Source organism: Ipomoea nil, unplaced genomic scaffold, assembly GCF_001879475.1.
Source record: "Ipomoea nil cultivar Tokyo-kokei standard unplaced genomic scaffold, Asagao_1.1 scaffold2036, whole genome shotgun sequence".
In the NCBI taxonomy this organism is placed as follows: Eukaryota; Viridiplantae; Streptophyta; class Magnoliopsida; order Solanales; family Convolvulaceae; genus Ipomoea; species Ipomoea nil.
In genome coordinates, this window is record NW_017618464.1 from 4,467,666 (window position 1) to 4,533,905 (window position 66,240).

A 66,240-nucleotide genomic window follows, 5' to 3' on the forward strand; every position below is an offset into this window, starting at 1 on the left:
TATTAATTATATATATATTTTTTAATTTTTTCATGGTATTAATAAAATACTTGGTAAATAAATATTTAGCATTATTTTGTATTATAACTTTGATATTTAATTAGAAAAATAGTGCACAAAAAAGATAATAGACAATGTAGTGAATATAATCAATTGATGAATTTGAATGTAAAAATTTTTACATTTGAGAAAAATAAAGACAATATAACTAATGAAAATATTTCTCTTAATTAATTTATTGATAATGAATAATTTTTTTTCACTGAATTAAGACATTGTAAGGACAATGTAGCGAATATAATCAATTAATAAATTTGAATATAAAGAATTTTTATATTGTAGAAAAATAAAGACAATATAACTAATACAATTATTTCTCTTATTTAATTTATTGATAATGAATAATTTTTTTTTGAATAAAGGCATTGTGGACACATAAGTCTAAATTAAAGAAATGCATATCTATAATTTTTTGTTGTAGCTACTAAATTATTATTTATATAATTTAATAAGAGTAAAATAGAGTACTAATTATGCCAACTTTGATTGGGATGAGGTTCGAACCTAAGACCTTTTTTTTTTATTATTGAAATCAATGAGTAAGTTAACGGTGAACTAACGGCAATTCTTAAAATTTTAACGGAATTAGTAACGGTGTGTGGGTATTTTAGGAAATTTTAGTGTAAAATTTAAATCTTATCAATCTTTTAATCAATCTGAGCCATTCATTTGATTAAAATCTGTGACCGTCATTTTTTCTACCCATTATAGGCCTAACTCTCTTGGGCTCTTATTAGTATAGTAGATTTTAATCAATCTGAGCCATTCATTTGATTAAAATCTGTGACCGTCATTTTTTCTACCCATTATAGGCCTAACTCTCTTGGGCTCTTATTAGTATAGTAGATATAAAATCTAAAGATTTAAATAAGACTGTTTTAAAAAAAAAAACAATCGAATAAAATTATAAATTAATTATTTGTTAGATATATTAAATATAATATATTTAATATAATATATATTAAATATAATATAATATATCTATAATATATATTTGAGAAGAGAGAGAGAGAAGGAGAATTGAATTCACTTGATTGATGTTTGAAAAAGATTGATACACAGCCTTTTTATAGTAAAGGAGAAATAATAATAAAGCTAAAAATTAGGAATGTATGCTCCATGTACTCCACATACACTAAGCCACATACTGCATACACACCACCCACTACTTAATTTAATTAACAAACTAATTAACTCTTGGTTTAACAATTATAATAATAATATTATTATAACATTGCCTCCTTTAAACCAAGTTGGATATATTGGTCATCCCAATTTCCTTCTTCAATTTAAGAAATGTCTTCGTCTTCAAGTTGGATATACTGACTTGTATTTCGTTCTGTAAACCCACTTTACTCCAATTGGCTTCTTCCCAGGAGGTAAATCTGTTAACTCCCAGGTACTATTCTTTTCAATGGCACGTATCTCCTCATCCATCGCCTTAAGCCAATGAATTTCTGTAGCAGCCTCCTCAACGAATAAAGGGTCACAATCTGCAAAAAGAGCAAATTGAATAATCTCTTCATCCGACAAGTCATTATCATGACCCAAAACATAATCTTGCAAGCGAGCTGGTAAGTGGCGCTCGCGCTGAGATCGTCGAACTGACGACTCTGGCTGTGAAGGAGACTGGACATTATCTGGAATCGGTTGCTCATCAACAATATTTTCAACAACAGGAATAACAACTGAACTTTCATCTTTAGCTAACCAATCCCAGGCACCATATTCATCAAAAGTGACATCACGACTTATAACAACCTTTTTAGTTTCAGGATTGTAGAGTTTATAAGCCTTTGAAGCGTCACTATAACCAATGAATATGCACTTCTCACCTTTATCATCCAACTTCTTTCTCAACGGATTTGGCACATGTGCATATGCCAAATATCCAAAAACCTTGAGATATTTGATAGAGGGTTTTCTCCCACTCCAAGCTTCTTCGGGCGTCTTATCACGGACACTTTTAGTTGGACACCTATTCAACACATAGACAGCACAAGCAACAGCTTCTGCCCAAAAAGGTTTAGGCAGATCCTTGGATTTCAACATGCACCTCACCATATCCATGATAGACCTATTCTTCCTCTCAGCCACTCCGTTTTGTTGCGGAGTGTATCTGGCTGTCATTTGGTGCTGAATACCCTTTTCCTTCAGAAAATTATCACAAGCAATATATTCTGTACCTCTATCAGTTCTCAAGATTTTAACTTCATAACCACTTTGCTTTTCAACAAAAGCCTTAAATTGTTTGAAAATATCACATGCTTCAGACTTTTGCTTCAGAAAGTAAACACATGTTTTCCTATTGAAATCATCAATGAAAGTAATAAAGTACTTACAACCTCCATGTGAGGGAACCTCCAACGAACATAGGTCTGAGTGAATGATCTCCAACTGTTTTGTAGCTCTCCTTGACTTGCCCATGGGAAAGGGATCTCTATGTTTCTTCCCAATCACACAAATCTCACATATACGATCAGGGACATTCACAACAGGTAAATCAGAAACAAGTTCCTTTCTCGCAAGATAGTTTAACCCAGAGAAATGAAAATGCCCAAACCGCATATGCCATAACCAATTATCATCACAAACTTCAGAATTAAAGCAATCAAGGAGAGTATGCTTAATTTTCAAAGGAAATAGTCGATTTTGGGACATATTTACCTTTGCAATCAAAAATCCTTTAGCATCTTCAATGGTACAACACCCCTGAGCAATATGTATCTTATATCCTTTTTCTGACAACTGACCCATACTCAACAAATTTTGGTCTAGTTCAGGAACATAGAACACATCGGATATAAAATTTTGAGTACCATCCTTCAACTGAATAGAGATTTTACCTTTTCCCAAAATTGGCACCTTTGACTTATTGCCAAACGTTACTTCAGACCGGACTGATTCATCTAGTTCGAAAAACAATTCTTTCTTCCCACACATATGGTTACTACACCCAGTATCCAAGAACCATATGTTCTTATCAGCAGAAAAACTATCACTGGCCAAAAGTAAGGTTTCAGAATTCTCACCAGACTTTTCAGTAGTATTTTCAGCAATGTTTGCTTGATTTCCACGATTGTTGTCCTCATTATACCAACAATCTGCAATCTTGTGCCCATACTTGCCACAATTGTAGCAATGAAATGGAAATTTACCTTGTTTGGTATTACCTCCACCTCTTCCTTGGTTGGAGTTACCACGTCCTCCTCCTTGGTTGAAGTTACCACGACCTCTTCCACCAGAACCTCCTCTTCCTCTTCCACGACCTCTACCAGATCCTCCACCTCTTTGATTAGTGCCAGTCACATTAAGGGTGACTTGACTCTTCAAAGCTTCTTCTGCTAGTGGTTCCGATTTTGACGCAATCCTGTCAATATGACTTTCTACCATACCTTTCAGCTCTGCAATTGATAAGAGCTCAGTTTTGTGTGACTCTGTGATCGAAGCCACCACATGGTCATACTTCATCGGCATAGTTCGAAGAACTTTTTCAACCACTGCACCATCTTCAATCGTATCTCCATATAGCCTCATCTTATTCACCATATCAATAAGACGAGTGAAATACGCATCTACTGTTTCTGTAGAGGTCATCTCACAATTATCGTACAACCTTCTCAACGACTGCAACTTAGACTTCTGTGCCCGATCGACTCCTTTGTGTGACACCTTTAAGATGTCCCAAGCTTGTTTTGCTGTTTGAGCACGAGCTAATTGCCCAAAAATGGAATAATGAACACCTTGGTGAATCTGACCCAAGGCCAATTTATCTCGCCGTATAGCGGCTGCATCAGCTCCTTCGGGTAGACCAGGATCAACAAAGCTCCAAAGATTTTGAGCTTGCAAATGTGTGGACATCATAATTTGCCAATAATTGTAATCGAGTTTCCCATCCAATTTGGGACCCGACCATACAATATTGAAATTTGTTGCCATATTTCACTACGGGAAATATCTCGGGGTTGAAAGGTTGACTGGCTCTGATACCAAATGTTAGATATATTAAATATAATATATTTAATATAATATATATTAAATATAATATAATATATCTATAATATATATATATAATATATATTTGAGAAGAGAGAGAGAAGGAGAATTGAATTCACTTGATTGATGTTTGAAAAAGATTGATACACAGCCTTTTTATAGTAAAGGAGAAATAATAATAAAGCTAAAAATTAGGAATGTATGCTCCATGTACTCCACATACACTAAGCCACATACTGCATACACACCACCCACTACTTAATTTAATTAACAAACTAATTAACTCTTGGTTTAACAATTATAATAATAATATTATTATAAATGAAATCAACAAAACAAGAATATAATGCTAATTCGATCAAGTCAAAGAAGCTCAAATCACTTAACAAAATGGAGTTCATATGGGACTTTTAACTTTGAAGGAAGGGAAAGCCAAATCATGATTGTCAAATTTTACTCTTTAAAATAAATTTCTTAAGGGTATCTTCGGTTATAAAATTAGAGGAGAAAACTTCTCCACATTGTGGAGTATTTGTATGTTCCATAGCAATTCAAAGCAAAAAAATTAAAAGGATGTTTCACAACATGCACACGTCAGCGGAATGCATGCCCAATCAACCAAACAGTGCAAAAAAAAATGCTCCAGTGTGAAATAAAGAAAACAAAACAGAATTTAAAATAAAAAAATAAAATAAAATAAAGGGAATCAATAAAGTCAGCCTGCGCGATACGCGCAGTCCGTGCGCTGGTTTGTTTGTTTGTTTTTTTTTTTTCTTCCATTCTCTCGCCCTTTGCAGGAGAATTATTTTTTGCATTCTTCTTACTTCCCATCTGTTGAGCTGCATATTTGTGTATTAATTTCACTATATTATTCACTAGTGTAGATGCTACCTTTTATTACAAGAGTTTTTGTTATTATTATTTATTTTTTTTTATAAAAAAATACTCCAGTGTGAATTTTTGTTTTGTTTTGTTTTTTTTCTTTTTTTCTTTACCCTCCAAATTTGACACATTCGACAAGAAACTCAAATCTGTATTTTACCATTAATGTTTTTCTTTTTTTGGTTCGAATCGATCTGGACATAGTAGAAATCGAACTGAAATTGCAAATGTACTAACTATTCCAGTTATGTTTCAAAAAAAATGTTACAAAAATAATATTTACAAAATAAACAAGGTTTGAATCATCTGTTCAACTCGGAACCATCGGTTTCAATTTATGATTTCTCGGAGCTAAGAATTGACATTTTGGAACCGAAACCGAATTGCGATCATGTTATATATATATATATATATATATATATATATATATATATAGAGAGAGAGAGAGAGAGTGATGGTTTATAGATAAATTGATTAAAAAAAAAAAAACTATGAGAAATAGTTTGCGTAGTATTTTTCATTTCAATAGTACATCTCACTAAAGTCTTGCGTGGGCCTTCTTTTTTGACGCTCAAAGTTGATACATATTCTTATTTTCAAATATAGCCATGCCACTACTAACACCAATTATTAATGGGTAGACCACAGTCTATATAGTTACGTGGATCATATTATCAATTATTATACATTCAGTATATAAATAATGTATTTTTAATATATTAAAATACATATTGTATTTTAAAAAGTACATTATTTTGTATAATGGATATTTAGTTCACAAATAATATATTTTTTGTTATCGTCCATATAGTATTGTATGGACTATGCTTCACGCAATAATTTGTCCTACTAACGCTATATTTATTATTCCAAAAGGCTAAACCCCAACCCTGGCCCGACAGAGCATTTGGGAGGATGTAAATCATGGTGACTCAACTGAACATGAACCACAGATGCTAGACCGGTGCGACTCGATCTCTGGTCATTATTCTAAAAGTTTCACTTTTATGATCAGTTGAGCTACTAACGCAATATTTATATGTAACTTGATGGAGCTACAAATAGGCTGAATTTCTCTTTGAAATTTTATCATTGACAAGTTGAAATGGCATTTTTTTTTTTAATTTTAAAAAATGTTTTAAAAGCCACATGGGCTTGAAAGCTTTCAAATATGATAAATGTCAGTCAGCCTTTTGTCCTTTTATATTCATTTATTTATTTATTTATATTGTTTTGTTTTTATATTATAATGTGATGTGATGTGAATGAAACATTGTATTTGAAAGTGATAGAGTATTTTAGAGATGTAAATAAATAGTGAATGAACTGCAAATTTAATGATGTAGTGGTAGAATTTACTTTTAAAAGTGAGAATATTTCAGCAATAAAGATAGTGTTAAGCCCACAATATTACTATTGACAAAGTACATTAGTCATATAACTATATCATACTGCACTAGGTGTTTATTTACCTTTTTTTTTTTCTATTTTTTTATTAATTAGAATTAAAATGTGTGATTAATTAGAGTACACATTCAAGTAGTGATTTAGGTCTTTTCATAAATGAAAGCAATTACCCTAAGTAACTTGGGACACATATTTTAAGGTTTCAAAAGAAACAAAGGTAAAATGATTAAAATACTTTTATTATTTTATCTATTTAAATTTTATAGTAAGATTTGACTAGCAATTTGACCGTGACCAAAATTGAATAATTAAGGTAATAAATTAACAATTTTAAAAGTCGTTAATTGCAATTAATAAAACCCAATATTCACATAATCAAACTTGAAATTTATTAAGGATCCGTTTGGAAATTCATAAAATAACTTCAGAAAAATGTTTTATGAGTTTTCAATGTTTGGATGCAATAGAAAAATTCAATTAACGAAAAATATTTTTCGTTGACTGGAAAAAATGAAGTTATTCGGCAGAAAATAACTTTCTCTAAAATTTAGAAAAGTCATTTTGCGCCAAAATATTTAAACATACAATTCTACTCATTTTTATAGAAAATAAACTAAACACACTAAAATTTTCCAAAATACAATTAAACACAAAAAATGAAAATATTTTCTAACTCATTTTTCAAAAAATATTTTTCTAGAAATAATTTTTCTATTTTCAATTGAAGTCTATGTGCATGAGAAATGGAAAAAAGGAAGCAGTGTGGTAGAAGTCAAAAAGAGAAAAGTAAAGTAAATGAGGTCAGCGTCACGGAACACGAGAGGACTGAAACCACACGTGTGGGCTGACCTTTTCTGATTTTTTTCTTTCTGTCACTGCAAACACTAATATGCTACGGACTACTACTCTGCTACTGCCATTACTTTCTCACTATTAACTCTACACACATTCACCATTAGAGCATCCACAATGGTTGGGAAAAATTAGGGATAATGTAAGAGTGATTAGGATAGAGAAAATGGGAAGAGAAAGAAAAAAGGAAAAATAAAAATTAAATAAAATTAATACTATTTTATTAACTGTCAGGCGCGCCGAGGCGCGTGCACAGCACGTGTCAGCTGGGCGCAGAAGTAACAGCCATGCACATGGTTAAAAATTATGGTGGGTCTCACATTTCTGAAATCTCCCCACATTTGCAGGAGGATCCCATTTTTCTCTTTCTTCCTTCTCTCTCTTCCACATGGCACTAATTTCTGACATTATTCTCCCATTATGCACTGGTGTGGTTGCTCTTATAACCATCTTTTTTATTATTAGATTTTTTATAGGTTAAAATTCTTTGACTTAAAACAAACTAATTTTAAATATTATAATCCCCGTCTAAGAATTACTTTTTTTTAGCAACTGTCTAAGAACTACTTAGAAGAAAGTATGTCGCAAATTATCCGAGTAAATACCTAAAATGGTCCCTCGACTATAGCTAAATTCATAAATTGGTCATCGACTTTTAATTTCAACCAATTAAGTCCTTAACTTTGTAATTTTAACACAATTTGGTCCTCTGTCTATTGACCGTTTGTTGACTGTGATTTTTGAGGATATATATGTAATTTCATGGTCTATCGTCGGTTTTTTAAGGTTCTAGTTGCATTTCCAGACCCCATTGTTACATTTGAATCCACTGCGGAAAGCAATCTACCAAATCCGGCCGCCTTTCTTCATCCTCCCTTTGAATTCAATGTAGTTGAGTTCGTACCAGAGCGAAGAAGACGACATGTTTCCGAACCAGTGCAACGTCATCCTGGAGGCCTCCACGTGCTCCGACGAGAGCTGCAGGTTCTTCTGGAGATCGTCAATCACGATCAACAAACGGTAAAATAGATGGAGGACCAAATCGTGTCAAAATTACAAAGTTAAGGACTTAATTAGTTAAAATTAAAACTCGAGGACCAATTTGTGAATTTAGCAATAGTCAAGGGACCATTTTGGGTATTTACTCCAAATTATCCTATCAATTTTCAAGTTCCTATTCGTTGTATGTACATTTTGTGCACAAAAATCTTTATCACTTTATTGTTGAAGGTCTTCATTACCATGAAAGGGTGTGGATTACAAATCTATATCTCATTTGCCACTTAGGAAAATTAATAATAATAATAATAAATAAATAACTTTTTTGCAATCTTGTAAATTTTGAAATTTGATGGGTCATATTTCCCTTTATCTTGTACCATGGGACAGCTAGCAAAATAAAGTTATAAAGCAAACTTTACCCAAAGTGTATTTTTATTAGTAATTACAAACTTTCTCACCAATCAAAGGTTGATATGGTAAGGAAAGAAAGGTACAAATAAAAAAGCAAAGTTCATTTAGGCCCATAAGTTATGAATCAGACCAAACAGTTTTTGCTTTGCTTAAATCAAATATACCACTTTTCATGTAAAATGTTGTCGACCCAACAATCTGTTCCATATTCTTTTACATTTTGGGCTTCAAAGGCCCGAAAACATGACCCTTAATTAAATACCAATCCTACACCACGGCGCACATAGCACTGTGCGCCGCGCGCCTCTCAAAACGACGTCGTTTTGGGGTAGTATTGGGAGGCGAGGCGCGATAGGAAGTTGCTGAGATTATGTGTATTTGTTCACAACGTTATGTGTATTTGTTCACAACGTTATGTGTATTGGTTCATACAGTTATGTGTATTTTTTATACAATTATGTACATTCTTTTTATACAATTATGTACATCCGAATCAGAAAATTTGTGTGTATTATGTTAAGAGTTGATGTGTATTATGTTAAAAGTTTATTATGTATTATGTTAGATTATGTGTATTATCTTTTAAAAAGAGTATGTATATTTTGTTATATAATTATGTACATTCATGTATAACATTATGTGTATTCTAGTATAACATTATGTACATTCCTGAACAGCGGTTTTTTTTTTTTTTTAAAGAAAAAACTACTGTCATTCATTGGGGCGGGAAATTTCAAAAAAAAAAAAAAAAAAAAATTAAAACGACGTCGTTTTGCATCTGGGCGCATAGTGCAACACGCGCCGTGGTGTAGGATATAAATTGCCATTAAATACGGATCGTTATGATGTGCATGCGGATGTAAAAGCGACGTCGTTTTATTAAAAACGTGCATCCCACTTAAAAAAATCAGTTTCGATTTCTCTCAACAGCATTATGTTAGTTGTTCATTCATTCTGGAATTTTAGTTCATTGATTATGGATATTTAGACGTGAATCGAAATTGATTTTTTTTCATTCATGCTGGACATTTAGTACATTCATTATGGATATTTAGTTCATTCATTATGGATTTTTAGGGTGTGTTTGGAAACCCGAAAAATGACTTCTGAAAATCATCCGGGTTTTTGGTGTTTGGCTACATTGGAAAATGACTGGTCAAAGGAAAATGAGGAGAAGTCAATGAAAAAGAAAGGCAATTTTCTGGGGGGAAGTCATTTTCCATCTTCTAAACACACACACACGCAGCAGCCTTCTCCTTCAACAACACCATCCTTCAACAACATTCATTAGCTTCCTCCTTCCCCAGATCTTTTCTCTGGTTTCCTTCCACCGGAAACCAGAGAGAACTCTCTGGTTCTCTCTGGTTTCCTTCCGGCGGAAACCAGAGAACTCTCTGGTTTCCTTCCGGCGGAAACCAGAGAACTCTCTGGTTTCCTTCCGGCGGAAACCAGAGAGCTTTCTCTGGTTTCCGGCCGCGGAAATCTCTGGTTTCCGCCTTTCTGGCCGGAAGCCGAGAAAACGGCGGAAGCGTCTTTTCTTTGTTTTGTTTTTGTTTTTTTTTTTAAATTTTTTTTAATAAATAATATTATTTGATTTTATAAATAAATATATATTTTAAATAAAATGATTAATTATATAAAATGTTTAATTATACAATTATACATCATTTTCAGAAAATGAGCCAAACACCAAAATACAGTTTTCCATTTTGCAGCCAAACACCGGAAAGGAAAATGACTTTGGAAAATGACTCATTTTTCAGAAGTCATTTTCCACAAGTCATTTTCCTGCTTTCCAAACGGACCCTTAGTTCATTCATTCTGGAATTTTAGTTCATAGATTCTGGAATTTTAGTTCATCGATTCTGGAATTTTAGTTCATTGATTATGGATATATAGGTCAAATTATGCACAATATAATATTGTTGCTGGGAATCGAAACTGATTTTTTTTTTCTTTATGTGAGACGCGCGTTTTTAATAAAATGACGTCGTTTTTGCATCCGTTTGCACCATGCATGGTGCATACGGATGCACGGCATACTTTGCCATTAAATACTCAACCGTTTGAATTTTACCTAAGATAATCTCGATGTAGTATTTATTTATTTTTGGTGTTTTTTGTTTTGTTTTGTTTTTGTTTTTGTTTTTTTTTTTGGTGGACAAAAAAAACCAAAGGCAATATATATTAATAGAAATAGTGTTAGATACAAGAAAGAATAGAAGATTGTCAACCAAAGGAACCGACATCAGAATTCGTTGCCCTATAATTTAGAACTAGTAATTCACCTGCGGGATGCACGAAAAAAATTATGTTATTATAAATATAAATAAAAAATAGAACAAGTAAAATATTTTAAATTATTTAATATAATAATATTTTTGAGCTTCCATTGATCAAGTATTTATTATTTTTATAGAATACAAAATTACAATTAAAATTAAAATTAAAATTAAATTAAAATTATAATTTTGTATGGTTAATATAATCTCTAATTATGTGCATATTCAAATAAACTTATAGAGATAATTTACATAATTACATTGATTTATTCTTAATTGTATTTCATCTATATTATAATTTTCATAATACAAATAATAACTAAGATAATTACATTTGGAAAGCAAATTTCAAATTTTGCATGTGTAAATTTAAACTCTAATTGAACACATTTTTTATATGATTATATAATATATAGCTATTTTATTTTTTAAAAATGTTGTGTGTGTGTGTGTGTGTTTTTTTTTTTTTTTTTAAAGGATGTTGTGACATTAATGTTGTGACATTAATTGTAACATTAATTATTTCTCAAACCATATAGCTTTATTATATAAATAAAGGATGTTATATTCAACTTTTTATTAATTAAAATCAACACATTCATCAATGATAATATCCATCTTTGTGGGGAGAAGGAGGGGGGGTTAAAACGGGATAAAAATCCAATCTTATCACACTCAATGATAATATTCATTGACAATAGAAAAGTTGATTCTACCTATAGTCAAATATTAAATGAATGATTTAACAGTTGGGATAATTACTGAGTGCATTCTTAATGCAACTGCAAAGTTGAAAAATTAAATTTTAAAATTACACACGACATTATAAAATTATAGAAAATTTTAATTTGACGTGGATTGTCACATCATATTTTTTCATTGAGTTAATATCCAAAATCGTCTTCGACTATAGTTGTTTTTCTCAATTTTGTCCTAAACGACTTTGATGACCTAATATAGTCCCAGACTTTTGTGTTTCGCTCAATTTAGTCCTCCGTTTGTTATTCCGTCAAATTGGTGTTAAATAAAGGGACAATTCAATAATATCAATATTGACCTCTCTTTACTTTGAACCTGCGAAGTGAGAAATCTCTCTTTCTTACACGAATTACACCCAGAATTACTCTCAGACCTACGAATCAAATTTTATATTCGCAGCTTTAAAAGTGATTCTGGGAGTAATTCGTAACAAAAAGAGGGATTTCGCACTTCACATGTCTATGAATAAAGAAATGTCAATATTAAAATTACTGAATTGTCTATTTATTTAACAACAAATGGACGAAATAACAAATGGGGGACTAAATTGATCAAAAACACAAAAGTCTGGGACGAAATTGAGTAAAAACACAAAACTTTGGGACTACATTAAGTCACCGAAGTCGTTTAGGACAAAATTGAGAAAAACCACTATAGTCGAAGACGATTTTGGGTATTAACTCTTTTTTCATTATATAAATTTGATAATATACGAGTATATTTTATTTTTGAAACTGATAGAATATTGCATAGGCCAATAGCCCAACCTTCATTGGCATTGTTTTTTATTCTTATATTTTTTAATGACAATAAGAACTCATAATCACTATCCAATAATGTATATTAGGTAAATTCTGTTCATGTATATTAACCAATAAATTAAATAAGATAAATAAATTGTATAATAAATGCTTACAAAAAAAGTACTGACAATAATTGAACTCGGATACGAAATAATGGGGTCAACTTAAAAGATTTGTCGGATTTCATAATGCAAATCGGTGATACGGTTGACATAATCTACCTGTAAATGTAGTATGTTTATGAGTGTATGACTACTGCTTAATGCTTCACCGCCCAAAGATAGCTTCATTTTTATATTCTTTGACGATTCTTTAATGTACATTACTTCTCTCTCTCTCTCTCTTTCTCCTGTTTTCTTTATTAATTTCTTCACGTTCAATGCACAAAGACCCTTGATCAAACTAAACTGCCAAACCCATCTCTGAATTTTCTTGAACTTTACTGCGTTTTTTTGCATTTGAAGAGGTGAAGGCAGATGGGGAGGCTGTTTGTGGTGAGCCTTGAAGGCAAGATCTATAGCTGCAAACACTGTGGAACGCACCTTGCTCTCTCTCAAGACGTGGTCTCCAGGGTTAAGTCATCTTCTCCTAAATCCATCAAATATTTCACCTTTTTTTAGTTTTTAGTTTTTGTTTTTCTTAAATGCCTGCCATTTCCCCCTTTTTGATGGATTTACAGTTTTGGGTGTTTGGTTTTATATGCTGGGTGCTTCTTCTGTAGTGAAATGAATGATTCTTGATGGCACAGTCTAGAAAGTTTTGACTTGTTCAAATACTTCTTACCATTTCAGATTTTCTGTCAGATTTGCAATTTGGGTTCTTTGATTTCATCTATCTGGTGATTCTTTCTTTACTGAAATGAGTAATTCTGATGGCTGGATGGTTGACTTTCCTTATGCTTGTTAAATATAAGCTTGCCAATGAATTGCCCTTTTTGGTTTTTTCTTTTCCCTTTCCTAATAACCTTTTGTGGAAATGTAAAGTTGAAGTGATCTTCTTAGCTTTTGGTCTGTTGAGGTGCTTTTGCAGGGTTTTTGTATTGTCATCATCACATCATGTGTAGATTAGTAATGGTTGTGTTTTCTTTGTGTTTCTGCATTGTGCCAAAACTGGAAATGGGATTGTCTCATAGTGGACTGGTTTTAATGGAAATAATGTCTAATCTAACTGTTAATAGAGTTCAAGACACCATTAAAGAAAAATTTCACCCAAAATAGTTCGTTTTTCGTTTTTGTGAGACAGTTTTGCTTGAATACAATGGCTGTTTTAAGGTCGTTCTTGCAACCTCATATATTTGGAAGGTCTTAGATTCTGCACTGTGCCAAAACTGGAAATGGGATTGTCTCCTAGTGGTAGTGGACTGTTATTAATGGAAATAACGTCTAAGCTAACTGTTAATAGAGTTCAAGTCACCATTGAAGAAAAGCTTCCCTCAAGATTGTTCGTTTTTCGTTTTAGTGAGACAGTTTTACTTGAATTCAATGACTGTTTTAAGGTCGTTCTTCCAACCTCATATTTTGTCTTGCGGGTTTTTAGGACATGGACTTTACTAATGTGCTAGCGTTTCTGTCAACTAGTCTGTTATGGCATTGTTGTTTTTCCACCTTCTCTTGTAAATGTACAGACAATTCTGTTGTTTTAAGGAGAATCTGATACTTAAGGACATAATCGGTGTTTATATATGGGTTGCACATTGGAATTTATTCTGTTTTCTCTACGTGTTAGTTCAGTATCAAAGTTTGAGCGTGCAATCACTGCATTTAGGAATCTCGATCACTCGTTATAAAATTTTCTAACTCCGTGTTTTCCCTTTGCTCTTTCCTTCAGTCTTTCCAATGCCGACATGGGAAGGCTTATCTCTTCAATAAGGTGTAAGTCTCCTTGATTCTGCACACTACAACAGATTTCACCACTATAGTTACATGGTAAACGGTCTAGTGTAACGCTTTCTGGGCACGAAATATTCTCGGTCTCGGTAACAAACCGACTAGATAACTTTGTTTCTTTGTATACTTCCTTGAGTATAGTTAAAGGACATAACGTAGTATTGCTTACCGGAGAGCTGCAGAACTAACTTAAAAGAATGAAACTTTTCAATGCAAATTGAAAGTTACCCTAAAATTTTTCGGGACTTTATGACATTTCTAGCAGGTTGAGATTTGAGAGCGTAACACTTTGGTTACTCGATATTGCATACTTATTTACCAATCATTTTGTCTTCGACTCTTCTGTTGGCTGAAATTTAAAATGACAGAGTGAATGTCACTTGTGGAGCAAATGAAGATCGACACATGATGACTGGCGTGCACACTGTTGCAGACATTTTCTGTGTCTGTTGTGGCTCAATCGTTGGCTGGAAATATGTGAGTCCAAACCGCTAACATCTTTACTTGTTCCCGAATTGTTTTCTTATATCTGTAGCTGCAAGTAACGGATCGAACGTTTGAACCACTTCCAGGAAACTGCACATGACGAGAGTCAAAAGTACAAAGAAGGCAAATCGGTTCTTGAACGGTCAGTTGATAACTCTTCTGAACCGCCCAAAACATAGTTTTTGCTACAGTCTAACTATGAGCTTAGACTTTTAGTTGGAACAGAACACGGCCCTAAATATCAGAGTCAGGTCATGAGTTACGAATGACTATATTATCTTAACGCCTTCTTTTATCTGAGCAGGTTTAAGATTTCCGGCCCCGATGGGAGCAGCTACTGGACCAGCCGCGAAACTCGCGCCCCCAGCGACACCGAAGACGTTTGATCACATTTCATCCTTAAACTTCAACTGTACATCCTTCACTCACTAAACTTCTGGATTCTGCAATTTCGGGTTAACTTATCCCGCGGTTTTTGCGATGAAACACTGCAACACATTTGATCATCCTTAATCAATGTCTGAACATCTCGTGACTCAGTGGTTGCAGTTTCTATATCATCATGAATTCTTAATTTCAGTGAAAAAATTTAGGTACCCAAAAGTCTATCCTACCAGCAATTTATGGTGTTTTTGGTGCTATAATGATTCCAATTCCCAAATAATATGTACAAGATTATGTTGCAATATGGAAAGTCCGGGATTAAGTTTCCAATGTAAGTTAGGTGGTCTCTCAGGTAAGCTTGCTTAACTCTTTTTTTTTTTTTTTTTTGGTGAAAAAAGCTTGCTTAACTCTGCGTATGTTGGATGCAAACTACAAAAATAAGTATATATTAATTGGTTTCCAAGGAAGGTTATGTAGTTAGGTACTTCCTAGTTAATGTTGCCTATAAGTTTTATCCAATAAATAATTACTCGTATTAGGTACGATGAGTTTTTCATAGCGTGCAAACTTTTATACTTGCTTAGGTCAGTCGTTATATCATGGACCGCGATTAAAACGGCGCGACTGACCGCGATCAAAACGGCGCTGTTTCTTTACTTAAAGAAACGGTCCCGTTATAATTAACGGAGCGCGCATATTTGGTATATTAATTATCAACTGACACTACAGTGTATCTAAACCAATACTGCTTCACGTATTATTTTATATATTATCAACTGAAATTACAATTCAATTGAAGTGAAACTGTAGTTGTATTGAAATGAAACTACAGTGTATCTAAACTGACACTGCCTTACGTATTATTTTTATATTATCAACTGAAATTACAATTGAATTGAAATGAAACTGTAGGTGTGTTGAAATGAAACTTCAGTGTATATAAAATGAAATTGAATAACATTTCACATTTTTGAGTGTATATTGTGTAATGAAGCTGTAGTTATATCGAAATGATCATGTAGTTGTGTATTAATGAAACTATGGTGTATATAAAATAAAATTAAATAACATTTTCACATATTTGGGTGTTATAATATCGAATGAAACTGTAGTTATATTGAAGTGAAACGGTAGTTATATCGAAATGCAACTACAGTGTATACAAAATGAAACTGAATAACATAGTTACTTTTTGCGGAATAGCACAAAACAAATGATGTTTCTTTTCATTAAATAAAACGACGTCGTTTTGACACGCGGTGCATAATCGTTTATGCACCGCGGTGCACGATATAATTTGCCTGCTTAGGTTATTTGGGCTCTCCGGGTCAACCAAGGCTTCCCTAGGCTGATTTACAATTGTTATGTCGTGAAACTGCCTTGCAAGGTGGACACGTTTTTATGTTCATAATTACTAAACTCTATGTTCATAAGTATAAAATTCTATGTTCATAATTTTTGAACACCATATTCACTATTATTGAACTCTATATTCACAATTATAGAACTCTATGTTCATAATTATACAATTCTATGTTCATAATTTTTGAACTCTATATTCACAATTATGACAATTTTGGAACCATGTTCACCTTGCACAACATAATTTCTCGCTGATTTACCTTATAGGGGCCGTTTGGTTCACGGAATGTTAGATTACCTTAGGGAATCTTAGATTGCTGGGAATGTTAGATTACTTGGAATGTTAGATTTCTGTGCTTAGTTAAAATTGAGGTATATAATATAATCATGTTTGGTTTAGGGTTATATATATATATATATATATATATATATATATATATAGTATCCTTAATATATTTTCATATATTTTAATAAATTTAAAAATTAAATTAAATAAATAAGATAACGGTATCATATATAATTATATGATTTTAAAATATTAACTAAAATCTTGAACTTGAGAAACAAAATTATTTTATATGCTAACATAACATAATAAAAAATATATAATATAATTACAGTAATAATAATAATAATAATAATAATAATAATAATAATAATAATAATAAGCTAACATAAAATGTATATCTTTAAATAATTAGAATTAACATGACAAAATTTATAAATATTCAAGGTTATTTTACATTACCTAACAAAATGAAGGGAATCCCATCAAAATCCTATGTGGAGGGAATGTTGCATTCCCTCAGAGAATATGAACCAAACATAGGAATGTAAGATCGGGAATGTCACATTCCATTGGTTATATAATATAACCTGAACCAAACGCCCCCATAAGGTTTTTGAGTAGCAGTGGACTTTCGTATAAAATACATAATGTGACTCATAACAAATGTTATAATCTTTTTTATATATTTATTAATTAATGAAACATAATAAAAGTTGGTATATTATTCTTATTAAATCAATGTACTTAATGTGAAGTAAAAAGTTTAAAATATGACCTGCCGGAGTAGTTCAATAGGTCGTTCAATCAACGCTTAGTTTTGTTTCTAGTTGTGTTCATAAGTGTATCCGATTTACCTCTTTAATCTAAAGAACTCATGAAAGTTGTACTATAGAAATAAAATTTAAATATGTGTTGTTGCTCATTCATCAATTATTACCTATGACTAGATGATCATAAATTTGTAGAATTTTATATAACTCTATTTATTTCATTCATGTTAGATTTAACTAATAAGAACTCTATATAAATAATTAAGAAGTTATATCAATGTGTATAGAAATGTACACTTGTATGCTGCTGTTATTTAGATAAAGTCACTCTACATGATATATAATATGATTCATATAATATTATTGCAATAAATATATGAAAAATAACCATATATGTCACAAGATACAGACCAACATACCACCTTATCTAAAACTCAATATGACAAATTCATATTATTTATGGAAAAAAAAACTAATATATATAAATATATATTCTTTTACCGTTCAATTTTCTGTCCCGATATTTTATACCCGCTCTTTCTCTCTCCAAAAATTCATTCCCAAATCCCTTCTTCTCTCTGTAAATTTCAGCTTTCATTTTCTGAACAATGCAGTTCCTTTTAAGCTATATATAGATAGATATATATAGATATACACACACTGTGTGTGTATATATATTATCATTGTTATCAACTCAAACATACATATGTCGCGGATTTCTACTCTGCTAATTCGCGAATCCGTATGTTTGCGTTTTTAATTTTTTTCCTTAATTATTGTGCTGTGATTTCAGTTTTGGAGGTTTTTGGACATGCACGTGAAGAATGTAAAATGTCGGTGTGATTTCCAGCCGATTCTCAGGTCGGAAATTCGGAGCGTCGGAGCTGGATTTCCGATCTGTGGACATTGATTTCTAATTTTTGAAGATAAGCGACGTGGTTTCCGTCTCTGTTCTGAGGGAGAAAGGCTAAGGTTGATTAGGTGGAGGTGGGGGTGAGGGGAGGGGGCAGGGGGAGGGGGAGACTAGTATTTTGCTATGGTGATATTGATTTGAAGGGTTTAGGGTTCGTGCAGGCGATAAATAGGAGTTTCCAGGCGGAGGAGGGAAAATGGGGAGTCTCAGGAACGCCGTGATGAAGGAGAAGGACGAGGAGCTAGCGTTGTTCTTTGAAATGTGTAGACTAGAGAAGGAACATGACGATCTTCTTCTGCTTGAAAACTCCGATGAGTTTGATGCTCCTCTTGGTATGGAAAACTTTTAATTTTGTATTATCTCTGTTTTCTTAAATTTTCACGGTATGGGATTTTTGTGATTGAATAATGCATTTGTCTTTTGGAATACTCGTCGGTGGCTCTGTGAATCTTTTATTTTAGCTACGGAGTATGCCTTTTTTTTTTTTGGCAATCTTTTGGTTATGGTGATTTTCTGCATCAAATCTACACATTACAATTACCTTTTGCCTGCAGGATCAGCAACTGGAAGTTCACCTATATACAGTATCGCATCAACCACACCTGCTATGAAGATTGGTGGTGATGATTTTCTCAATTCAGAGAATTATAAAAATGACTATGAATGGTAATTGGTTACTGTTTTCTTGTACTTTTCCCCGTATGCACTGGTTTGTTTTTATTATGTTTTGTTGGCTTAGGTATTTATCAGAACATTATGTTGATTCCCAATGTTACATGTTAATTTGTTCAGTTCAGATGTTTGTTTCATGCCAATTATACTCCTCTTTGTGTTTAATCTCCATCTTTTTGTAACTGTTACTGTTTGGTTATGTGAATACCCGAAATGCAAGGAAGAAAATTGTTTTGCTAATGATATTAAAAAGAATCTACTTATGCAATTTGTAATGGTATAAATGAATTGGCATCTCCATCACATTGATTAAACATCCCATTGGTATCAGATTCTTGATCCAAATTGCAAAACGGGAATACTGCTGTTGATAAATTACATGGTCTTGGATAATTCTTTCTTTGTGTCAAAAGATTGATAGACATTTCTGGAATTAAGGATTTAATGTGTGCATATTACAAAATTGAGTGTATGTAGATGGCTACTCTTCTGTTAATAATATGCAAGGCCTCATGGTCTATATTCAGATGATCTTGTATTGTTTCAGGCTTATATCACCTCCTGATTCTCCTCTTTTTTCTTCATTGGAGTTGGATCCAGAGGAAACAATAACGAGTCAGCTGGAAACCCCTGAACCCTGTGCACCTGTTCAAAAATGCAGAGTAAGATCATCTTTGTTCTATCATCTTTATAGTATAAGAATCCTAGTTGCATTCTTAACTTGTAGGTGATTTTTGAAGTCTACTTTTCTTTTAAGAGTGAGCTACTAATAAAAAGGCACTTTTAAATAGTAATCCCAAGGCAAACACCTTTCTGTTTTTGCTTCCCCTCTATATACTAGCATGGCCTTAATTATAGGGCAGCCAGAAAGTGTCCAATGGTAATGAGAAATAGCTATGACCTGAGAGGTCTTGTTTAAAAAGTGAAGGTCTCATATAGGAGAAACTGAGTAATTGATTTATTGTGGTGCACTAATTCAAAGACATTTGTGCTGTGCCATGAAATTAATAATAGCAATGAACATATGACTAGGCATGTGAGTTGTACTCTCCTGCAAGTGGGACCACCAGTGCGCCACCCAAGCAAGAGAAGAATGTCTTGAGTATGAATCCTTCCTTCAGAAGGAAGGATTTGAACAAACCTTTTGAGTGCTTGTCCAAAGATAATTACTAAGAACCGTTAAATAGGCATGCATACTTTCTTAAATTTGTTACTATTTCTTGTCAAGAAAAATAATGGTGAAGAGGCCAAATGGGCATCTTCTAAAAGAATCAAAGCACTGCTGTCTCTACAAGGTTTATGGTTTTGGTGAAACTGGTCCACTATTCAGTTTGGTTGTTTTAATTTGAAGATATTATTCTGTTTTGACTTTGTTACGCTGATTTTATCCTGCTTTTTTATGTCTTTAGCTATCAAATCCCCATCCTGAGCCCATTGCAAGAAGCAACTTAACATCTAGAGAGCCAGCATCTTCTACGCGGTTAAATACTTCAAGTACACTTAGTCGAAGACACTCATATTCAGGTGGATCAAAACCTTCAATTCCAGGCGTGAGACCAACTTTGAGCACATCCAGGTCCAAATTGACCTCATTATCTAAACCCACATCAAATGCAGCATCCAAAGGAATGTCAACTGGAGTGGCATCTAAAACGTCTACAACAGTATCTAGAACTTCAAGGTCGGCAACACCCACTTCTCGTGCCACATTGCATTCAACTAAGCCCACAGTTCCTCCAACACCTTCTACACCTAATTCAAGGTCCAGTATAAGATCCTCCACACCAACTACGAGGCCATCTATTCCTGGACCAAAGTCAACATCAAGGGCTGCAGCCCCATCTTCGCATCCAACATTGTCAACTGCATCGAATACAATTCCTTCTCCTGGCAGGTCTCCACTAATCAAATCAAGTAATGGAACCAGAAATCTTCTACCTCTACTTGCTAGTTCTCCAACTATGAAACCAAGACCAATGAAACCTCCAGACTCACTGCGCCTCTCTCTTGATGCTTCACCTAATTCAATGAAACCACTGCCTGGCAAGCCAGTTTCAGCCACTAGGGGTAGACCTGGAGCATCTAGTATCGACCTGTCATCTGTTGTCAATGGAAGGATTAGAAGACAATCATGTTCTCCAGCAAGAGGGCGTCCTCCTAATTTTGGTATTCATAGTAGTGGAAGCTCTGTTCCTGTCTCAACTATGAGTCGGTTACAAGCTAAAGCTAACAACAATGTCAGCCCTGTTGTGGTTGGAACTCAGATGGTTGAGCGAGTGATAAATATGCGGAAACTGGCTCCACCAAAACAAGATAATAGACATTCCCCCAATAGTTATTTATCTTTAAAGTCTTCATCACCTGACAACTCAGGATTTGGAAGGACACTCTCGAAGAAATCTTTGGATATGGCTATGAGGCACATGGTATGTAAATTCTTTTAAATTCCACCATAATTAGCAAAGCAGAATACACTTTATGCTGTTTTTAAGTTTTAGGGTTAAGGGTCAAATAGGCACTCGAACTAAAAAAAAAAAAAAAGCTCCAGTAAACCTTTCAAACATGCAAAAGAATGCAATTAGCATTTTTAAGTTACAAATTCTAATGGATGCCATATCAGCACCATGTCAATAAAGATTGTAAATGTGAGATTCCAAACCAGCATTAACCAGTTTCAGCTGGAAAATTACCGACTAAAAGTGCTAATTGCACTTTTCTGTCAAGTTTGAGTGTTCATTTGAAGTTTTTTAGTTTGACTGCTTAATTGTTGTGTTCTTGTAATAGTTCGAAGGCGTATTTGACCCTTATACCTAATGTTTATGATTGTTCTGTCCACATGGTTTCTTTTTGAGGAGTCCATCTCTAGCTTACTCTGCATTTTGATTTACTCTTATCCTTCTTGAATTGCCTTTGTGACAGGATATAAGGCGAAGTGTCCCAAGTAATACACAACCACCGATGACCAAAAATCCAGCGTCATCCACGAACAGTGTGAGATCAGGGCCTAGAAGAAAGGAAGGTAGTGTATCTAACTACACGAATTGCAACAAGCAGCCGGACAAACTCTGAAGTGAGTGTTAATAAAAATTCCCTGCACATTGATGGATGTCAAGTGGAAGACGACATTATCAGCAAAAGAGATTCTCAATCTCCTGCCAGAGTGGATGGTCGGTGATAGTTGGCTCGTTCTGCTATAGAATACATTGCTGCATTTGCAGGCACTAGCCTCCAATTAGAGTTAATAAAATTGTTCTTGAAAGGAACTGACTGGGGACTGGGGGGTTTATCGCTTATGTAAAGGTCAATGTGACGATGCGTTTCTGATTTATTAGAAACCTGGAAAAAAACTATTTGCTCTGCGCCATTGTTCACAGGGGCATGAAATGCATAAAAGCCTATTGGTTTGTTTTTTTGTGCAGTATACCGAGATAGCCAATAGTTCTGTATTTCTCGGGAGGCTTTCCATTTGATTGGCTACTAGTACCTACTACTAAACTTCCTGTAAGTCTTTAGATTGATTGCCTGGCTTCCTGTGGATCAAATCCTTTTCACCAATTCACCATGTATAGCAAGTTGATATAAGAAATTGGGAACTAACCAAGTTGATCAGATAATTAATTTGGTAACTAAGTCAATTCTAAGTGAAAATTCCCTATTTGCTTTCTTGATTTGAGTTGACAAGTTATCACAATTCTTGTGGTCTTTTGTCAACTAGGATCACAATACAAATTTTAGCCCCTAAAGCAAAAGCTGGATATGACAGATCTCATCTTATGGACAATAAATAATAGTTTCTACAATTAGGTAGATGGCACAAGGTGAACATATAATCATATCAAGTCTGAACAAAAACATGTACATATTTTATACGAAATGTAAAACAAAGAGAGGGTATGGTGTCAAGTCTTTAAAACATAATACTATCAAGCAACAGCAACGGGCTTGGTGGTGACAGCCGCAGCAGGTGTAGCAGTACCAATATTTGCATCCTCGGTGGCAGTGGGTGATGGAGATGGCTTAAGGTGCAATGGTGTGTCATGCTTAAGCTTTAAAAGTATCTGCCGCATCCTTGATAGCTCTGTGGGTTTTCCAGGCTTTGGACCTTGGATCACAGCAATGGAAGGTTTCTTCTCTTGATCCTTCTTCCCTTTCTTTACTATCGTTGGAACTTCATTAGGAATAAGCTCTGAAATCGCCTTCCAATAATGCTTGTCGGCTTCAGCATGGAACTTCTCATGGCTGGCCAAGAATATCTGAAAAGACATGACATAGATAAGTGATATCAAACAAGCAAAAGCAATACCAACCCGTGATTTATTGCTTCCAAAACTGCCAATAAATGGAACCAAAAAACCAAAATGTCAACACAAACGATTAGGACATAAAGCAACACACTCCACTACAACAATATCTATCTGTCAGGCGAAACCAGTATTAGGAGAAACTTAAAATTACACTAGCCATAATCAAGTGAAAGCTAAGAATGAATATGGGCAAAAAAGCAGAGGATATACCTGACACAGAGTATTAGAGTAATAATCATATTGTATTTATTGAATCAAAAACAATATGAAGATAGCCTAGCAAATTTAGGAACTTTGGCATATGAAAATTGCGATCTTACTTTCTCCTTCTCGCGGCAGGTGGCCTTGTTTGCTTCCATCTTAACCTCTCTCTTCTTGTAAAATTCAACTTTATAGCCATCAGCTTCATCAATGATTTGGCTCAATACCTCTTTCTCTCTCTTCTCCTTCTCCTCTAGTTGAAGAGCATTTTGTCTGAAAATCAAATGTGGGCACAAATTGAATATCTTAAATTAGTTTCACATCAATAAACATATTCACCCTTAGAAAGCAAAAAGATTAACACCAACAATAAACTTGGGTTTTATTTGGGGAGGGCGTTCAATTTGCAAAACCTAAATTTAATTGAACTATGAGATGTGCAATTGATTCAGAAATCAGAACCTCAGATACATTGATTTCTGCAATGATTCAGATAAAATCCAGATATGCCTTCTGCAATTTTTGAATAATCTTAAAATACCATTCAAGATTCATACAAACAAAAAAACTATATAATTTACTTTTCACTGATTCCTCAATCATGCTCCTAATTTTATAGGCAAATGCAATACATAATTACACCATAACCAGTTGAGAGAAAGTTCATATAACATAAACAAACAACTAGAGAAGTAAAATTTCTGCAGAATAAAGTAAATAAAGTCAAATCTTAAATAAAGCAGTAAGCTAAATAAGTTCAGACAGCTAATCAGTACATTAAAAAAAAAAAAAAAAAAAAAGAGTCGAATAAAAGTTCAACCCTAAAAGAAATCTAGACAAAATCAGTCCAGAGAACCGAAATGGATGTCAGTATGCAACAGATCAGCGAATAAATCAATAAGACAGTAGAAATGCCTAACCTTCTCCATTCCCTGAGAGCAAATCCTTCCTCTTGCATTTCCGATGGCGGCGGCAGAACTGGTGCATTAGGCGTCGCAAAAGCATCTACGAACGGCTTCTCATCTTCCGGATCGGAGTCTCCAGAAGCGTAGATTGGCGGTGGAAATGAAGTGTGCTGAGCTGGCGGCGAAACATAGATCCGCGAGCCGTCGTCAGCAGGCGGATTCAGGAAACCATCGTGGAATGGAGGATTCGAAGCGTTGGGCGAGTCGGCGCCGAATTGATAGAAAGCGTCATTGAAAGAAGACGACATCGCGTCACTGTCCGATATTTTCACAATCGTACACTACAAGAGTCAAAAACATGTTTTGCTTTGCTGCCTATTTATATATATATATGTGAGCCATGAGGTGGGCCTGGTTGAATTGGGCTGGATTGTGTTTTGGTTATTACTTTTCTTGTTGGGCTTTTGTAGAAAACTTATTCCTTTTCCAACTTCTCTTCGAGCCTGGTATCTATGCGGCCCAATTCATGGGTCAATTTAATTGGTATGTCCAAATCAAGTAATTCTTACGACATTGGAAAGGCAACTCAAAGGGATACAACTTTTATGAAGATCATCTAGCCTAATGTTTACTTTAAAACAGTCAAAAAAGAGTTGAAAAGTCACACGAGCCTATACCAGCCTGTGCTTGAAATAGAAAGTTTGGAAGTTTGGAGAGGGGTGGTCCATGGGCGCTTGCATGCCCGTGGGACTGGGCAATCCCACGCCTGTGGAGCTATCCCTTGTATAGTATTTAAGCACAATTTCAGTCAATCTATTTGGTTCTGATCCATATTCGAACCCTAACTATTTTTACACCTTTCCTTTCATATTTTTATGTAAGACTAGGCTTAGATTTATGTTGTTCAACATTTTGGAAGCTTGTATTGAAGCATTTATACTTGGATTTCAAGGATTTCATATCCATTTTCAATAGATAAGTTGTACTTTTCTTTATCTCATTTCTTTTGCAATATTTATATTTATTACTTGTGTTTTTGCTATGTTTATATACCTAATATGTGTGAGTAAGGTTTGTATTATCTATTTAGATGCTTTATTTGCGATAATTGTATAAAGGGTAGAAATGACTAACTTAAGGTTCTTTGAGATTATGAAGAATATTGTTAGATTATTGTTAATGTTTGATTGACCATATTCATTAGTATGTTTTTGGATGGTTTTTGGTCACAATGAGAGTTGAGTCAAGATTCCAAGCCACTTATTGCACAAGCTCTATTTCCCACTATGAAAATGGGGAAATAGGAGGATTAGATGCTTGTTGTGCTTGAAAGACTTGAAATTGATACGCCATGAGAGTGGAACAATTCCTAGCCCTGGGAGTGAATTTTAGACTAGAATTCTTAAGTGCATTCCCTTAAATCCTCGGTTATGTGTTTTCTCCATGTTTGCTTGCCTTTAGTAGATTTTGCTCCCTAAGTTAGTTCTATTTCTTTTATTTCATGTTTATTCTCTTGTTTATATGTGTGTTTGGTCCATCTTGTTTGTTATTGCTTAGTTTTTTGTTAATTTCTTAATGTTATTGCCTAGTTTGCTAGTTATTGAATATTGTGTCATAACCCCCGAATCCCTTGAGGACGACATTGTACACCCGTACACTCACTACCATATCTTTGCAACATCAATTATCTTTCAGGAAGTTGATACCCTAAGCATGCATTGCATTCCCATTTTATAACTCAACCAGAACAACAAGAAAAACATGGTGTTTAAGTACTTTTTGAGTAGAGATGAACTGTCCAAGTGAATATGGATATGCAGATTTTGCAAAAACTGATGCAATTGTTAACTGATACTGTACTAGCAGATCCTATACTGAAACCAGAAAGATAAATCATAAGAGACAGAAGGGGAATAGATTCCTGAACCTGATGGTTAGCATGGCAACCACTAGCTATGCTGTGAACATTTCTCAACAAACAGAAAATCATAAATGCTGTCATTCAAATTGAAGGATTGAATACTAAGGCATCTTGCTTCAGAGGAAATTTAGCAACACTATAATTGATTCAGCAACCAAATTGCAGAACAACAAAAAGAAAGCCTCAAAATGAACACTGCTGGGACAATTATGCTGGGCAATTCACATGGAAAAAAGTAAACCTGGAGTCACAAAATTCTAATCCCAGTTTTAGCTTTTGACTGAGTGTTCAAAGTTAGAAAATGATTTGCAGAGGAACTGGAATTCTAAATTTTGCAGATTGGTCAATGAATAGTCACAGTTTCAATTAAGCAACAAGACTAACAAGCAAAGCATCAGTTCCATATATATAACCAGAAATTACAACCGAAATAAACTCACAAAATGCATCTGAATCATCAGCTCAAAGACTCGTCAATTTCAATTTTAACCTTCGGACCATCATCCAACGGATTCTTCTTCGGTGCTGCCGGTGGAGGCGGAATCCTAGGCGGTCCTCTCCCCTTCTTCTTGTCCTTCGGCCTCGCCTATACAAATTCACAAGCAAATATTAATTTATACAGTAACAATATACTGAATCGAAACTGGAATGCCGAAATAAAACCTGGAAATTTTGTGAATTAGACTCGAGCTAGAAAGAAAAACGCTTACATTTCCAAATGAGTGATTGAAACGCTTTCCTTTGGCCGTCTTCTTATCTCCTCTTCCACAGTAGACTGAAACCATAAGAGTAAAGCATAAAACTCCGTTCAGCTCACAAATACATGTACGTCATAGCGAGAACATCATAAGTGTTTGTGTGTGCAGAAATTATGTATATTTGCATACTCAATGGAAGGCTAGGAGCGGTGGCGGAGGAAGACAACGACGTCGACGACGTCATCCGAAGAGAACCGCCGGTGAGTGAACGGGAGCTAGAAAAGGAGAGAGTTGAAGCGAGAGCCGCCATTGATTGAGAAGCCATGGGTGCTGCTCCTACTAGCAGTAATGCCATTGAAATTGTGTCCCAGAAGATTGAGGAGTGGACGAACGATCAAAGCCTTTTGTTATGGATATACTCCGTAATTGATAAGTGCTAAGACGACGTCGTTGACAGCCCAAATAACCGCACCCTCATCCCGTTAGAATTTCTTTTAGTAAATTACATAATAATATTAATTTTTGAGTGATTATTATATACCTTTACTGATAATTGTTGCATTAATTCACCAAATGCAATAAATATTTGTTAAAATTTGTCACAATTACGGATTATTGAGCCTATTTTTAACATAATTTTTTCAAATTTATGTTCAATAAGATATTATTTTTATAAAATAAACGTAATTAAAAGTATGCATCATCTAAAAATGGTATGATCTTGACACAAACGTGATTTTTGAGTACTACTGACGCACAAAGGCCCTGTTTGGTAAAATGGCTGTTAGCTGATTGTGTTAATTAGAGGATATAAATAGTTGATAACATTAGCTGATTGTAGAAAAGTGTTTGGTAAATTAACTGTTAGCTGATAGCTGTTTGGTATAATTTCTTTTTTAAAAAAGCTAATTGAAAAAGTTGCTTGGAGTAGCTTTTTGAATTTTAGCCTTTTTGAGTTGCAAAAAGCTAATTAACAAAACATTTATATTGATATTTTAACTAAATCAAACAATTAATAGTGGTCAAATAGGTCAAAATTAGTCTATAAGCCAATTTTTTATCAAACAGGGCCAAAGAGTCAATACAACCTCCACGTAGGCTTGAACCCACAATCCACAACCTCCCATATAGAAGAACAACTTGGTGCTACTAGACTACAAAGTCATTGGCTAATAAATATTTGTTAACATTAGAAATAAGCAACATTTAATTTTACAGAGAATATCTATCAATTTACAAAAGAAATTTACACTCACTACTTAAATGTGCAGTCTGGGTAAAGTTTGTCTTGTGATTCTGATAAAGACCACAAGGTGAAAAATAATAAACTGTTTTTACTAGAATCGAATTTGGAATCTTGTGGTTAGCGTGAGGATTCCTATTTCTTGGGGTTGTATACTTGCATCTACACATAACACCATAGTTCTCAAATTTTGAATGATGTGTTGAATAATTGCTTAGAGAAAGAACCATTAGCCCGAGATGATAGTGGATGTCTATCCTTTATAAAAGCCGACTCCGCCAAGTCAATTGCACGAACTAGACCGGCAACCTTATTTTCGCATTCAACCTGCTCGCTTTCGGGATCACTATCAGCCACAATCCCGGCTCCAGATTGAAGATGAGCAATCCATTCTCCTCGGCGCTTCTTAGTATCATCATAGGAATACATTGTGTTGTTACTGAGAAATACAATGGTCCTGAGAGCAAGAGCAATGTCCATGTCTCCTAGAAACGAAATGACTCCAAATCCTCCACTATAAGGTCCCCTTCTTGTCGGTTCCAGTTGATCTATCAACTCCATGGCTTTCACCTGTACCATGAACACGAGACTGAAAATCTAAAACTTAACTATCAGGGAAAGAGATTGCAAGAGGAAGTGAAGAGAAAGGGCAACCTTTGGTGCACCACTAACTGTTCCAACAGGCAATGCAGCACGCAGAGCATCCCAGCAAGTTAAATGATCAAGTAGCTTCCCAGTAACCTGTTAATACAAGTTAAGTTGAGGTTTCCATCACATTCTTTATTGTAATGGGGACTCCATGTATCAGATTAACTCAAATCAAAATTAAGCCAGTGTCCTATGGTAACCTAGGTTGATTTACCTCTTTGTGGTCATTTTTTGGCTAGGTTCACAAGACAGGTTTCCCTTGTCATACAAAAAATAAAAATAAAAAAAATTTAAGTGCAACATACACTCACCGTGGAGCTAATGTGCATTACATGAGAGTATCGTTCAACTGTCATAAGTTTTTCAACATTCACAGAACCGGGTTCTGACACCTACATGGAAAATCACAGCAAAGTTGATGATAAGGGGGGTTGGAAGTCTTGGAACATGCATATCTACTTGGTTTTAACAGTTGGTTGAAAGGATTCAAATATATGAAACACACATTTTAGCTAGGCATCCCATGCTGGAGGAAAAATGGGTTAAGTGCAAACCTTTCCAACATCGTTTCTTGCTAGATCAACCAACATGATGTGCTCTGCGCATTCTTTTTCATCTTTTAGCAGCTGTGATTCTAACATCAAGTCCTCATCAGGTGTCTTGCCTCTTCTAGTTGTTCCAGCTAATGGACGATTAACAACTATTTTCTGTTTATAACAATAAATGTTCCAATTCAGAGTTAGAATCTAGGCTTAGGTCCAAAATTTAGAAGGGCGAATTGAACGCATGGAATCCATATCAGGGCCATCATAAACTGACCTTCTTTACTCGGGTAAGAATTTCGGGGCTTGAAGCTACCAAAATGCATCCTCTAGCCTGACAGAAATATGATGAATAATTAGCATACTTAAATCAAGTAGTTAATAAAGGACAGTTACATAAACAGGAATAAAAGAACAAACTTGCAGATAGGCTGTATATGGGCTTGGATTCACAACTCTCAAAGCCCTATAAACCTCAAATGGATCAGCTAAGGTTCTTCTTTCAAAACGTTGACTTAGAACAATTTGGAAAATGTCCCCTACAAGAATGTGCTTTTTTGCCTGTAATACAGCATTCTTGTACTCCCCACTTGACATGTTACACTTGGTTAGTGAAGGTCCAAAGTAATGAGTTTGGAAATCCACAGAACCTCGAGGCAGCCTTGGACTGTTAAATGAAAAGCATATGGGGGAGATGAATTATAAGCGATATTTCAGATATGCATAGTCATGAAATTAGAAAAGGCTAAAAGATTACTTACGAATTGATGTCCTGTACTTTTGATACTAGTGCTTCTAATCGTTTCATTCCCTCATGATAAGCCTTCACAATGGATGAGTACTGATCCAACCGCACCCAATGAATAATAAAAACTTTCTACATGATACAGAATTTTCAAATAGCATAATCTTAGTATCTTAGAAAGGAACTAAATATGGCAGGCACTCCCACACATGTATGTTTAGATTAAAAAAAAAAAAAAAAAACAGAGAGAGATTAGGCATGTCTTGCACAATGTTTTACTAAAACAGATAATTTGTTACAAACGTTTAGAAGCCTTTCTATGTTCAATAATACGTTTATAACAGAGTATACCTTTTCCACATGGTCGAAAACAATCACTTCATCATAGAGTCCTAGGTGAATGTCAGCAAGGTTTCTGTCATCCGGTGGTGCACTTGCAAATGGCAACTTCTTCTTCTCTACATACCTAACTGTGTCGTATGAAAAGTAACCAACCCATCCACCTGTCAAGGCAAAGAATTTCATGAGTATTGTTAGCTCAACAGTTATCCTACTATTAGCTTTAGATGATGAATAGTGGAACTCTTAAAAACTAAAGATGCTTCACTCACAGTTAAAGGCAACTAGAGATTAAAACAGAATGCGGAGAGAAGAAATAAACAATCAGCAGCATATGACTTTCTTTGCTCGACACAAATGAGCTGTTTTTCTGTAAGTCCATTCCATTTCTATTGTTTTTTCTCTTTTGGTAAGCATGACAAAATTCATTTATCTCAGGTTTTCTCTATTCAAGGATTTCATGTAGTGGACCTATCCATTAAAAAAGAAAAGAAAAGGGATTTTTTTTTTTTTTTAATAATTGGAGATGTAATAATGATGGAAAGATAAATTTAAAAAGAGACAAACTGAAGCTTGGAGCCAATGGAGACTACAGTCTATGGAGTCTATATAAAAGAAGTCTTATGTACACATACTGACACACACACACACAAGTTCTCTGGGGGACAGGTCATTTATTTCAAATTGCTGCAGCATTTGCACAATTGGGACCTTGGTGCTGAGAGTAATAATGGCACAGTACGGTTCAACAAACACGCAGTTCTTTTAATTCCTTGCAGGTCTATATGAAGTTTTACCCTAGTAAATCAATATATATATATATATATATATATTCTAATAACATGTAGTGCAAAAAGAAAAAAACAATGACTAAACCATGCTTTTAATTGCGTAAAATTTCTACTATCTAAGTTGAATTTTCAAGTTAAAGCTGAAGTTTTTTAACAGTAAACACATTGAATGTTTACGTGTTTATAGTATTTGGTCATTTGGTGGATGGCCAACTGCCGGTGCAATTACTTCGTGGTTCCATTTCAGACGTGTGGGTCAGGACACAAATAATACTCTGCATTCAATTCAATAAAATATTCATCAAAATGAAAATCTTACCGCAAAAAGCATCAGGGAGGTCAGCGATAAGTTTGGGCTTCCATCCTTCAGAAATACTCCTTGCAACTGTCACCGGATCCTCCACAACCTTCTCCGTCAAATCCCCGGCATCGTGATCCAATATTGTCACCTTATTCTCTTTCGCAACAATCTCCAATGTCGGTTGAGCACCCACCACGCTGTACCGCCCCTAACAAATCAAGGATTCTAACGAATGAGAAGCTACATTAACAGGAGAATCAATTAATAATCAACTGTGGCTAAAAGTTACTCCTCTTACAACAGTGGAACCACGAAAACCAGGCTCAACCGACTCGAAGAGGAAGCTTGGAGTTTCATGATCGTCTTCTTTGACCAAACAGCGGTAGGCAAGTATAGGAGTCAAGTGATCAGAGAAAAAGCACTTGTGCAGTGGAATTAAGTTTCCATTTTTAGAAGCTTCAATAAAATTCGCCTCATCCATAGCTGCATATGAAAACCGAAAATGCACAACAGAGTGATGGTTTGTTATAACGAGACTAAGCTCTGCAAGCGTTGTTTCCTTCGATACGATTCATACGAAACTTCAAAGAGGTAATATAATTTTGAAAAAAGTTACAGAAATTGACTGAAAATTTAAACGTTTATCTTGTTCAATATTTTCGCGCGCTTTTAAAACGAACACTAAACGGAGTTTGAATCCTAGATTTCAAACACAAATTGATCATAATACATAGTTGCTCAGAGAGCGAGAGAGAGAGAGAGAGAGAGAGAGAGAGAGAGAGACCTAGAGATGGAGATTGAAATGAGCAGCATTGGACTTGGAGTGTACAGGCACGAAGCGAAAGAGCATAACTCGAACTTCTCCAGGTGGAAATAGTGGCGGTTTGGGGCGGAGATATGCGATGGCTCGTAGGAAACAGCGGCTGACGGATTGCGGCTAGCGCTTGCATATTGGCGAGCTAATCTACACAGACTTGGAGTAACGACGTGTGTACTTAAGTACGTATGTATTGACAATGGGAGAGAGAAATCGGAGAACAGGGATCTCTTTCATTCGCTGGGCGAGTCTTTATTGTGCCAGCGTGCCTTGTGCCCATTCTTCCAAATGGGAAAGTCCAATGTACTCGAGTTGTATACTCAAAGTTAAGTTTAAAATCCTACACCATTTTGAAGGATTTATACTCAATTCTCTTGAAATTTGAATTAAAGAGGCTCAGCTATGTTAGCTCCTTGCAATAACTAGCGTTGTTTTGTTGGTAGTTGGTAGTTGTTGCGAGTGGTTAATTCGCAGCAATATTAGCATTGTGAACTTGATACAAAAATTCTGTAACTTCATACAGTTAACAATTCTGTACATATAAACAAATCACTTGATAATTACTGACACTTAATATGATAGTTACAGGTACATAAACTATCATCTGCATGTACAGAATGCGTTAACTATAAATACAGAATCTGACTTGATAATTGTTGACACATGATATGATAGCTACATGTACAGGACTATCAACTTCAGGTAAATAATGTATCAACTATAGATACAAAATCTGAAAGTTATTTTTGAACCAGAGTCTACAATACAAGGCAGACCTTGGTCCATGATATAATTTGCCTCATAAGTCAGGCCAAAAGCAAAAATTGTGTTAGTGTGTGTGTATTATATTAATTATTACATAATAATATCTGAAGAGACCATAACAGCTTCATTATTGAAAGGGAAGGGATATGGCAAGCATACTAGAAGGCCGAGGAGCAAGACGGCAATTCCAAGAGCAATGTATTTGTTGTCTGGATCTGTGATTTCTTCAGACAGTGGAGCAATCGGCCCTCTCTGCAACACAAATATTAGGACCACCCAATAGAATGCCACGTCACTGAATAATGCTGATATTCCAAGAAGCCCAATGGAGGCAGAACTGAGGCGAGCTGAAGTCTGCAACATCAACCTCATTGCATCACCACATAGTAGTACATTTCATAAGACTTTGATATTTTATTTTATTGAATTCTGTTTTATTCTTTTAGTTAGTCATAGAGGGGGTGGGTGGAGTGGATTCTGTAAAATGTACCTTTCTCCCCCATATGGAGAAAGAAATTCTTCCACCGTCGAGCTCTCCTGCAGGGATACTGTTAATGGCGTTGATGAGAAGTCCAGCCAAGGACCATAGTACAAGTGGATTTACAGATATGGGAGTGCCTTCCTTCAGAGCATCTCCAAGAAGCAGCTTAGCTAGAAAGAAAGAAAGAAAGAACATCATTGCAAGTAGAGTACCATTGATTGATTATGAACTGGATGCAGAAAGAGCTCTCAAGGCTGATTAGTGATTACTCACCTATGCCCCCAGCCAGAAGTGATTCATGAAACACAGAGGGATCTACTACAACACCTAAGCCATCAGCAGGTGGTAGGAAGAATCCCAAAAGCAAAAGAATAAATCCCAATGAGAACCCAGCCAAAGGGCCAGCTGCGGCAAACTTCAAAAGATCTTCGCGCTTAGGTACTATATTCAAAATCCTTGTTATAGCACCAAAAGAGCCTATCTGCCAGCAAAGTAGCTCGTTAGCAGTGGGTAGAGGGGGAACATTATTCTGCATTCAATTCTGAGTAAATAAAGTGGAATCATGAAACTCAGGAATTGTGAAGAAATTACTTCAACAGGTTAGTCTCTCTAGTCTTCCTAACAAATTTAATGCAAGATTAAACATACTAATACTATATGCGACATGCACATTCTAGAGCCAAGATTTCCATTACTTTAGAACAAAGAATTTAGATCCAATGTCAATCAATATAAGTATAATATCAAAGTAACAATAAACAAATGCATTGATGTAAATATAAATAAAGCCATCAACAAAGTGTAAATAAATGTACAAAGGGCTTGCCAATAATTAACTGTACATGAACAAACATCTCTTACATTCTTACCTGCCAGCTAGGAACAAAATATGGCACACCCAGCTTAATTCCAGCTTTTTGTGCAACTAAAGTGTGGCTAATTTCATGAACACCGAGAATAAGTGCAGTTACAAGTGCTCCAGGAAGGCCATTCTCCAACAAGTCAAAATTGTCAAAAACTGACCTGTGTAAATTGAACACTAAATAATATTATCAAACAAAAGACAAAAAACAAAAAGAAACCGGAGAAATAGTAAACAGTTAAGATATGTTATATTTTGGTCCATGGAATATAAATCTAGTGTTAACTGTTTACTAAAATTAGAACATGAGTACAGAGTATGAAATAAAATTAAAAAGTGAAAAGAGTACATACAACAAGTTTGCTTGCAATGCAGGCACATTACGAAGAAGAAGTGTAAATATTGTGACAAGTCCAAAAGCACCGGCAGCAAACCATTCGGGGACAGCTGCAGAAGGTAGAGTAAATAAAGTCTAGCTGAAAAGAGAGTGCTAAACCAGCAAATATGAAAGTCTGTAAAATCTAGAAGATAGACGTTATAAAACTACCAGTTGTATCTGGTTGCAGGGTTATTCGTGGAACCACAACCGCTACAGGCTTATCGTCCTCTGGATTGATTAAAAGAAATAGTTTATACAAATCTCCAAATCTGTCCTGCACACAAAATTACAAGTTATTCTAGATTGATTATAGGAGCTGTAGAATGATTCAGCTCAAATTTTGCAAAGCAAATACCTGCATTCTCTTTGATATTTTTTCATAACTTCTTGCAGCCTGCCCTCGTAGATTCCCTTTAAATAAAACTCCACCCTGAAAGTATATCAAAGAAAATGTTTAAAAATAAAACTACACAAGTGGAGTGAAAGAAAATAATAAAGAAATTCAAAATACCCTTCTTGTTTCAAATTGTAAACTTTTAATTTAACATGGACCAAACAGACAGGGGAAAGTATATTGAATTGATATTATCATATGATTGTTTTTCTTGTATGTGAGTTTGTGTGTATAAGCAATGAGGTACTCACCTCATATGGTTCCTGGCTTGTCACAAAAAAAGTGTCAAAACCAAATACTTGATCCTTCAAAATATCAATAGTTTCCTTTGGAATCCTGATAGCTTCATCAAGTTGCTGTGGCTGGTGATGGAGTAACAGAAATAAAATATTGAGAGACTAAGTCAAATTGTATATATAACAAGGGAAAAATGACAGTAATAATAATAATATAACAACAATAATAATTATAAATTATAATAATAATTGGTCAACACTTATCACCTTGAGACCTGGCAGAGGGGATCCGCTTGCAATTTGAATGTCATCGGCATCCTGCATCAACACAAATGGTACATGGAGTAAAACAAAAGAATTGAAAATGGAAAGCTCAATCGCAAAACAACTGCAAACTTCCAGTCCCTTACTAGTCAATTCGTCATCCTATACAGCTGAAAGAATATTTGTAACTCTTTGGAGATTGTTACTTGTAGAACATACTAGCCTGGAACTTGGGATATTTAAGGAGTTCATAAGTTGAAATTAATCTGAAGCAATGCCCAGCAAGTTTTAACAAGGGTGAAACTAACACATACTTCACTTCCTTTCCCCTTGCAGTCTTGCCTCCCCACTTCCCTTAAGCAGGCAGCAAACACGTTTGCAAATCATTCAATTGGAAAAATGTATTAAAAACTACTTCATACTATCCTCCCAAGATTCAAAAGATTCACACAATCGTGAGAAAATGGAAGAAGCTAGAACTCATGAGCTATTAACATGAAAAATACCACCAAGCATGCAAGCAAAATAGTTTCAATTACACCATTAAATGAAAATCAGTGGCCACATTCCTCTCAAAAGCAAATAAAAGCAAAAATACCTCATTTCCAGTTTGGGCATTGACGTTTACACTATTACCATTGACCAAGTCTTTTGACTCGAGCATCCCAAAATTTTGTCCATTATCCTAGCAGAAAACATTTTCCAATAAAAATTTCCAAATCAAACAACATGACATTTCAATTTCAAATTGGAAATGATTAAATCTCCCAATGTAACCAAAAAAAAAAAACAAGCAATCCTACTTGATCAGCCAAAGAGTTTGGCTCTGATGTATCTGCTGAAGCTGAGTCAGCTGAGCCCGAGCTGTTTTCTTCTTCATGCAACTTCCTTTCCTTTAAAACACAAAACCAAACATTAAGGTGAAGCCAAGAACTCACAGTATCGAGAATCAAATAATAAATTGCGATGCATCAATCTAGTGAAGATAATATAATTTATCCGTGCAACAAAAGAAATAAAGGGGGACAAAATACATTTTCTTCATTCCTATCAGGCTCGGTTTCTGACGCACTAAAGCTGCAAATTACATCTCTCTTCATATTGAACGCGAACCTAATGTCAATACCGAAACATTAGAAAATAAAAAGTTAATACTTACACTCTATTTAATAAGCTTATTCAACCAATGCATTGAAATAATCACTTGTTTTAATTGATCACTCATTGAAGTAGTAATATACACTATAGAGCATAATAAATCTCAAGTTGCGCCGAACCTAAGCAGGTGTTTGGTCGGAAAATCGATTTGTTTCTGGCGAGCAATACCCGTGCAAGACAGCAAAGGTTGGAAGCGGAGGTGAGAGCAGGAGCTGCACTGCAATAGAGGAACGACATTACCGCGAAAAATCGCCGGAAAACTCATGGTGAAAATACTTGTATGAAGCTTATCTAAATCCTGGAAACATTGAATATAGGGTTTGAATAGAGAAGAATCAAGGATTTGTAGCGATTTTGTTCAAAAGAGTTGAAAGGAGAGCGTGGAAACCCAGAGGTTTAAGCGAGAAATATCTTATCCTTTGTGGCAGTGAAGAACGATGATGATTGGGGAAATCCGTTGCTTTCTGTTAAGAGAACCGCCTAAACCCGTAATGCGAATTAGACTAGCTAATGCCAGTTAGACACGTGTAACATGTCTAGCTAATTTAAAAAAAGCATGAAAAAAAAAAAAGAGAGAGACTAAAATAGTAAAATCCCCTTTACATAAACTAAGGAAAATATACTCACCAATCTATGTATCATAACTATCAAGTCAAGTAAAAGTTGAAATAAAAAATTTTCAAGACACAATTCAACTGATTAACCAACCCAAAATAAGTTGAAAAAAGTTGAAATAAAAAATTTTCAAGACACAATTCAACTGATTAACCAACCCAAAATAAGTTGAAAGACTTTGTTGTACTAGTATAGATCAGTTGACGTACATCTGTAATTTACTTCTTTCACCAGTCTCCGAGGCAAAGCAATAGCTCTCATAAAATGTAAGAACATGAGAAGTGAAATATATTAATATGTGTTAACAACACAAGTAGACAACATTGTAAGTCTTCCAACTATAATATCATATCATGGTAGACTAGATTAGATACATTGATATGTGTCTGGAGCTGTAGTTACTAGTTAGTTTTCATAGGAACAAAGAGACAAGTCTAGGGACGAGATTTCCGGGCTTTACATCCTACTCTGACCGGTGCTTCACCTGGTTAGGTTCCTAGCAAATTGTGTTGGTCGTTTGGCAGGATCCACTGGTGTCAAGTGTATCAAATCAACCGGCTCTTCTTCATCGTCACTATCAATCCAGCCATAACAAGGTAAACGCCTACGAGATGATTGAGGAGTAACCAGCTGTGGATCAACTGGTGTCTGGGATGAAGTCGGAGGTGAAAAGTGAACCGCAGAGGCACTCTGTGAATTCATTTTGCGACCATCATGGGATTTGTCCTTCAGAATCAAGGGTGTCTTGGGAGAAGCCACAACTGGGGCCAAAACTGCACAGGCGCTCTGAGAGTTCATTTCAGCCTCAGGATTCCCACTTGAAACGCAGATATCATTACATCTCACTTTCTGAGTCGAGGTTATCTGGTTACTCTGGTAATCTGTTACTTCTTTCCGACCACTTATATCTTCAATGGCAAGGGGAGTACCTCCTGCAAAATATGATTGCTATCAGGAATATAGAATTTTTTTTTTTTTTTTTGAATGCTGCTGACTCTATTACATTGTAGTATCAGTTCAAACATACTTTCTCAACCTAATGAAGCACACAGAGTCAACAACGCCTCCACTGAGGCTCGATCTCATGACCTCCCACATGGGAGAGGTCACTATATGCCATCTGAGCACAAGGTGCTTGGCAGGAATATAGAATTTAAATGGCTGCCAACATAGTAAAAGCGAATTTCTGTGCTTTAGCAATATGCATCACGAATCTCAAATTAAGTCCAGATTTCCAAACGAATCATTATTGGATAAACAAGTTTATTTGCTGATATTGATGATTCTTAAGCTACTTGTAAGTGCTAAACACGAGTTGGTAATGAACAAAATGCTTAACAGCCTTGGCTTAAATATCATGTAATGTTCACTTGCATTTCACTATTTGGAAGAATGAAAATCGCTGTAATCAAATTCTCAAAGCATTTGTCACAAGTACACATGATCAGACAGGAAACTAATTTTGCTATTCACTATGAGCTTGACACACAATACAGAACAACAGTCATTGCATTAACCTAAGATGATCAAAGTCTGCAGCGGTATTAATTACTCCAACAAATTTGAAACAGCAGAAGCTATTAAAACTTAAAATGTTCAAACTCTATTTGCTTAAGAAACTAACAACATTGTTATCCACAACATTAATGGAGTGATACCTTGTTATATGTACATCAGCACAATTTATCACAGGCAAAACCTTCTACATCGGCACACTTTAAAGGTGGCAAGGGAGTTGATTTTAATAATGCAGTTGACAGCAAGTAAGAATGAAAAAGTAGTCATCCCTCAATTTGACGAAACATTTATGTGGCCAACTGATAAATCCACGCTACTGGTATATGCAGGGAAGACATTACTAAACTAGCAAGATTGAGTTACATAATGTATTGCAAATTAAAGTTCCTAGTAGACCTAGTAACAAAGTAAGAGAACATACTAATTTGATTACCTCTGTTGTCTGTGTTCTTCACAGTATTGCAAGTACTCGAAGAAGGTGATTTCACAATAGTGTTCTCAGCCTCTGGTGCAAAATCACCAACTTCAGAGCATATTTGTCCTGAAGCAGTGTTAGATGATCCAGCTACGTCTTCAGGCCTTACGTTAGCTACTTCAATTTGTGTAGAATCATTCTGGAATTTATAGACACAAACAAGCGCAGTTAAAACAGCACAAGAACACTTCAACCCAACAGTCCTACCACACGAACTCTTACAGTAAACTCCATAAACATAAATAATACGAGCTCACCGAAAAGTTGGATCAAATAAATTGTCTACATGAACAATGAGAGATTGGCACTTCTAGAAAAAAAAGACAATCGAAGCTAAACAATACCACTGGGCAGTATCCCAGCCATGTTTTTTCAATAGTTTTCCACAAAGTTCAGTATTGAACTTCTTTTAGCACTAGTTCCACTGTAAATCAAGTTCAGTTTGGATAACAACACTGCTAGATTAGCCCACACATCAAAAGATAATCAATCAAGTTCATCTAAATTCATCAATTGCACCTGATAAATTAGTTCTGAAACATCAAAATGAGGTAAAGTGATGCACAAAACTAACAAGGCCAAGCCACCCAGGGGCTTTGCTTATATAGAGTTTATACAATTCATCCATAAGGAACAGGAAAACACATGATCATGGTAATGCAACAAAATACATTTATTCCATACCTCCACCATGTTTTCATCTTTTGATGTCTCCGAACCACGAAGAATTGCATCAATGAGCTCCTTGTACCCATACTCTTCAATGAATGGCCAACCATCATCTCCATATATCTATTAATAACATCAGATCACCAAAATCATCCTTGAAACAAAACTTTTACTTTAATCATTTTTCTAGCAACAAATTTTGTGCAAAAAATAAAAATAAAAAATTCTAGAACTTCCCCAATACAATATAGCAAGCCATTTTAAACCTCCGCTAAACCTAGCATAAACTCGATTACTTTTCGAAAACCTAAAATTGCCGCATGAATACATACAACAATCTGACTGAGAATATATTGATGAACGGAAATCAAGTTCCTAGATGAGAATACTCATAATCGTTTCTCATTTTCCTCAATTTCGAAGAAATTTTTCTATCCAAACAAACAGGGAAGAGGAAAAACCAGCGGTAAAGTACAATTTCCGAGACGTACATCGAGAAGCTCCTTCACTGTTCGTGTAACAACTCCCTCGTCAAAACCTAGATTCCGCATTGCATCAAGCGCTGCGTCCATTCTCGTAGACCTCTGTCTCCAAAAAAAAAAACATGAATAAGTAAAAGAAACACGACCGGAGAAACTCCACGAAGATCAGAGGAGACGAAACGAAAGAAAGAAATAAACTGAACTTTTCTGGGTCTTCCGCGGGGAGCCATTGCTGTGAGCTTAGATCACTGTGCGGAAACACCACCGTACCCACCCTCTCTAGTCTCTCCCTCAGTCTCTCGCAGTAGAGAAGAGACGCATTTTTTTTTTTTCTTCTAAAAAATGATGGTGGGAGAAGAAACGAGAGGACTCTACGGCAGACTTGCAGAAGAAGAAGGGTAAGGGAGTATGAAAATGGTGAAAGAGCATATGCATGCAGCCATTTAAGGAAGGGCTCAGGAAAAATTTTATTTTCTTTGGTGCACTGTTGACTCCGTACTAATTACTAATAAGGGCATTATTTTGAATTCATTTTACTTCATATTTACTCTTGTGCAATATAGATTATCTAAAGATATAAATCACAATAAAAATAATTTGTGCAACAAATTTATTGGAAATAATAATAAGTATAAATGTTATGTTCCACTTACTAAAAAATGGTATTCCCTTTTTCTCATTTTATCTGTCCTACTTACTAGGTCAAACAAATTCTTTCTTCTTTATTTTCTTTATTATTTTATACTTATTTTTAAATTTAATTTTTTGTGTTTAATAGTACTTTTAGTACAGTTTCTAAATATATCAATTTTATATATTAATACTAAATTTAATGTTATGAAAAAATGAATTAAGAATAACTTCAGCCAAAACTCGATAAGACACATAAAATAAGACAGAAATCATGGAAGGAGTCACTTTTTTATTCTAATTTTTCTATCAATTTCCAAAAATGTACTGTAACTTTTTCAATCAATTTTCACTCTTTAATGCGTGTATACTTTCTTTTTTTTTTTTTTTTCTTTCCAATGAAAGGATTAAATGTTGGAGTAGTTTTGGAGATCAGAATAGGAAATCAATAAATAATAGAAAATGGTACTATATCGGAATAAAATTAGTTACAGATTAAATATTTGTATACAACTAGCAATATCCCTTCTAATATATATTTCATCTTCTATTCTTTGTCCACTTATAAAAGGCAAAGGCCCTGTTTGGTAAAAAATTGGCCTATAGGTCAATTTTGGCTTATTTGACCACTATTAATTGTTTAATTTAGTTAAAATATCAATATATATGTTTGGTTAATTAGTTTTTTGCAACTCCAAAAGGCTAAAATTTAAAAAGCTACTCATAACAACTTTTTCAATTAGCTTTTTGAGAAAAGAAATTATACCAAATAGCTATCAGCTAACAACTAATTTATCAAACACTTTTCTACAATCAGCTAATGTTATCAACTATTTATACCCTCTAATTAACACAATCAGCTATCCCACTTCAAACTTCCCATATTAAGACCCAACAGAATTGTGAAAGAACAACTCATGATGACTCATCGACCCATTAGGTAAAAGGACTAGTGCATCGTATTCATAGGGACCACCCCACAAAAGTGAATATTATTTTTCCTTTATATCCTTACTTGATATTCATCCATCTTTAATACGGAGTATTCTCTTTTATCATTGTAAGTATTTTAATTAGATATATACAAATCCAACCATGGGCAGGTTCAAGTGAGGACAGATGCCCTATGTAAAAAGTGTGGATTGATCGCATCCATCGATTCATTTGGATTGATCAAGGGTTGAAAATTAAAAAGAAAATTTGTAAAAAAATGCAATGAAATTTTTATATTTACAACTATTTAGAAACTCTTAATAGTGCATTTGCAACTAATTAAGAAACAATGCACACGCATGAGTGCATTATTGTCAATTATTATTATTATTATTATTATTATTATTATTATTATTATTATATAGTTCATGATGAGTGCGTGAGTGTTGTGCTTTCTGGTCGATGATCAATAACATCGTACGCATCAAATTGCGTGCTGCGTAAATTTAAGCGTATCAGTTTGTGCTATGTGTTTTGGAATGGGAAGAAGAAGGGGAACAACCTAAAAAGCTACTCCATAAGTCCATAGCCACCTGCCTCAAGCTCACCCTACGTACTCATATAGTAATTTATAATGTGTATCATATCATAATTCACCATGCCAATATAACACCCTTTATAGGTGTAAGGGTAAATTATAGATCTTGGTTTAAAATTATATTCAGATTATGTACATTCAATTCACTTAATAGATTATGTATCATAAATAAATTTATTATTTGTAGATATAGTAAAATGTTAACTACAAATATATATATTAATTGTATTAGATATATAATTTATTAACTAATTATGATACATAGTATGTTACACACAGTAACTAAATAATCTGAATGTCATTTTTGATCAATATTCACACTACACGGTATGACATGTAACTATTTTTACTGTTTAGATGCTTGTTGGAATGTTGGATAGGCTTTTGGGCCCAAAAGACTCTGCAAGTCCAGGAACAATGATGGGCCAGAATACACTTAAATATATAAAGCTCTCACAATGATCTAAGGGAAGACATGGACTAAGGCTATCATTATCCTTGTAAATTTCTTACAATCTAAAAAATGAGTCTCACTTTAACATTACTTAATTTGTAAATCATTTGTTATTTACACTACATCCTTACGTAAGCTCAATATATTAAAATAACATTATAATTTATATTAATTATATTAAAATATTAAAAAGTAAATGAAATAATAAAAAAATACAAAAAATACAAAAGCTGCCGCAGCCGAATTTGCAAATTTGCAAATCCCTTTACCCAAAAAAAAATATAAATGATGTGACAAATGCCGCATCATTTTATAAATAGGTATATTGGTTGGGATAATCACAGCCTAAAACACTTCACAAAAATACCGCACACATTGTACGTGGACGACAAATTATTCTGTGGACCAGGTTTAAAAATAAACCATTTATATATTAAATGTTCACAATTTTATATACTAAGGGTGTGTTTGGTTTGTGGGTTTTGCCCATAGAAATGGGTATGAAAGTGATTGTTGTTGTTGTTTGGTTGACAGGTTTTTAGAACACTACTATAGGTTTCGAATACCCCATCAACTGAAAAACCCATACCCAAATAAAATAGGGATTTCATTCCCTTATTCACTCTGAAGTACTACTATTAGTAATCATTCACATTCTACCCTACTACCAAACACGTTAAATACTTTTACCAAAACCCATTACTATTACCAATTATTTGATACCCATTCCGATTCTGATTCCTAGGTGCGATTCACCCTAAATGTTTACAATTTATATATTGAATGTTTACAATTTTATATACTAATTGTTCAATATGTAAATTGTGAACATTTAATATATAAATGGTGTATTTTAGACATAGATCCACATTGCAAGGTGAACCTGAGTCATGGCGTAACTGTTGGTAGATGCACATACTCAAAATGATAATGAAATTTGACTTAGCACCGCCTAGAAAAGGCCAATGACAATTTTTACATAAAACTTAGTCATATTTTCTTACATATCCTATACTTTTTATATTTGACCAATCCTAATAAAACCATCAAGATGATTGTAATAACTAATTAATTATATTAAAAAAATTGGTATTTTCACTCTTACCATTGAGTCCAACGCTATAAGTAAAGCTCTATTCTTGCATAGCAAGTAACGCTGCGCCATGACAAGATATTAGACTTGGTCTTTTAAACTTTTATCTATTAAAATAAAAATAACATCACTCTTACCTCGAAAGACGATCAAGTAGGTAAAATATAATTCTCTGCACAAATTTTTTTTAACTCTCCTGATTATTACCAGAATACAAAATTTACTCAGTGCACACTCTCCAATGGTAATTACGGATTTCTCTTAACATGACTCTGATATCAAATTACATCCGTGTATCTTCAATAATATAGAATCAAATCTCCAAATGCCCTACACGTTGAGAATGACTATAATAATAATTAAAATTAAAAATCTCTTAATAATCCATAAAAGTTGTTGAAGGCAAATTATAGAAGAGTTAATTACCAAAATGGTTCCTTAAGTATTGCGAAATTACTAATTTGGTCCTCGATTATTTTTTTTACCTAATTAAATCCTCGATTTTGTAAATGTTAACCAATTTAGTCCTCTGTTAAGTTTGGTATCTAATGTCTATTAAACTTGAGGGTAATAAAGGAATTTCACATCATTTTTTTTTCTCTTTTTTTTTTTTTTTTGAAAGGATCTTCTCTTTTAATTTCTTTGATGTTAACTAAAAGGATTTTCTCTTTGCTTGCACAATAACTAACAGATCAAAGTTCCTCCTGTAACTAAGTCTATCTTCGATTCTTTGATCACTCTTCCATGAATCAAAGCCAAAGATTATCATGAGTACTTGCATTGAAATGGATTTCTTCCCCACGAATTTCATGCTCCAAACTCCCCATGAGGATGACCATCAACCCTCCACTTCTTCAACCCACTCCTCCCCTCTGTTCGCGGCGCCTCCTGGCCGACAACCTTAACAAAGCAGCCCGGAGCCATCATCACCTGAAGCAAGGGAGAGGCAGACGTAGTGACGTCGTCGGAGATTCCAGCTCGCCTCTGCTGGCTCTCCCCGTCGCAATGCCAACGTCCGCCACCGCCTGCAATTCCAAGTTGCGATCGTCGACATCCGAATGTCGTTTCCAAAAAACCAATGCCATATCAACTGCTAACCTAACGGAGGACTAAATTGGTTAACATTTACAAAGTCGATGACTTAATTAGGTTAAAAAAATAATCGATGATTGAATTGATATTTTTGCGATAGTCAATGAACCATTTTGGTAATTAACTCATTATAGAAGGGCATGAGTTGTACTAAACTACTAATATATAAAGTATGGCATGGGACAAGAATGTGCAACTACTGGATGCCAATGAATATTGAATTCCACATAGGATGGGTTGTTAGAGGAGGTGGTTTTGTCTACGTTTTTAATTTGACACTGCACCTTACACATCTGGCCATCGTCTTCTAGCCTTCTCCCTTGAGTCTTTTTTTTACTCTATAACATTGTAGTATATGTTTAAACATACTTTTTCAACCTAATGAAACACACAGAATCAACAACGCCTCCACTGAGGCTTGATCTCATGAATAATTGGCACTTGCAATGCGTGTTGGGTGTGACTAGCTAGTGTATGAAACTCGCATCAATATCGTCGTTGTTCACTTATTTGTTTGCTTGTTTTGTTTTGCTTCTTCTTTTTTTTTTTTTTTTTTTTTTAATCAATAAAACTTAAATTCCTACAAATTAAATTTCTTCTCTCTCTTACACTCTATATTTACAATTTCCATACAACAATGAATGGTTGAGTGAATAACGTACCATATGGCATCTTTAAAAATTCAACCGATTCTTTTGTCCTTATTATTATTTTTGAAGTTAAGCTCTTGACTTAAAAAGAGTATTATGATACAACTTGGGTAATCGGGTTGTATCAACTAGTTTTTTAATTTTGACTTTTGGAGAAATATTTCATTTTCTTCACATTGTGAACATGACTAATTGGCCAAAAATTTAGGATATTGTTTTTCTCATTGATACGATTCTACATCGAGTTTACAAGAGATTGTGGAGTAGTATTTAAGTTGAGGTCAAATCTCCACTCATGAGCTAGTTTTTGTGGTGTAGTTAGGGTCTTGGCTTGAGTACCGCATCATTTATGGGTTCTTGATGCTGCAGTTTCTATTAAGCTATCATTTGGAGTTAGGCTGTCACTCGAAACACAACAATGTTTTTTTTCTCTCAAAGAAGAGCAATCTATACAACCCTGAAATTATTTTCAAGCTTGTTCAAAAAAGAGCCATTATTGCTAAGATTTTCCGCCCTGTGTGCGGAATTAACCGACAAGCTGGTGCCCGTGGCGACGCTCACGGGACGACGGCGAGAAACGTTGGGACCATGAATCATAAACCCGGACTCACTCCTAACAAACTAATGGGCTGCTAACATCCATTAATGCCTCTATTGATGATATTCTGAAGCGCATTTGGAGCTAGCTCTTATTAATTATCACCTTGAGGACAATTAAGGTGATTTTGATGGACATGGCAATAATACAACCATAACTTCCTAATGGCAATTTATATCCTGCACTAGGGCGCGTATTGCATTGTGCGTCCTGATGCAAAACGACGTCGTTTCAGTTTTTTTTTTTTTTTTTTTTTTTTTTTTTTTTTTTTTTTTTTTTTTGAAATTTTGCTACCCTGTGTTGGCGGTTATTTTTCTTTTTAAAAAAAATCTCATGTTCAAAAATGTACATAATTTTATACTAGAATACACATAATTGTATACATGAATGTACATAATTGTATAACAAAATACACATATTTTTTTAAAAAAAGATAATGCATATGAGCTAACATAATACATAATATACATAAACTTTTAACATAATAAACATCAACTCTTAACATAATACAGATAAATTTCCTGTTTCAGATGTACATATTCGTATAAAAAAGATATACATGATTGTATAAAAAATACACATAATTGTATAAACAAATACACATAATCACGTCAACTCCCTACATAACTTACCAAATAAATTGGAATATGAAAAGGGCAAAGAGAGAGACATCTCGAGACAGTACTAGAAATTATTAAATTTTCGACCACCTGAAAGTGATCTTAAATCAAGTCGAAAGCCTTGTTCCAACCTCTTTTGGTATCCGGAAAAACCTTTGTTGCTATTTCCGACCACTTTTTGCTTTCAACTTGATTTAAGATCACTTTCAGGTGACCGGAAATTTCATAATTCCCAGTAGTGAGATCAGAGGGAATGTTATAACAATAATTGGAAAAATTGTTAAATAGCCATGACCTTTACTTAAAAAATTAATTAAGTGTCTAAAATTTAAAATGTGCAATTAAACCCGTCATTATGCTTTTTTTTTTAATGCTACCGACTCTATTACAATGTAGTATCTGTTCATAACTACTTTCTTAATCTACTGAAACACAAAAAGCCAATAACACCTCCATTGAGACTCGAACTCACAACCTCCCATATGGGAGTCCAACATGTTACTTAGATGCATTTAAATTAAAAAAAAAAAAAAAAAACTGTTAGTGACCTATAATATATAGCAGGTCACTAGTTAGGGTTCTAGCGACCCTCTGACGCTATTTCGGCAACAAATTGGCGACCAGTGACCATATTATATATTCAGTGTAAGTTGTCGAAATAGAGTTGGATGGTCGCTGGTGTTTGTTGCTGGAATAATGTGGGAGGATCGTCGAAACATAACGCTAGTGATTTGTTATTGCAGTTACTAATCAGTTTTTGGACTTTAATGCACCAAAACAACATGTTGATAGTTTAATTACATATTTTAAAAATTTATGGGCTAATCAACGTTTTAAATAAGTTTAAAAAACCATTTGACCATTTTCCCAAAATAATCTTTCCTCGAGATGAAAATTAAATATAAAGAGAGAGAAAATAGACTTTTCATATTCAAAACTATTTAAAACTGACTAGAATAGTTGTTCCCATTGTTCCCACTTCCCAACTGACTAGAATAGTGGGAAGAGTAGAATAGTGTATCTTATTACTGGTTGTTTATACTCTCTTCAATTCACCCCTGGCCCTGGTGAAATGGAGGAGAAACGAGGCCAGAAATGGGACAAATCAAACTAACAATGGAGGAAGAGGAAGCGCTAGTGATCGGGGACTCCGACACTGTGAACAATTGCCTTGTGGGCAAAGTCTTAACCCACAAGAAGATCGACATGGCAGCCTTGAAATCAACGATGAAGTCCGCGTGGAAGTTCGCCAAGGGCTTAGACATTATAGAGTTAGGGAACTCCATAGCTCTATTCCAGTTCACCGAGGCGAGGGATAAAGCCAGAGTGTTGGAGGGGACGCCATGGGCGTTTGACAAGAACCTGTTAGTACCAGGTTTTGTTTGCATTATATTATGAATCTTTAATTTTGTTCAGAACGCATGCACTATTATTCAAAATCCATAAACTCATCGTAATGTAATAAATCTAAGATGGGTAATCTGTTTGGATTGATCTTCACTTGAAGGAGTTGAGCACAGAAGATGAGGACCTGATAGAAAAGTTTGCATTGGGTGTTCGCATGGTTACTTCATTGGCTATAGCCATCTCCTATCCTTTAATTTCCCCCAATTAAGTTAAGGACTATATATAGATCTTGAGGTTTGTAATAATAGTATAGAGATCGAATTTATTTATATATAATTCTTTTGTACTGTTTTTTTATTAGCTTTTGGTTGAAAATATTGCATGCGTGCAGGATCTATCCTCCGAAATTCGTTGTGGAGGATAATTGAAGAAAGAAGAGAAGTTTGAGGATGATGATGATGAAGAATATTGTCTTTGCAGGCTGTCTGATTAAGTGATTAGTGTATGTTTTCATTTGGTAATGTTGTTATGGTTTTGTTGCACGTACTGTAAATATTGTTGCTTATTCTCTATATAGAACTGCAGGTTTTTAATTTTCAAAACAAAAAAAAAAAAAAAAAAAAAAAGAACTGCTGGTTTTCAAATTGAACCAGCTGGTGGGTGGAATTTCATGTCATTTGTTTCTTTCTTATGTTTTGAATCTTGATTAATGAAACTATTTAATAGTTACCACATGAGCATATATTGCCCGAATAGTTTAATGTTCAATATCTTGGTGTGTATTAATGCAAGAGAGAAAATTTCAATTTTGGTCCACTGATTATTGGACTTGTGTTAATTGCAACACTTGACTTTAAAAAATGCTAATTTGGTACCTTGACTATGTGATTTTTATCAATTTTGGTCACACCGGCCAAATTACCGACGAATTGTGACCGAAAAATGTGAGGTCAACATTTGAACTGAATTAGAAGGGGCAAAATCGTCTTTTCTCGTTCCTTCTAATTTGGGACATTGACTTGTTGACTAAAATTAAAACCAATTCCTTGTTCCCGTCGGCGACGCCGACAACGGAGGAGGCAAACTCCTAATCCACGCCGCCATCAACGGAGGAAGCGACACCAACTTCAAATCTCCGCCCAAATATGATTACTTATACTGACTACGGAAATTTGAGTCCACAGAGGATACGAGAATGGATAGGGTACTATGTCCGATTATTCAGCGAGAAGTCACATTTCGTGATCTACGACGCCGGCGGTAATGGAGGTTCTCCGGCCGTGGATGGAGAAGAGCTATGTCACATTACAAGACATCAAGGAGGAAGAGCAATTCGACGGGTACTACCACAACCAATTCCTAATCGTAAACGATTGCCATCAAAGATACAAATTTCAGGCGAAATGGATGTTCTTCTTCGACGTCGACGAGTTCATCTTCATCCCAAAGAAGAGCATGTACAGCTACCGTGCTGGATTCCCTCTCCGCCTTCACCCAATTCACGATCCAACAAGCTCTGCCTCATGGAAGACGCCGGGAAAATGCGCCGGAAATGGGTGTTCGAGAAGCTGGTGTTCAAGGACGTACTCCAAGACTGGGATCTGGCGAGGAATGTGGTTGCCACTACACTGGGGTCCACATGTCTGAGAACACCGCATTTAATTTTGGTCAATTTTTCAAATTGGATTAATTTTGGTACATGAAAAGACGATTTTGCCCCTTCTAATTCAGTTCAAATGTTGACTTCACATTTTCCGGTCACAATTCGCCGGTAATTTGGCCGGCGTGACCAAAATTGATAGAAATCACATAGTCAAGGTACCAAATTAGCATTTTTTAAAGTCAAGTGTTGCAATTAACACAAGTCCAATAGTCAGTGGACCAAAATTGAAATTTTCTCTCTTTTTTTATTTTTTTATTTTTTTTTATTATTATTATAAGGAAGGGGGATACCCTACAAATTGAAATTTTCTCTAATGCAAGATTATTAAATTTTTTTTATAAAAATAAATATTTCAAGAATGCATAAATATCACTCAAGGCAAAAATGTTAAGATTAATTGGTGCACTAGCAATTTTAGAGGGAAGCTAAGCAACCAAGCATAGTTTTTGCAACATAAAACTCTATTAATTGGCGTCATTCATATATGCTTTCTCTTGTTGTCGCTTTCGTTAGAAATAAATTCTTGATTTGATCTAGTCTCCTGATGTGATTCATTGCAAGTTTGGTGTCTTGACGTAGTGCATCTTTAAAAACAGAACCAAAATTTCCTCCTCCAAAAAGACAAGGATAAATTGATAATAGGCATATAGTTTATCATTTGTGTTGAATTATTTATGGTAAATTAGGTGTACCACTTCATTAATGATGCATGCATGATTCTAATTAATTGACAAAAATCATGTTTAATTTTATATTGTATTTTTTAATATTTTAATATACAAAATTTAAAAACTTAATTAAAGTAAAGGCAAGGTAACATCGATTAAATAAGCGGAAGCATTATCTAGTTACGAGGCTGTTATGCCACACCTATTCCAAACATAGGTGCATAGGCAGGCTACTAACAAAACCACATCAAAACAACAGTTTAACTAGCTAGGCTCACAGGCCACAAGTCTAATTAAGGAAAACATAAAGAGCTACACTATCTAACAGGTCGCTAGCGCACTCTCCAAAGCTACTCAAAACCTGTAAATATGCTAACACCCGTCAGCGAAAAATGCTGGTAACCCACCAATACGCGTTAAGTATCATAATAGATAGATATATTCAAAACCATTTGAGACTAGGAATACAGTATATATCATTTTAAAACCAAGAGAAGGAACATCAATAGACTCATCATAACACTCTCAACAAAGACCAAACATCAACAACAATTAACAAGTCAATAAGGACAACAAGTAACATACTCAACACTAGATGCAACTTACCATAATCAAGGTAGAGTTCACAATTGACATACTCATAAGCATTAGGAAGAGATTCACACTCAACAACATGTTCCAAGCCCACATAGAACATAGTCAAACCGAAGCATTCATCGTAGAGTCATCTCAACGACTCGAATCATAGTGGACCAGTGTGGAGGGCTCCCAATCTTCAATCACATATCACAGAGTCATCGCAACGACTAGGACCGCAGCCCAATGGAAACAAATCTAGCAACTTTAAGTGTATACACCCCCTATTGAGATTCCAAGCTCAACGGGTTAGCTACTATCTCTGTCAACTGGAATGAGTTTCCTTGCCCACAAATCATAAGTATCCAAACGGCAATCCGGAGCTTTAAACCCACTACCGGATTAGTTCACACATAAGTCCCCACACTGTCCACTTTACCAGCTCAATCATCTCTTTGAGAATGGTGGTTTTGTTGAGACAAACCTAATGAATTCACTGCATAATGACATGAGTACAAAAGTGCCTTGGTGACTTATACTCAATTGGGGTGATCTATTTTGAGGTTGACCTAAATAGATCCCTGACTTGAGTAGAAAAGGGCAAACCGCCTCTTATGAAAGATAATGAGGGTATCCCAAGAAACTGAGTGGCTAAGAAACATGTTGATAACCGTGCAGTTGTGGGTGTGTCCAACACCTTCACTACATTGTGATTCACAAACTGTCATTTGCATTGCAAATAACAGTGTGTCTATATGATAGAAAGAAAAGACTTACAATTGATTTATGTTTTTAACTACTCTATATGTGTCTATACTAAGATAGACTTGATATAGTTAAAAGTCTATATTGAGATGGACTTGACAAGACATAAAAATCTATAATGCAGTAAGACTTGTCAGAGTTAAAAGTCTATGTTGAGATAGAATTTGACAAGGTAGAAGTCTATATTGAGACAGACATAACATTCTTTAATACTAAGGATGTTCATAAGAAGTCAAAGAGTTTGACTTTCGTAGAACTTGCCTTTTGAGTTGGTGTGTGCATTAGAGTTCAAAATTTATCTGACCGGTGAGTTCAAGATTCATATCACTCTCGGGAAGAAAATTACTCAGTGTCAGTTCAAGTTCTCAAACACTGACGTTAAGACCAATTCATTTGTATTGCTCAGACATTATCTTTTTTCTTTCCTCTTTAAATTTGTGGGGGATTGTTGAAAAAAAATTAAAAGATGAAATATGGAGAATATTTGTGTGGCTAGCGCGCCTTGCTCTCTTCATGTGGACAGCACCTTTTGTGCTAAGTTATGGACTATATTCATCCTTTCCTTTTTTGTGGCTGGGATGGAGGGGGCTGCTTACTATAAATAACAGCTCGCAACACCGTTTTAGAACACATCTGAATTCGAGTTACTTATTCTATTCTCTTTCTCTCTCCCTTTGTCTGAGCAATAGTGAGGTTCGCCTACGTGATTGCTAGTGCAAGCTATCCGTAGCCTGTCGAAAGCGTGACAGGGTTCTAACTGCACCGTTACCGGGCAAATAACGCTTTTAACTGTTGAAAAATAGTCACAACGTCAACGCGCGATCTGGAAGCTTTTCAAGAAGCACGGAGCCACGGACACCTGAATTTGAGTTATTTATTCTATTCTCCTTCTTTCCCCCTTCGTCTGAGCAATAGTGACGTTTGCCTACCTGATTGCTAGTGCAAGCTATCCGTAGTAGGTCTGTGTAGCCTGTCGAAAGCGTGTCAGGGTTCTAACTGCACCGTTATCGGGCAAATAACGCTTTTAAGATAGTGTTATTATAACACGGTACAAATTTTTTTTCAACCATATATCTGTAATATCCGTACTTCTTAAAAGGCTTCCAGATTGCGCGTTGACGTTGTGACTATTTCCAACATATATAACTGCATTCGTGTATTTAATTATGTGAAGTTTAATTAAGTCACGGAATGCCTTACACGTTGCGAAGGAATCCTAACTAAAAATCTCTTAATAATCCATGAAAGTTGTGGAAGGCAAATTAAAGGAATATAATATCATGCCATGAGTTGCACTAATTTAAATAAACTATATACGGCATGGGACAAGAATATGTTCCTACTCCAATTCAATCTATTTATCAACAACAATTGCAAGCTTAAATGATGATGAACCAATTTAAATTAAATTTATAAATTTTACTCTTTTATTTTGCAAGTAGCAACAGAGGTACGAATCTTGCAAAGACATCAGAAAAAAGATTTGACTTTGTTATAAACAAGTATGCACATTTTATAATTTACCTTTTGTTATAAACAAGTATGCACATTTTATAATTTACCTTTTTTAACTATCGGACAGATTCAAACTTATTATTATACTAGTTTTTTACGCGCATTGCGCGATTGGGATAATGCCCAATGCTTTTTTGTTAAATAAGTACTTTAAAGTATATTAAGGCAGGATTATATTGAAATTGTTCATGCATAGATAATTGAAGGTTGAATTTGCGTATTTAAATATGTAATTCTTCTCCCAAAGGTTGAGTCCCCAACCCCAAGGGCCCCCCACACTCCGACCCGACAGAGCATTGTGGGAAGTTGTAAATCACGGTGACTCAATGGTTCAGCAGGCAGGGCCAAATGCTGATACGCACAAGGAATCTGCCTATTTTGGACATAATTCCTACACTGCCGCCGCCAAGGTTCAAACATTGGTCTCTTCTCCCAAATACTACCCACTAAACCATTGAGCTAAGCCCATGCGAGTTAAATAGGTAATTCTAAGTTTACAAATGCAAGATAATATAGTCAAGATTGATTATAATTTTCAATAAAATAATTGTATAGGTATAGTTGAAACCAAATACGGGACATAAGGGAGAACAAATAAAAATTAGGGCATAAATTATTAAATATATACTAATATTGTTTGAGGAGATTCCGACATTAGGATTTGTGGTTAAGTTCTATTAAGACTTTAATATTAGAATTAGATTAATGGTGTAGTTATAATTCTATATTAGACTTTAATATTAGAATTAGACTAATGGTGAATTAACAGAAAAGTTAAATGGATAATCATATAATTAAGGATAAATTAGAAAATCTTAAAAGAAAAAAAATTAAAACCTGAACAATATGAACCATTCATTTGATTTAATAATTTGGCGGTCATTTTTTCTACCCAATGTTAATAAGTAAATAAATTCACTGGTCAAATCCGCTAGTATAATCCGCTAACGCTAACCGCTAACTGCTGATTGTCAAACAAAGACATTGCGAGATAGTTCTCACTTCAATTTGTTGTGTGATTTGAATACTCTCTTTGTCACAAAATCTCTCAAGTAGTTAATATGGTTGGCTTTATTAATTATATTTTTTTAATTTTTTCATGGTATTAATAAAATACTTGGTAAATAAATATATAGCATTATTTTGTATTATAACTTTGATATTTAATTAGAAAAATAGTGCACAAAAAAGATAATAGATAATGTAGTGAATATAATCAATTGATGAATTTGAATGTAAAAATTTGTACATTTGAGAAAAATAAAGACACTATAACTAATGAAAATATTTATTTTAATTAATTTATTAATAATTAATAAATTTTTTTTTCACTAAATAAAGACATTGTAAGGACAATGTAGCGAATATAATCAATTAACAAATTTGAATATAAAGAATTTTTATATTGAAGAAAAATATAGATAATATAACTAATAAAATTATTTCTCTTATTTAATTTATTGATAATGAATATTTTTTTTTTTGAATAAAGGCATTGTGGACACATAATTCTAAATTAAAGAAATGCATATGTATTATTTTTTGTTGTAACTACTAAATTATTACTTAAACAATTTAATAAGTGTAAAATAGAGTACTAATTATGTCAACTTTGATTGGGATGAGGTTCGAACCTAAGACTTTTTTTTTATTGAAATCAATGAGTAAGTTAACGGTGAACTAACGGCTATTTTTAAAATTTTAACGGAATTAGTAACGAACGGTGTGTGGGTATTTTAGAAAATTTTAGTGTAAAATTTAAATCTGATCAATCTTTTAATCAATCTGAGTCATTCATTTGATTAAAATCTGTGACCGCCATTTTTTCTACCCATTATAGGCCTAACTCTGTTGGGCTCTTATTAGTATAGTAGATACTAGTTTTTTACGCGCATTGCGCGATTGGGATAATGCCCAATACTTTTTTGTTATTGGGATAATGCCCAATACTTTTTTGTTAAATAAGTACTTTAAAGTATATTAAGGCAGGAATATATTGAAATTGTTCATGCATAGATAATTGAAGGTTGAATTTGAGTATTTAAATAGGTAATTCTTCTCCCAATGGTTGAGTCCCCAACCCCAAGGGCCCTCCACACTCCGACCCGACAGAGCCGCACACACTCCGACCCGACAGAGCATTTTGGGAAGTTGTAAATCACGGTGACTCAATTGTTCAACAGACAGGGCCAAATGCTGATACGCAAAAGGAATCTGCCCACTTTGGACATAATTCCCGCACTGCCGCCGCCGAGGTTCAAACCTTGGTCTCTTCTCCCAAATACTACCCACTAAACCATTGAGCTAAGCCCGTGCGAGTTAAATAGGTAATTCTAAGTTTACAAATGCAAGATAATATAGTCAAGATTGATTATAATTGTCAATAAAATAATTGTATATGTATAGTTGAAACCAAATATGGGACATAAGGGAGAACAAATAAAAATTAGGGCATAAAATATTAAATATATACTAATATTGTTTGAGGAGATTCCGACATTAGGATTTGTGGTTAAGTTCTATTAAGACTTTAATATTAGAATTAGATTAATGGTGTAGTTATAATTCTATATTAGACTTTAATATTAGAATTAGACTAACGGTGAATTAACGGAAAAGTTAAATGGATAATCATATAATTAAGGATAAATTATAAAATCTTAAAAGAAAAAAAATTAAATCCTGAACAATATGAACCATTCATTTGATTTAATAATTTGGCGGTCATTTTTTCTACCCAATGTTAATAATTAAATAAATTCGCTGGTCAAATCCGCTAGTATAATCCGCTAACGCTAACTGCTGATTGTCAAACAAAGACATTGCGAGGTAGTTCTCACTTCAATTTGTTGTGTGATTTGAATACTCTCTTTGTCACAAAATCTCTCAAGTAGTTAATATGGTTGGCTTTATTAATTATATTTTTTTAATTTTTTCATGGTATTAATAAAATACTTGGCAAATAAATATATAGCATTATTTTGTATTATAACTTTGATATTTAATTAGAAAAATAGTGCACAAAAAAGATAATAGATAATGTAGTGAATATAATCAATTGATGAATTTGAATGTAAAAATTTGTACATTTGAGAAAAATAAAGACACTATAACTAATGAAAATATTTCTTTTAATTAATTTATTGATAATTAATAATTTTTTTTCACTAAATAAAGACATTGTAAGGACAATGTAGCGAATATAATCAATTAATAAATTTGAATATAAAGAATTTTTATATTGAAGAAAAATATAGATAATATAACTAATAAAATTATTTCTCTTATTTAATTTATTGATAATGAATATTTTTTTTTTTGAATAAAGGCATTGTGGACACATAATTCTAAATTAAAGAAATGCATATGTATTATTTTTTGTTGTAACTACTAAATTATTACTTAAATAATTTAATAAGTGTAAAATAGAGTACTAATTATGTCAACTTTGATTGGGATGAGGTTCGAACCTAAGACTTTTTTTTTTATTGAAATCAATGAGTAAGTTAACGGTGAACTAACGGCTATTTTTAAAATTTTAACGGAATTAGTAACGAACGGTGTGTGGGTATTTTAGAAAATTTTAGTGTAAAATTTAAATCTGATCAATCTTTTAATCAATCTGAGTCATTCATTTGATTAAAATCTGTGACCGCCATTTTTTCTACCCATTATAGGCCTAACTCTGTTGGGCTCTTATTAGTATAGTAGATAGATAGTAGATATATACATATTGAATTTCACATGGGTTGTTAGAGAAGGAGGTTTTGTTCGTCATTCCTAACGCCTACGTTTTTGACACTGCACCTTATTACACATCCATCGTCTTCTCCCCCTTCTTATTGACTTCTGTTTTTTCTTTTTTATTTTGGTTTGATTGAATGGGTCCATTATTGTAGGAAAGTTCTTGGCCTTCAAGACAGGTATCTCCATTGGATAACGCCGCAAAACTTTTTCAAAATCCAAAAATTTGAAGAAAAAAAAAAAACACAAAGAGAATAAAGACGAAAGCGTGTAGAATATATATAAGAAATGGTCATTCTAATATTAATTACTTGAATATGTGCAACATTAATGTTTTGAAATTAAAAGATGTCATTCAATGAATCTGACGATTTTATTTCTTGTTAGAGCATCCCAAAAGCTCAAACACAGAATGAGTTTTTTTTTTTTTTTTTTTTTTTTTTTGCAAGTCAAATAAAAGAATAGGAAAAAAAAAACATAGGGTGTGTTTGGTTCGCACATTGGAATCGGAATCGGAATGGGTATCAAATATTTGGTAATGGTAATGGATTTTGGTGAAAGTATTTAACATGTTTGGTAGTAGGGTGGAATGAGAATGATTACTAATAGTAGTTCTTGAGAATGAATAAGGGAATGAAACCCTTATTTTATTTGGGTATGGATTTTTCAATTGATGGGGTATTCGAAACCCATATTTGTGTTCTAAAAACCTATCAACCAAACAATAACAACCACTTTCATACCCATTCCTATAGACAAAATCCATCAACCAAACACACCCATAGTCTAACCTATTATATGTTATTATTTGAAATGATATTTATAACACAACTTGCCAACAACCTAATAAATGCATTGAATTATATATATAATCAAACGGTTAATATCTTATATAACAAAACATGTTTAGCCTTACAATAATTGTGATTAACATACAAACAATAGCCTAAAAGATTCAATAAATAACTACTATTGCTAGAGTTCATGAAATCTTGATCTTTTTATGGGTGAAAGAGAAACTGATCAGAGTCATTACTTGAGGGTGTACACTGAAAAATCATTGTCTTGTTTAACAAGCCACATAAAGGAAGTAAACTGTACTAACAAAACCATGTCCAACTGACTCATCCGAAAGGATTATTTTGACAAGAATTAAACTCTTCACCTTTAAGTACAAGAGTCATGCTTAGCTGACTTGACACCTGTTGCAGGTCATATAAAGTCCTTATCTCAAATAGAGAGTTTGTCCCCCAACTAGACTAGAGTACATAGTTCATTAATTATTATATGTAACTTATAAGTCCCAACCCCTAACTTGAGTACCCTCATCACTCCCACAATGAAAATAGGTAAAAGAAATAAGTCACAAGATGTGTCTTTTTAAAAAATAAAAATAAAAAATCACGAGATGTGTCACAATTGACATATATGTTTCAACTCTCAAATACCTGTATACCTAATATGTGTATTACTCAAACTTTACATGCTACAACTGTCATCAAAACAAAATTATTAATAACCTAGTTTTTGGATTAATTAACCAATTGAGTTATATCTCAGACCGCGATTTATACACAACATGATTAGGCGCGCAATATATACGTACTAATCCGATTTAAATAAATACATAACACTTTTTCCTCCAATTTTAATATTTGAGCTTGACCTTTGTCTACCGATATGAAACAAAACTACCCTCAATTGTTTATCTTTGCAACTCCAATTTTTTTTTTTTTTAAACATTTCTCTTACCTTTTCTACGTATAATTTATAGTTATTATGAAAGGGCGTGACAATTGCTTGACGAAAGATATCTCTGCCTGATAGGCCGCGCCCCGACCGCTCTTATTCACTTGTTAGGCCTTTTAGCGTACAAAGATGATGCCGCTGTTGTAGTCTAGAAAAGTCGGATAATCTAATCCGTATAAATAAAATAAAATAATAATAATTTAATATATTGATAAGAAGAAAAAAAAAAAAGGGGGGGGGGGGGGGGGGTGTTTGGATAACGTTGGATGGAAATGAAAGCGGTGACAAGGATGGACCACTGAGAGCATGGCCAATAGGGACATGGGATGAGATAACCAGCAACGTTGTGTTGTTGACTTGTATTAAGGTGATGAGATGATTATAAATTATAATCACAAGAAGACATGCTTCCCTTCTAGGAAACCACATCCATTCACCATTTTTATTTGACTAATGCCTTTCTAAGTCAACCCCACCATCACATTTCCATTTTGTGGATCAAATGCATGCCCCTCCACACCCACCCCCCCAAACACACACACAGAGGACCCCAGGTCACCCGTAGGGCAATTGCAAAGGTAAATTGAGATCGCGCAATCAGTCCATCGATAAGACTCTCGTCTTCATGCGCGAACTATAAAATGTATTTTTAACACTATATAATGCAATTTTGCAACATTATACTATCATTTTTGAAGGTGTAACACACTCAAAACTCACATTTTATAGTCAATGATTTAATTTTTTTTTAGTTTTGTTTCACTCGTTAGTTTTGTTTCGGGTATGATTTTTTATTATTTAGGGTTTAATTTTTTTAAAAGGTTTTAGGCTTTACATAGAAATTCACTCGAACGAACATGGTTGGTGTGGTGGTTCAGCATCTTGTCCCTTAAGCATGAGGTTGGAGGTTTGATCCTCACCCATGTGAATGGAGCAAATTATTTGGCTAGTCCCCTACCACTCAGTGTGATGACAGTAGGGACGGGGGATTAGCTTTCGGCTGGAGGGATAACCAAAAAAGGATGGGGGATTAGTCTTCTGGCTGGAGGGATACCTTTGGGCAACCAAAAAAGAAAAAGAATGTCACGACATTATTTTCTAAAATTGCATTAGATTTATTAATTTTTTTAAATAGATGATTGAAATTGGTTCATAATTTGTTTATGAAACATGTTCTCATGTGTATATATATATATATATATATATATATATATATATATATATATATATATATATACACTGATACACACTTAACAACCACCTCGTATATTTATATACATGAAGCCAAATATTATAGGCGCAACGGAATGCTCATGTCATTAAATTGGCACGCATGAACCGGAAAAATGTCAAAAAGAAAAAAAAAAAAAAAATTCTTTATTTGCCGACGTGAAAGGTCTCCTACCAAGTAAAATACTCGGGGTTATTATTGTAATTATAATATACGGAGTAACATATAAATTTTAAACAGTGGTTTACCTACGCCAACCAACGCCCACTTTCTTAGCTTCGCTTATCCAACGAATAGGCGACACCTTTTCCCTCATTCCAAACGTGCAAGCCAAACAAGCCTTAACCATTGCCACGTGGCGGAACTTTTCGTGCCTGTCTGTCACCGCCCAGCCAACCGCATGACTCCACATGGGCGCGTACAGGCTGGAATCTGGTTGGTATTCTGCACGTGACTGATCCATTGGGCTTTATTTAACCTGAAGGGCAAGTCACATGCTGGGCCGCGTGATTGGCTGGTGATCTAAAAGTGCATGGCTTCCATGCTGCTTAGCTGGACTCTATCACGCCGGTGCACCAATCATCAAATGACATGTCGGACCACTCAGAGTTGTCAAACAGTCGACATAAATTTTAGCACAAGAGACTTCACACAACGCGTGAATGCCCGCATACGTACACAATGTTTTACTCCAAATTACTCATACAATAAATATTTGATACATTATTGAAATAATTATACTCGAACTAATCTCATTCAACCTGTTAAATAATGATGAATATGATTATCATAGAATAAACGAAATCTCGCAGTCAAGCTGATTGGACTAATACTCGAACTATGAATAATTTTGACTTGAATACTTTTATCAAGAACAGGGACTCTTATTGCTAGATTCAAGACAAAACGGTAACTATTATACACAATTGATCGGATCAATTCATTTATAAGATATAACAAATGATGTATTTTGTTATTGTAATTATAAAAGATAAAAGGAAGCTAGATGGATAGAGATTAAGCGGAATTTGACGTTTGAAGCGGCAAACGCGGAGGTTTGGGCGGGCAGTCCAACCTAGTCGTCGAAAGTTTCCGTTGTCTGGCCGCCAAACGTTTGGAAAGTTAGCAGAAAATCAAAATGGGATTGATTTACGACAGGAGTTGGAGACTCCTTATCCGGTTATCGCAATTCCCAAACAAAACGCAACTATTGTACGTCATTTGTTTATTATTTGCTAGTCAATGGATACTGCATACCATCTCAATTTGTTGAACAGACTATGTCAAACTCACCTTACCACTTCTAGTAGCCTTTTTAGGTCTTAATTAATCCGCCAATTTGTACCAAAGATTTCATATTTATTAGTTACAAAAAAAAAAACACATTACATATAACATAAATACTACTTATGCGATTACTACCAAGTAATTGAAGGAAATTATTAACTTGTACTATAAGAATATCTTATGCAGGCCCGCATGGGCAGCTCAACTAGTCATAGAGGTGGAAGTTGAAAAGAATGACTAGGGATCGAATCTCATCAGCAGCAGTGTGTATATTCAATAACAACTGCAGGTCTTCCTATAAATAAATCAAAGTATAATACACATAATTATACAACACTGCACCCATTAAAAATGGCATCCATAATGACAAATGACTTCACTTCAAAGAAATACTAGGATGAGGAGGAAACCATAAACAATGAAAAAGACATGGGTGTTGGTCACACAGTACAAACTAACGGATAATTGTTTCCGAAGAAATGTTGAAATAGATGAGAGCAAATATTATAAACCTTTTATTACAGGTAATAACAAAGCCGTGTATGAACGGGTTCGTGAAAATTAAAGGTGCTTTAATTAATTTGTTCCAGCTAAGGGGGTACAACTAACGAAGAAGAAATGATTCTTTTGAGGAGGAAATACAAATACATATCCGATTTTTCGCAGACACACACAACCTACTAAGGTTTGTGCGCCAATCAAAGCATGTTTTGAGGAAGGCGGAAAAGAACGTAGGAAAGTGAAATTAGGAGAGCCGCCGCAATATTGGAACGAGTGTAGGAGAAATCGCATGCAAATCCCAGATCGTCAAACGTAATTGTTTTGGGGGAAATCGGGCAGCCCGCGGAACATGGGCGATAGATACCACGTTATCTCCGGACTCGAATGCTACACTTTTGTTTAACTTTCAACGATGGTGACTAAGCGTGGAGCTGTTGAGGACTTGAGGGTATCATATCCTAGGATAGGGTAATGGTCTTGTTGGGGAAGACCAAAGACTCTTGCTCCTATACACAATGGCCCTGTTTGGTTAAAAATTGGCTTATTTGACTACTATTAATTGTTTGATTTAGTTAAAATATCAATATAAATGTTTGGTTAATTAGATTTTTTCACCTCCAAAAGGTTAAAATTCAAAAAGTTACTCCAAGCAACTTTTTCAATTAACTTTTTGAAAAAAAAATTATACCAAACAGCTAATTTACCAAATATTTTCCTACAATCGGCTAATGTTATCAATTATTTATACACTCTAATTAACACAATCAGCTAACAGCTATCGGCCATTTTACTAAACAAGGCCAATATATCCGACTAATGTTTTAAGAAAGTTAATTTTCGCAAAGAATCAATGTCCCCATTGGGGTTTGAACTTATAACCTCCCATATAAAAGAGCTGCAGTTATGTCGCTGACCTATATATCTATTGATTTTTTTTTTATTTTTTTTTTTGCTCTTTGGTAATATTCGAACATTGCACCATGTGATTGCTTGACTGGTATCAAAATAAAGTTTATAAACTTATTCTGGGTTGTTGACCAATTGTCCTGGACTCCAGGGGTAACAAAATTACATGAGGTTCATAGGTAACTTAATTGGGGGAGGGGGGGGGTGTGTGTTAGATTTCATGTTTTATTCATAATTTAGTGAGCAATTATACAATATTATATGAAAAATGGATTTGGTGTGGAGGATCAAATTAAGGTGAGGAGTAGATATGGTATGATAATGATTATGAATAACAGTTAAAGTGGAGATTCTACAAATAATGAGGTAAACATATTGAGCAAAATACATGATGATGAATAATAGTTACAGTGAATATTGTACAAATAATGAGGTAAAAATATTGGCAAACTACATGATGAATAATAGTTAAAGTTGAAGATGGTACAAATAGTGAGGTAAAGATATTGGGCAAAATACATGAGGAGGTAAATAAAAATGTGAGATTGTTGTAGCAGGTTAGTTAATGAATTAATTATGTAAAACAAGATTGAGAAATATTTTCTTGAATGCAAAGGTTGGTAAAGAGAAGTTGAGTAAGGGCAAATGCTTATGCACTTATGCATAGTATGTATGTGAAATATTAATGTACAAGTATTAATTACGGATTTGTGGGTTAGTTGAAGCACATCTCACGATTAATTTCTTTTATCAATTTTTTGGAACATTAGGGTTTCTCATGATTGAGGAAGTAAATTGCATTAAGAAGGCCATGTACAACAAGTTTGACTGATCCCGCCCCGAAAGAACATCTTGTAGGATGTAAATTATGATAGACCTTTGCTTACTGCACACAAGGAGCCCCCACACTGTTGCTGGTGAGAATCAGTCACTGATCATTTTTCTCAAACTTCATTATTGTGATCAACTAAGCTGCCCATGGTGAGGTTTTTCATTATTCAGGAGATTAGATCATGTATATTTGACGAGCTCAACTGCCGGAAATATGTTGACAAGAATTGAACTCATGATTCATAAATTGATTTATTAATTACTACAACTTAACACGTTTATTTTATTGAAAATTTAACTTGTGTCAATTATTTTAACTAAATTTGTTATCATTATAAACGTGTAATAAGTTGATATACCATATTAAATCGGCAAACAATAAACATTTTTTGACAATTTGACGCCACGTTAATGTACGTAGTATTCAAACTAAACGGTACAAAAAATCATTTTTTTACGAAACAATCATTAAGAAATTAATTTCGTACAATACTTTATTATATAATAAATCTTCTAAAGTTTCAGTTTAAAAAATAAAAATAAAAAATCATTGCAACACAAGAATCAAGATCACCTAAAATATGTTAATGTTATGAATGAAAAATCCTATATATGTATTAGTATTTTATATGCACGATGCACAAAAGTATGTGTCCAATATTAATACTCAATATTATAAATAATAGTATATAATTTTTTTTTTTAAATTCATAGTTGTAGGATTCATATTATATTGAGAAAATTTCAATTTTGGTCCACTGACTATTGCACATATGTTAATTGCAACACTTGACAATCAAAAATGTAAATTTAGTACCTTGACTATGCAATTTTTATCAATTTTGATCACGCCGGCCAAATTACCGGCCAAATGTGACCGGAAAATTTTTAAGTCAACAATTAAACTTAAATGGGAGGGCAAAATTGACATTTCATGTTGTCTTCTTCCTTCACTCTTCTCGTACTGCCGATCCAAGAACGATGCCGCTTGTTCAGAAGTTTGCCGATGACCCGACGACGTGGTTCAATATATAAGTTCATGGAGTCGGTGATCAATATGGGGAAGATTGAAGTGCTGACTGGAAATGAGGGGGGAGATAAGTAGGAAACGTCGATTTGTTAACTCAATTTGACATCACATTTCCTTCTTGTCGTCTTAATTTGTTTTTTTCTTTTTTAATTTTTTTTTTCTTTTAGTGGCAGTTGGGTGTTTCACACCTATTCAATTTATGAAAGCAAATTTTCACCCAAAAAAATAAAAAATTATGAAAGCAAATTAGGTTTACACATATTGAGAATTTTGACGAATGAAGCAATGGTTGACGAAACAATCTTCCTAATCACTCCTATTCAAGCCAACCACGACCCCTACGACCACTCTTTCCCCGCCCATCTCCCCAACGGCGAAATCCTCTCTGTTTCTTGGCTTCCGACCTCGGGATCAATGCCACCGTTCCCCCGTTTCTCGACCCTGAATTGCCCAAAGACGAGCTCCTCATCGGCGTCTGGTTCGCTTCCTCCGGCTCCGGGTTCGGTAACCTCACCAGTGTTAAGACCATGGCCACTCCCATCATTAAACAGATCGACCATTTTCAGAATTCGTAGAAGGTGGGGTGGCTCACGATGGGAGAGGTGTGACTTTGGTCAAGTATAGTTTTCCCAAATTGGAGTGAACACGAAATGTCAATTTTGCCCTCCCATTTAAGTTTAATTGTTGACTTAAAAATTTTCCGGTCACATTTGGCCTGTAATTTATCCGGCGTGACCAAAATTGATAAAAATTGCATAGTCAAGGTACTAAATTTACATTTTTGATGGTC

At 34.4% G+C, this 66,240-nt stretch overlaps 6 protein-coding genes and 1 pseudogene across 8 annotated transcripts; 2 read left to right on the forward strand and 5 right to left on the reverse strand.

The window, feature by feature from the left end:
• Positions 1-12,694: 12,694 nt before the first annotated feature.
• On the forward strand, positions 12,695-15,512 carry LOC109148014 (protein yippee-like). Of its 2 annotated transcripts, XM_019295727.1 has the most exons (6): positions 12,695-12,771; positions 12,919-13,026; positions 14,282-14,325; positions 14,709-14,817; positions 14,913-14,968; positions 15,131-15,512. In XM_019295727.1, exons 2-6 carry the CDS (start codon positions 12,931-12,933, stop codon positions 15,210-15,212), a joined length of 387 nt encoding a protein of 128 aa, XP_019151272.1. In that variant the 5' UTR covers positions 12,695-12,771; positions 12,919-12,930; the 3' UTR covers positions 15,213-15,512. The 2 variants fall into 2 exon arrangements, with proteins under 2 accessions (XP_019151272.1, XP_019151271.1); XM_019295726.1 differs by lacking the exons at positions 12,695-12,771; positions 12,919-13,026 and adding an exon at positions 13,033-13,968 and having other exon boundaries at positions 14,242-14,323.
• Positions 15,513-18,167: 2,655 nt separating this feature from the next.
• On the forward strand, positions 18,168-22,637 carry LOC109148010 (annotated as a pseudogene).
• A 330-nt stretch (positions 22,638-22,967) lies between these two features.
• Positions 22,968-24,986, reverse strand: LOC109148013 (clathrin light chain 2-like). Its single transcript, XM_019295725.1, has 3 exons — positions 24,642-24,986; positions 23,841-23,994; positions 22,968-23,469 (listed from the first exon to the last, which is right to left on the reverse strand). Exons 1-3 carry the CDS (start codon positions 24,932-24,934, stop codon positions 23,140-23,142), a joined length of 777 nt encoding a protein of 258 aa, XP_019151270.1. The 5' UTR covers positions 24,935-24,986; the 3' UTR covers positions 22,968-23,139.
• A 1,813-nt stretch (positions 24,987-26,799) lies between these two features.
• On the reverse strand, positions 26,800-27,643 carry LOC109148015 (30S ribosomal protein S31, chloroplastic). The gene is made up of 3 exons (XM_019295728.1): positions 27,435-27,643; positions 27,258-27,322; positions 26,800-27,133 (listed from the first exon to the last, which is right to left on the reverse strand). Exons 1-3 carry the CDS (start codon positions 27,598-27,600, stop codon positions 27,005-27,007), a joined length of 360 nt encoding a protein of 119 aa, XP_019151273.1. The 5' UTR covers positions 27,601-27,643; the 3' UTR covers positions 26,800-27,004.
• Positions 27,644-28,416: 773 nt separating this feature from the next.
• Positions 28,417-46,126, reverse strand: LOC109148009 (anthranilate synthase alpha subunit 1, chloroplastic-like). Its single transcript, XM_019295720.1, has 12 exons — positions 46,115-46,126; positions 32,639-33,268; positions 32,153-32,337; positions 31,873-32,062; positions 30,775-30,926; positions 30,440-30,555; positions 30,099-30,345; positions 29,956-30,012; positions 29,691-29,843; positions 29,448-29,528; positions 29,143-29,229; positions 28,417-29,058 (listed from the first exon to the last, which is right to left on the reverse strand). The coding sequence occupies exons 2-12, from the start codon at positions 32,802-32,804 to the stop codon at positions 28,672-28,674; spliced, it is 1,821 nt and encodes a 606-aa protein (XP_019151265.1). The 5' UTR covers positions 32,805-33,268; positions 46,115-46,126; the 3' UTR covers positions 28,417-28,671.
• Positions 33,304-37,662, reverse strand: LOC109148011 (probable zinc metalloprotease EGY2, chloroplastic). Its single transcript, XM_019295722.1, has 13 exons — positions 37,330-37,662; positions 37,087-37,165; positions 36,856-36,945; positions 36,651-36,737; positions 36,056-36,106; positions 35,804-35,914; positions 35,514-35,588; positions 35,327-35,432; positions 35,133-35,226; positions 34,787-34,940; positions 34,191-34,398; positions 33,927-34,087; positions 33,304-33,790 (listed from the first exon to the last, which is right to left on the reverse strand). Exons 1-13 carry the CDS (start codon positions 37,473-37,475, stop codon positions 33,527-33,529), a joined length of 1,626 nt encoding a protein of 541 aa, XP_019151267.1. The 5' UTR covers positions 37,476-37,662; the 3' UTR covers positions 33,304-33,526.
• On the reverse strand, positions 38,038-41,372 carry LOC109148012. 2 transcript variants are annotated; one of them, XM_019295724.1, is made up of 5 exons: positions 41,173-41,372; positions 40,979-41,071; positions 40,503-40,610; positions 39,777-39,957; positions 38,038-38,757 (listed from the first exon to the last, which is right to left on the reverse strand). In XM_019295724.1, exons 1-5 carry the CDS (start codon positions 41,197-41,199, stop codon positions 38,306-38,308), a joined length of 861 nt encoding a protein of 286 aa, XP_019151269.1. In that variant the 5' UTR covers positions 41,200-41,372; the 3' UTR covers positions 38,038-38,305. The 2 variants fall into 2 exon arrangements, with proteins under 2 accessions (XP_019151269.1, XP_019151268.1); XM_019295723.1 differs by having other exon boundaries at positions 39,765-39,957.
• Positions 46,127-66,240: the final 20,114 nt, after the last annotated feature.

Coding starts and splice junctions, on each gene's coding strand:
- LOC109148014 (XM_019295726.1), top strand. CDS start 13,788: ATGGGATTGTCTCCTAGTGGTAGTGGACTGTTATTAATGGAAATAACG. Junction 14,324..14,708: donor AGGCTTATCTCTTCAATAAG/GTGTAAGTCTCC, acceptor TTAAAATGACAG/AGTGAATGTCACTTGTGGAG. Junction 14,969..15,130: donor GGCAAATCGGTTCTTGAACG/GTCAGTTGATAA, acceptor TTATCTGAGCAG/GTTTAAGATTTCCGGCCCCG.
- LOC109148013 (XM_019295725.1), bottom strand. CDS start 24,934: ATGTCGTCTTCTTTCAATGACGCTTTCTATCAATTCGGCGCCGACTCG. Junction 23,995..24,641: donor GCTCTCAGGGAATGGAGAAG/GTTAGGCATTTC, acceptor TTTGATTTTCAG/ACAAAATGCTCTTCAACTAG. Junction 23,470..23,840: donor CCTGCCGCGAGAAGGAGAAA/GTAAGATCGCAA, acceptor ATGTCTTTTCAG/ATATTCTTGGCCAGCCATGA.
- LOC109148015 (XM_019295728.1), bottom strand. CDS start 27,600: ATGGCATTACTGCTAGTAGGAGCAGCACCCATGGCTTCTCAATCAATG. Junction 27,323..27,434: donor CGCTCCTAGCCTTCCATTGA/GTATGCAAATAT, acceptor TTATGGTTTCAG/TCTACTGTGGAAGAGGAGAT. Junction 27,134..27,257: donor TCAATCACTCATTTGGAAAT/GTAAGCGTTTTT, acceptor GAATTTGTATAG/GCGAGGCCGAAGGACAAGAA.
- LOC109148009 (XM_019295720.1), bottom strand. CDS start 32,804: ATGCAAGCGCTAGCCGCAATCCGTCAGCCGCTGTTTCCTACGAGCCAT. Junction 32,063..32,152: donor GTTTTCGTGGTTCCACTGTT/GTAAGAGGAGTA, acceptor TTGATTTGTTAG/GGGCGGTACAGCGTGGTGGG. Junction 30,556..30,774: donor TTTTCGACCATGTGGAAAAG/GTATACTCTGTT, acceptor TGTATCATGTAG/AAAGTTTTTATTATTCATTG.
- LOC109148011 (XM_019295722.1), bottom strand. CDS start 37,475: ATGAGTTTTCCGGCGATTTTTCGCGGTAATGTCGTTCCTCTATTGCAG. Junction 37,166..37,329: donor CCGACCAAACACCTGCTTAG/GTTCGGCGCAAC, acceptor TATTGACATTAG/GTTCGCGTTCAATATGAAGA. Junction 35,915..36,055: donor CCCCTCTGCCAGGTCTCAAG/GTGATAAGTGTT, acceptor CTCCATCACCAG/CCACAGCAACTTGATGAAGC.
- LOC109148012 (XM_019295723.1), bottom strand. CDS start 41,199: ATGGCTCCCCGCGGAAGACCCAGAAAA. Junction 40,611..40,978: donor CAGTGAAGGAGCTTCTCGAT/GTACGTCTCGGA, acceptor TGTTATTAATAG/ATATATGGAGATGATGGTTG. Junction 39,958..40,502: donor AAGATGAAAACATGGTGGAG/GTATGGAATAAA, acceptor TATAAATTCCAG/AATGATTCTACACAAATTGA.